We start from the raw sequence: 72,089 nt of genomic DNA on the forward strand, positions 1-72,089 counted from the left end.
ATAAAATCATTGTCAAAGGATTATGACAAACAAAAAAAAGCCACGTTTATTATACATTTAATATCAATACTAAGGTTAATATATATTCACATATATAAATCAACTTGTTAGCCTCAGTTTGTGCTGTGATGAGCGGCTCTGCTCTATTTTCCTTTTGTACGACTGCTCGGGCTGCTCCTCTCCTCTTGTCTCTCTGCTGCAAGCGGAATGCATGATGGTAGATATTGCTCGGTTAGTGACCATCGACTGTACTATACTTTTCCCCATGCATTGTGGGAAACAATGACTCCACCATATAGGGCATGAAAAATGAACTCCAGAATAACTGTAACTAATAACAGAGAGTCCCACCTGGACTTCATCCTCTGCTCAGGACGCCATTACTCCACCACATCTTAACACAGAAAACAACATGTAGCAGCCATTCATGTTTAACATTTAATATACATTCCCTCTGGAGAAAAGACTCTTCTATAACTACTTTGTCATAAAAACTCACATACTTGAACAAATTTCAACCAAAAAAAACACAGTGGTGATTCACACAGGGGAATATGAAACTAAACACAAGCACTTATTCAGTTACCAGAATACATTTACACAATGAGTGTATTATTCTCACACAAGTGGTGGTAGAGAGCCACTCAACCCTTTACAGGGCAAGGTTGTTTTTAGTTTGGATGTGGTGTGTGTGTGTGTGTGTGTGTGTGTGTGTGTGTGTGTGTGTGTGTGTGTGTGTGTGTGTGTGTGTGTGGGATTAGGGGAAGGGGACTGAGGAGACGGGGTGAGAAGGTGGGATAGGTGTGGCAGATTTCCCTCAAATAGCTATAGTAGAGTAGTTGCTACGGCAATCTGGAGGGACCCAAATTCCCCAAGTGGCCCTTCAGCAGCTGGCTCGGCTGCCCTCCCACATACAGGCTCTCTTAGCGTTAATGGCAGGGTTCAGAGCTACATGACTAACCAATGAAATCATGGGATTGTAACAGGGAGCCCGACACACTTTGTGCTTGTTCAAGCTTCACTTGGTTGAGAACAGGCAGAATGTAAGTTCATGTGTTTGTTTGTTTGAATGGAATATTTATTTAACCCTCTCAAGCATTCAGGTGTAAAGGTCGGCCCGGACACTTGAACACACACACACACACACACACACACACACACACACACACCGCAGTAATGCGGCAAACAAATGTTTGCGCTCTCATCACGTGGCCATGACCCACGGTGACATCACCCATTGGTTTGTGAGCTGCCGTTTTGAAGCCTTGAGTTTGAAACTCCAGGACTGTCCTTCAAGCAACTAACGTATTTCCACCAATTCTGTTGTCAAACCAAAAGACATTCAGCTCTTTTTTATAAATATAGATAAAATGACACATCACATGGGAAATAGACTGTATTCATACTAGCTCTTTTCTAGTCTGGATGAACACTCAAAGCTCTTTACAGTACAGTTTTTGACCCATTCGGACCTTCACACACATTCATGCAGTCTAACTATGTGCAGCCCTTCATCACACTCTGCCGTCTCAGCCGTCAGGGGCAATATGGTGTCATTATCTTGCCCCAGGACACTAAGGCACGCTGACTGGCATCGAACTACCATCCCTCTGGTTAGTGGATGACCCGCTCTATCTCCTGAGTCCTAATCATGATCCGACAGCCTTGTTAATCTGTAATGATTTATTAGATCAGAAGTGGCAGCAATGTATCTGTGAAGACTCAGGTTGTGGTATCTTCAGGAGTCGTACAAATGTACATCAACAACTCAAGCAACGTTTCACCTTTCATCCAAAAAGGCTTCTTCCTCTCTAACTGACTAATGGAAGGTTTTAGGTGTTAAACCCTGTGTGGGTCTGTGCAAGTGGTGAGAATGATGCCTTGCCTCAAACTGAACAAAGTCAACATTTACAGAGTCACACACTTAGTCACTCAGCTTTAAAAAGTTAGCATTGGCCTTGCAAAGACAGTACTCCTGTTTGAACCACACGCCTCTATTCAACCTCCCCCTGCGCATTATAATACATTCCTTTGTCTATTCTAATATTACTGCTGTAGCCATTTATGATATATAATGAAGGTTGAAAAATATTGCATTATTCAAAACAGTCACCTTCTGAGCGGCGGCGGACTAGTGGTTAGAGAAAAGGGACATCGGACTGGAGGGTTGCTGGTTCGAGGCCACCGACGGGCAAACATGATACTTGGACTGTAGGATGGACCAGGAAAGGGATCTGTTCAAGTCCAAGAGGAGTGACAAAAGGACACTCCTCTCCCTATCCCATTATCTAAGTACCCCTGAGCAAGGCACCTTACTAATAAGGTTGCTATTTTATATTAAATGGTGTGTTTACAGCTCTTTCCAAAAATCGATCAGATAGCTGCAGCTGATTCGAAATGCGGCTGCTCGGGTCCTCACTAACACTAACAGTGGATGACATCACTCCAGTTCTGAGAACTTTGAACTGTCGGTCAAAGAATTCGACATCCTGCTGTTGGTTTCTAAAGCACTGGATGTTTTAGGGCCAACATATATTTCAGATCTCCTGCTACGTTATGAAGCATCTCGACCCCTCAGGTCGTCTGGAACACGTCTGCTCTCTGTCCTCAGAGTCAAATCTAAACATGGAGGAGCAGCGTTCAGTTTCTATGCTCCACGTTTATTTACAAGCTCCCAGAGACCTGCAGGTCCGCTGCTAATCTTAGTTCTTTTAGATATATGCTGAATGCTGTTTGCCTTTTATTAAATCATATAACTACTAATTACTTACACTGCACTGTTATTTTCGCTCTTTTATTTTATTCATTTATCTTATTTATTCTGTATTTAACTCTTTCAATTTATTTTCAAATGCTTCTTTTTTGTCGTGTCTCATGTTGCTTTTACAATTTGTCATAATGCCTTGCATATTTTACGTAGAGCACTTTGAATTGCCTTGTTGTTGAAATGCGCTACACAAATAAACTTAAAGGATAAAGCTAAACGTTGTCCTCGTGGATGGACGTTCATTTCTTGCTTTTGCCCCAACTTTGCAACAATATGCACGTGGATTCTTTACCCCTCTGTTCATGACAGCATACAACAGGCCTACCTAACGGCCAGGGGTTAAGTTTGTTGTGCAAGCATTCCCCAGGGGAGCTATTTTTCTCTTGCCACCTACATGTATACCTCACTAATTCATGACCTGTCTGCAGATGCTTTGTTAGTAACAATGCCACCCCCAAAGCTACTTGCTGGAAGATCTGAAAAAGAGGCGCTGTCATTCGCAAAATTTCCTCTGACAAACTCACATAATTACAGGAATTAGCCTGCTATTTTGTCATTAGCCTTCACTTTCAATGAGCCAATAATGAAAAGAGAAACGAGTCAGAGACAAAGACAGACGTCTTTAGAGGATTTCAAGACACTTTCTCCCCCCACCTCTTAGCCCACACATTCAATTTCCTGTTTTATTAATATTATTAATGTAGTCAAGCTTGTTTTTTTCCCCCTCTGATTGGTATTGTGTGAGCACTGATGGCTCAGCTCAAGGGAAGAGTGATTTCAAATGCACTTTGTTAGCGCCATGATGAAAATGGCAGCTCGCCTTTTTAAAGCCGTGTATTTACAAGCGTGATTACAGGGTGTGTGTTCAAATAAATGAAGCCAAACAATGACGCACAATCAGGACTTCATAAGCCAACGAAAGGCCACGGACAGATTAATGAGAGCTTTGCAGACACACAGACACACACGGTCACACACACATACGTACACGCAGCAGCCTCTTGGAATTACAGATATATGTGACACGTTAGACAAGATTTTGTCCGGGACCATTCCGTATCCAAATGAGCAGGAGAAAGCAGCGAGCTCACCATGTAATTTACTGTTGATTTGTGTTTGCACAGAGGGAGCCTGATGTCTCTCAACATTAATGTGGGTAACATTTATCCTCTCTCCTGCTCCTGACAGTAAGGAACGGTTGGCTTTGAAGAGACAGACAGGAGCAGTTGTCTTCACAGACGTGTGAAGTATCCCTTGCATTCGTTTAGCCCTTTAAAATGGGGGGTTAATACCTTTGTATATATGTTTTATGTGCATTTATGTGAATTCACAAATGGTGTAAAGACTGATAAATAATGATTAAAGATTGTAAACTTGCAGGTAAAGAGTTTTGCAGTGCTCCCTCTCACACATTGCGAACTTGAGTGAGTATAATTATTATTTTCGGACTTTAAAGCTGCATTATCCACCTTTTTTCAATCATAAAAACTGATAGAGTCACAGATGATATTATACAATGCGTGTTTTTTAGGATACTCCAGCCTCCTGAAGCCACGTTAATAAACGTATGAAACCTTTTTACTTTCACCTAAGAAATATAAAATCAAATTACCTTTCCTGACCTAGACAAGCTTATTTGTGCTTATTCCTTCTTCTTTCATGCCTGCACTACTGCAATGCACTATTCACATGAACCAGTCAATCGTCAGGGTCTCGGCTTCAGCTGATTCACTTGCTGCTTCTTGCCTCCCTCCACTGGCTGCTGTTGGGTTCAGGATCGATTTTAAGTTCTTTAACTTTTAAAGATCAGCACGGTCTGGTCGTCTTGTTTATTACGGAGCTACAAACTCCCCATGCTCCAAGCTGTAAGATCTTCTAACCAACACTTTTTGTACTACTTCCTAAATCAAGGCTGGTAACCAGGGGTGACCGGGCTTTTGCCATCAAGGTCCAGAGGCTGTGGATTTCAGAGGATATTAGACTTTTCAGCACTTTACCTGTTTTTAAATCATTGATTAAAACATATATTTGTAGGAAAGACCTTTAATACCTGATTTTAAACAGTTTTTATATAATATTTTCTTTACTGTTATCCTTCTTGTTTTTTTTCTATGTTGTTTTATTTCTATGTATTTTGTAAAGCTCTTTGTAACCATGTTTTGATAATTAAAATTATTAAATTATAATCTACTGCATTTTTTCAAATATTTCCTGCTTGCCCGAGTCTCCTATGATTCTAAACAGAAGATTTGGGGGATTGGAACTGTTGATTCAACAAAACAAGACAGTTGGAGACACTTTGGAAATTATGATGGACTTTATTTTTCTGAGATTTTACAGAACAAATTCATAATTTATGAAATATTTCCTCCTTAATCTGAGTGTGAAAGGTCATCTTTTTGGATATTTGACCTCTATAGTGTTCCCTACAAAGTTGCTGACAAGGTTTAATAGATGCCCTTTTTATTATATCAATAATTAGAAACAAATGTGTGAGAATGCTGAATCTTTATTGAAAGACTCTGAGAGACATGGTGATTGTGGTTAAAATCGACATGGAAGCACAGACTGGACTGCGTTCTCCACCACGTTGTGTGTTCCACAGAAGACGAATCTGTGAAGGAGGAAGAGGAGATTAAAGACTGAGTGAGACATTACAGAAGATGATCCAGATTAATATATTGGTTTAAGCTGCTCCATGTTAAAAAAACTCCAAAAACAACAATTCATTGTGTATTTGTGTCAGGAGCAGCTAAATCTATTTCTGATCACTAGCTTCTATTTCTGTTGATGGATGTGAAGAAAAAGTTTGACAAAGCATCATATAATAGAGGAATCTTCAGAATGTTCTCTACTTTAGCAGCTCCCGGAACCCCTCACCACTAGATGGCACTAGTCCCATGCTGCCCTCTAGTGGCTAAAGTTAGTCCCTGCACTGTGGTAAAATGCTCTGTTCATCAGTTCTTATGAACGTTGACTTTTTCTTTCAACCCAGATGTTGTGTCTGGGTCCTGGACCTCGTACAGGTCCCATATGAGTCTATTTCAATTTCTAAACAAAATATATTTATATTTGCTGATGCCCATATGACACATAGGACACAGTTATACACAACATGTGGAACAAATATTTCCCTATTTGATGCACCACAAATTCTTTAGTCACCAGTAAATCTGCTCACAAACTATATGAAGGGTTCACACTCAAGTTGTTTCCACATGTTTAGTTTTCAATGTCAGGAGAAAAAAGAGAAATATGTTTAAAGGGCTGATTGTTGATTTTCCAGACCATAGACTGTATGTCCCAGACACAAAGTTGAGACTGTCCGAACTCATGCAATAAAAAGCCCCATTCTGTGATTCTTCTTCTAACCACTAGGAGTTGTATAACAGACAGGAGACAAAGGACATGCAGCACAAATAAAACACAAACTGGGAAGATAGAGGACAGAGACATTTACAGTGGGAAGTTAACATCTGTCACTGGTAATATATAATTAATAATAAATAAATATAAATAATGGTAAAACATTCTACTAATTCTATAATTTGTTTAACTCATTGTTAAATGTCACTCAAAGCTGAACAGTAATAGATGGTATTTTAAGTTGAGCTTTTTTAAATTGTTGCTTGGTTTGTTACATTTTTGATTATCACAAGGTGTTTTTCAACAGATTGAGATTTAAACTGTCCACAGAGGCAGTGCTCTTCAAACAATCTATACACATTTTCCCCATTAAACTGAAAACTATCTTCATGGACAAGATCTGTTTTTAAAGCTTAGTATTTAAAACATAAACATGAAACATTTACAAATTAATAGATTCAAGACAAACTTATGGTAAAGTTAAATTGACAAAAAGTCATATAATAAACAGTGTAATCAAATATGGTGTAGCCTGTGGATTGTTGTGGTTTTGTTTTTCTATTGTTAGATTAAAGAGCCTGAAGTTCCATTGCTCTCAGTGACCAGAGTGTGTTGTTCTTTGTGAACTCATAATCAGTTTGAATCAGTTAGAATCATCCTGGATGTAACTAATAATCCTCCATAGTCAATATGAGAGACCCACACATCGTGATAACAGTTCATAATTAAGTTTTGGTTCAAATACTAATCATGGGGAAGCAGCTGCAGTGATATTACTCAGACTGAATGTCTTTGTCTTCTCTGTTGGAGCTGGCTGATGATTAAAACGATAGCTGTAGGTTTGCCACCTGGCCGTCACCTTAAGAGAGAAAAAACGAACTTACATCTTCATGTCCTTTCCTCTCTCCAGCTCCACTTTAGATGCTCCGTACTTGGGGTTCATGGGGTTGAAGATGTGGTTGTTCCATCTAAACTTCACCTCTGTCACGTCTCCCAGAACCACGTCAGCGTCCAGCAGCACCTCGTAGGTCCGCCCAGACACCATTGACCCCCTGGACAAACATCACAACAGATCCCACTGAAATGAAATGCTCAACCACACACATTATAAAACGATCGTTCAGCTTCACTTTGACATTGCAATCTGAGCTCCATTACTTTTACAGACTCAGGTGGTGAGGTGTGATTTGAATATATTTCAAACAATCGTACATACACTTTGCACTTTAATTGCAGTTACCATACACACATACCGACCAGGCCTGAGTGACCCCTCCTCCTCTCGTCTGCTCAGCTAACTCACTGGTGTCTAAATCACAGACTTGGCCAGTTGTGGATATTGACTGATCTCTGTCAATTCTGTCAGCTCAGCCACTGGTCTATTTCTCATCTCCTCAGCATCTCCACTTGCTATGACGGGTACTTGAGTAAGAGCCACTAGATAGGCCGTCCAGAACACCTCAGACTGTGTAAGAGGGTTTAAACAGAAGTACAGTATCCGCACATTTGCTCGATCTCTCCCGTGCTTCCCTCCTATGAATCAGATATGTGTTTTGGGGGTGAGCCAGGGCAGTGGGGAGTGGAGATTCACTCGGCTTCAAAATATTCTTGTTTTGCTGCAGTTCTTCTCATTGGAGTTTAACCTAGTTTTACTTTAAGGCCTGAGGGTTGGCAACCTCAAGATGGCACCAGACGTGACAGGAGTGGGAAAGAGCAGCTGATGGACAAAGGGCTCTGATGTGACCAGATATGGAAAAATTAATATCCAATCCCACAACTTGTATTGCCGCCTTTCTAACCCTGATTACATTTGGAAGCAAGAAGCACAGCATCCTAAACGACGGACTGTGTTCCACAGACCGATACATAATGTCCTTACACATGGAGCTGGTGCTCCTCGGTGCTGTCGCTGTTTCCGGTGAGTGCCACATACATGAAGCCTGGGTTGGGCCAGCTGGGACCATCAAGGGTTAATGTCACTCTGTAGCTGTAACCTAGAAGTGGAAAGAAATAGTAAAAAATCATTTTATTTCACCAAGCCTCTGGCAAAGTGTCATCACACCTTGATACGTGAGTCAATTTCCATGGGTGGGGATGATTCAAAAACACAGGGAGAAAATCTGACTGTTACCTACATGCTGTTGTTTCAGATTATGCAACCTATGTGCACTGTATTTTCTGATCTGATCTGTTGGGTGTCTCTATAATTTTGTCAGGGGTCGCCCTTACTATGTAAACTGCCTTGAGATGATGTATATTGTGATTTGGCACGATACAAATAAAATTGAAATGAATATCAAAATAAGTTTCAATGTGTAAGTGAGTCTGTTGTGAGGGCAGGATACTTACGACCAAAGGGCTCTGAACCGCCAGTGCTGAGGAAGTAGCCTGTCTTTGAAACACCATCAGTCACAGTGAACCTGTCAGCGTCGTGGCCCATCAGAGGACATTTACCATCTCCACATGGGAAACACTTTCCCTGTGGAGACATGGTGAGGTGTGAACACTGAGCTCATCGTGTGATGGAGTGCGAGAGTCCTCTCCTGTCAATAAAGAGTCAGGGGAAAGTAACAACCCTAGAGGACTTCTCCCCGTAGACCTTGTTGCAGATTGCCACTTCAAAAATATGAAGGTGGAGAGTGATATTGGTTGTGCAGTAAGTTACAGTGTGGGAGCATGGCGACTTTGTGGCTGTCAGCTATGGCCGCAGGAATAACACCAGAGAGCGTTTACGAGGTGAGCGGCAAGGAGGTGCTGTCATCCCTCAACAAGAACATAGTCGCATGAGGTCATGCCTGGCGCTCCCCGGGCCTCCTTTGATCGGGACATGTGTCCAAAGCAGGGATAAACTGTCATTAACACCAACAGCTGCAGATACAAGCCCTCCCCACGGAGCACATGAGGGAAGCCCATTCACGTCCGCCTCAACTCAAATGCAGTGTTGCCGAACTGACTTCTAAAACCAAAGAAATGGTTCACAGCCATATCAGTGTCATGCAGCAGCAACAGGTGGCATCCTCGTACTCATGCTGGGACGTTGGAGATATTCTCCAGCACTTCTCTTGTCTGAGTCAATCTGATAGCTCCGTGTCACTTTTTACAATGAATTAGAGAGGATGCCCCCCAGACCCCACGTCAGTGGACCCCACCACCCAATGGGACCAAGAGCATTCAACATTTTTTGTGCAGCTGACTTTTGTTACCAGAGTCCAAAAGGGAAATTCACATTTTAGCTGTGCCGCAATTCTAATTCTATGTAACCTGTTCTGTTGAGCTGATGGAGTCATCTCTCATCGACCGATCCAGTTTGCAAGCTGGCACATTACCATAGACTGCTCTCCAAGAGTGAGGCCGAAGCATCTCAATCGCCGTCTAGTGGCTGGCTGAAGTATAGGTCATAAATCCTGCCTCCTCCATGTTAATAAAGAGGACATGGAATAAACTAAAAAAACTAAGTCGGCTTCATGTTAAATACATTTTTCTCAAAGATGCTTTCTCTCATTTTAGGTAATTCTTATTACACTCAATTGCAAATTTTTCCAGAAGGTTTGGTTTTATTTACTTATTTGATGCTATAAACATCATGATTGACAACTGAGGGCTGACTCGCCATTGGTCGAGTGTGTGTATTGTATTGTATCTTTATATACAGTCTCTCTATGTTATCTGTTAGCTTGCCAGCCAGAGTAACTCTTCAGTGCGCCCTGCATATAGTCACAATAATTCCAGCGCGACCTATTCACAATGATATGCAAATATATCATTTAGCATTTAGAAATGTCTAAATTCCCTGAAAAAAGACTGAACATAACCTAAACATTTCTTTTTGTATTTCAATCAGCACCACTCATCACGTAGTGCTGTAGAAACTTGAAGACTTACTTCTGCAAAACTGTCCTTATTGGGGCAGGGGTATCCCACAAAGCCCTGGGGTTTAACCATGCTCTCACTGTAGTACTGGTAGGCCCGGGCGTGGTTACAGCCGTCAAACTTCTTCGTACCTGGCAAAGGTTGGATCAGGTGATGACAGGGGGGAGGACAAGAAGTGAGAGGGACGTGGTGTTAAAAGAGGTAAGGAGGAATAAGAGAAGACGTGAATGCTTATTATAGTCCTGATTCTCAGATGGCTAAATACAAACTTATGACCTTCTGAGTAAAGCCAGTGAGAAGCTGTCAACCGAAGGGGAGGATTACGCTGATCAGCCGCAACATTATAAACAGTTCCTAGTTATAATGTTTTCTCACGTATAATATAATGTGATGTTTGAATGTTGTTTATGCACCGACATTACAAAATCAACATTAGAAGTAGTGACTGGTTCTAATAATGCGGCTGATCAGTGCATATTTAAAGTGATCAGAGAATCCCTTTGCTGTGATTTAGATGAGAATCCCAGAAAACAGGATTACATTCCAGTGTTCATGAGTCAGACTCAGCACCAGTGAAACAATAAGGAGAATGTTCAGAGTAAGAATGTGAGACGGAGAGACAGAGGAGCGCTGCTGGTTGGAGACAGACATAGAGAGAGGTCATGGCTTCTGTTGTTTTCTCTTCCAGTGCAGGGCAAACACCAGGCGCTCCGAGAACTCCAGCTATGCAGCCCTGGCTCCCACTCTCCCTCTCTTATCTGTAGGATCAAAAGTGGCATATTCAGCTGTGCCAACACCCCCCACCCCCCACCCCTGACCCAGGCATGGCACCAATGCTGCCACTTGAGCCTCGCTACTCAGCAGCACATTTCAAAAGAAAGCCGTCGTCATTCATTTTAGAAAATATTTGCTCAGATGGGACCAGCAGGAATAACCCTGCCTGTGGTTTCTTTACGATTTTTCCGTTGGGACAGCTCCAATATTCCACAGGGGGCTCCGCATTGTAAGTTGCGTGGTTGAGAAAATAGGATGCATGACTCATTGTGTTATGTATAGGAGGAGCGGTTGTGATGGAGCCTGTTGTCTTGAGTGTGCAGAGCACATGCAAGCGGTGTCACATGAGATCACAGCATTATGAGCCCTGTTTCTACTCTCGAAAGAAAAACTGTGAGTTAACAACCGTAGCCGATGGAGACCAATCAGAACACATACTGAAACATTCTATTGCGATTTACTGCTTCATTATAAAAAATGTTATGCACGGTCTTGCTGCCCAATGAGGCTGGCTAATCAATTTGCTGACACTCACAGTCTGAGGAGGTATACCAGATGGGCAAAATAACGCAGTTCTAATTACCACCATGAGAGGACACCATTGCCTTTGGGTACCCCTGTGAGACAAGGGACACGAGGAGAACAGCAAAGAGAGAGACTCATGGACGTACCTTCATCCTACAGGATCAAAACATTCCACCTTCTTCACTTGCAAAAGCAATGCCACTGAATATCCTCAAGGCATCTACTTCTAGTTACTACTGTTCTGTATAAATAAGAGACAGACTGTGTGATGTGGTAAAAAAGGAAAAGGATGCTCTCACCTGCAGTTTTCAGTTTAGATTCTTTTCAACATGATCGTAAATGGTCATAAATGTAATACTTGTCAGAGTTGACAGAGAGGGAAGTTGTAGAAAAAGTAGTAACAAAATCATCAGCATAATTGTTGGATTTTCACTTATTCAAGTAAAATTAGTTTATGTGTCTTAAATCCTCTCACCTTCCCAGAAAGCATCCAGATCAGTGGGTTTGCCTCTGTTGGCGGAGCAGCCGGGCATCAGTTCTCCTCCATTGGGATAAAAGTCAATGTGGCCCACAGCCTGTGACATCCCCAGGCCTGAGAGGAGGGCAACACTAATCACTTTTTCTCCAGACACAGTATTTATTTTTTCATATTTGACAGAAGAAGATGATCCCACTTTATTTCCCTTATTTTTGTGCTTATTAGTGGGCTTACCATACATGTTAAGAGCGCAGAATAAATATATTTGACACTTTTCACATTAACTACAGTCACATTCTGTACCTACTGCTCCTTCCAGGCTCAGTAAACTACTAATCTGTACTGAAGTGTTTCAAAGTACAGTGAGGACACTGAGCCAGTAAATACTTCCCATCTTACTCTTACTCATCATGATCAGTGGTGATATGTACCAAGTTTGGATTTGAAAGGAAGTCCATCGGTGTGAATGACATCCACAAAGGCAGCGTCACTGGTGTCCAGACGCACAGACACATCAGTGTCCTGGAAGTAAGGTTCAGTTGGGTCCAGTCCTACGCAGACAAAGAGTGGTATTGAATTACAGAAAGATCAGACGAAGGCTCTGTGGCTAAAGTTATACCAGCTCAGCTGTCTCAGCAACCAAATTCACAAGATGGACTGCAACAAAGACCAGCATTGTTTCCCCAAGTTAAGATTCACCTGTTTGCAAAAAACCAAAACCAAAACCCTGGTGTCGGACAAGGATAATTCTTTGCTCTATAAAAAGTGAGAATTTAAAATGAGAAGAAATCCAAGCTGTCCTCTAACCAGTAAAATAACATGAAAAGCTGCATTGCTAAAATTGAGATTGGATTTGCACTATTAACACACTGTTATCATACTGTAGTGTTTCATATACCGTATAATTACTTCTTTAATAAGAAATAAAAAGCCAATGCTGTTGATAAGTGGTTCCTCCTGTCTCTTTAAGCCCATTCAATGTATGGCCCTGGGGGTAATGGTGATGCAATATCAAATTATAAGCATGTCATTCATAGACATTTGATCCTATGAATACAGATTATACCCTTTTAATTTTTATTACATTTAGTTTCACCAATATGCTGGGCCAGTGTCAGTCAGTACCACAGTGTAAACCTCCCCAAGGCCCAACAGTCCCCTACATTCAATTTATCTGCACAAAATTGCACAAACTCATAAATATCTGTCCTCTAATTATGGCAGATTTTTTTTCATCATTATCCATGAATGATTCCCTGGGAAATCTGTGAAAATGAGAAACAAGGCCGTATCTCGCAATGTTACAGAAAAGTGTTTCAGATTGCATCTACTTTAATCTTGGCCCCGAATATTAAACATTAGTTAAAACACAGCTTCACAAAATGTAATAATAATAATTACACCTAACACAAAACTTACTATAATAAAGGATTTTTCTCACATGTCTGAAAGTTGTCCCAAAAATGTACAACAGCAATCTTGTTCACAACAGCTGCACTGCTCACACTACATCTAATGTACACATTATATTTTCCCACATCTTATATATAGAATAGAACTCGCTCCTCCTATGGATATGTAGAGCTCATTCCAAGGTAATGCAAACACAGCAGTCCTTAGTTTCACCTGATTATACACTGATAAAAACATAGCACTGAACATCATATTCCATTTCTGCTGATAGCTCCCCCTCGAACCAGCTAACAGACCATTTTCAAGTGTGGCTGCTGCAGCACATGTACCTGTGATGCGTGCGAGGCCAGTGATCCGGCTCCCAACGTCCCCTGCAGCGTGAGCCCCGAGGCTGTGTCCGATGATGTGGAATTTATCAGCCTTCTGCTTGTAGTTGACCTGTGTGATGCAACATGAATATTAAATACCATACATTCAGCATACATTATGCACTACTGTGTGCATGAGAATATCCCCTCTGCTCCCAGTTTTATTTGTCTGTGCCCTTTCCAGCCCGTCTGTTGTGTAATTTTCACTTAATTTTTCGCTTTAAGTTTGTTGTCAGATACTTGATAACATGAACTAAGGCCTAAAGCATGAAACGCCTGTAGCTGAGGCCAGAGAGGATCTGTTGTGTGTTCCTCCTGCAGCGTTGGATGCAGACTGGCTGTCAGCTCAGTCCTGTAGGTGTGTCACGAGTTTTACGGTCGAGAGAGGAGCAGTTGCTGGACCAGGCCGTGATGCTGAGAGTCAGGATGCTCTACACCTGTGAAAGAGCTGCTCTCTCGCCGCTTTCATGACCACACCTGCGCAGATTGACCAGGTCGTATGTTGATCTCCAGGAATCGGAATCATCTGACCCTCTCCACAGCCTCAGAGACCTGCAGCCTCCTGCAGCCCACACTCAGCTAACCCTAACCCTAACCCTAAGAGGCCAGGGAGCGTGGTCAGGGTAATGGATCTCTTCGTGGCCATGCAGTTGTGGGTGAACAGGGAGAACAACATGGGGCTGATCACTTATTCCTTGGAGACACAGGTGCAGAGTGTCAGGAGAAGGAGGGAGGAGGAGGAGGAGAGAGGAGGAGGAGGAGGAGGAGGAGGAGGAGGAAGAGGAGGAGGAGAACCCTAAGCTATTTGGAACTGGTGATCTGACCCAGTTTCACACACAATGAAACAAACATCTACATCTAATGATCCTTCAATTTTGACTATCCTCTGTTTCCTGCACGTATTGTACTATGGGTTACATTACCATGAGGAACTTGATCATGGAGGCCACCTGGGCACCCACCACCCTGGCGTTATTGGCAGCCTGGGCGTATTTAGTCTTCACACCTGTCGTCCACTCCATAGCAACACAGTTGATACTCTCCCACTTCACCATATCCTGCACAGAGCAAAAGTTAGTTGACAAAGATAAGATGAATGCAAGGTTTAAAAGTTTCACAAAAAACTCCTTTGTATTTATAATCCCTATTAGTAAGGATTTATACATAGAGCACATTTGAAAAACAAAACTAACAAGAAATAACATCAACCAAAGAGAAAAAACAACACTTGATAGAAGTGTTCAGAATTATAACATGTTCACAGTAATTCAGAAATGAATTCAGTGGCTTCATCATGTGCCCTTTTATCTCAGGTCATTGATGCACACATTTCCTAAAATCATGGAAAAGTTTAAAGAAGTGAAAATGGGACAAACTCAGAAATTCCAAACTCTTGAAATACAGGTTGATGTAAGAGGATGATGAGCACCTTCTGGGGTGGAGGCAGCAAACTCAGCGACACATACCTAAAAACTAAAGAACACCCCTAGAAGGGGTCTTCAATTTGTATTGACTGTTATGATAAATTGTCCCTTTGAAGATTTAAGGAAGTAAAGGTTCAGTGTGTAGCACTTAATGACATCTAGTGCAGATTGCAACACTCTACTGTAACAAGGTAAAAATGAGGTAAGCCCTTCCCTATAGCCAGTGTTTGGTTTGTCCACCCTGGGCTACCGTAGAAACAGCTCAGTGGATCCTGGCTGACCTGCAGGACCTGCTCTCTAGTTATAAAGGGCTCACTCTAAGGTAACAAAACAACACAATGATTCTTCTATCGATTATAAGAAAATAAAACATAATTCAAAATATTACATTCCATTTCTAACACTACATTCGTGTGTTCATCTACTGAAGCCAACATCAATGTTGAGGTTTAATGATGCTCTGACACAAATTATAGATTAGTATTTCTTCAAAGAACATCCCATAATGAATGTTTCCTTCCTACCTTACACATTTCCTGTGGCCAGGTCTCATCTCCTGCTTTCAAATAGCCAGGAATGATGAATCGAGTCTTTCTCACTCCGTTGTAGTTGGAGGCATGGATGGACTTGTCCGGCCGGATCTCCTGATGATTGCAATAAGAAAGCAGTGATGAACACACAGAAAAAGATTCATATTCATCACATCACAGGTCCACCTCAAAACATTGCTCACATGTACATTGATACATTATAAGTAAGTAATGAGGGGCAAGATAAAAGTTGCCCCTCATTACTAAAAAAATGTTTTGAGCAAAAAAGAATGTAGCTGAAGGTGACATGAGGCTTCAGCCTTCAGGGTTGGAAAAATAAACCAGATATTCAAAGTTGGGCTCTTTTTTTTAACAAAGGAGGAGTTTCATTAAAAGTCAAATTAGCAAAGTGAAAATCTGAATTAATAAATGAGTTCATAAATAATCATCCTTCTTACCTGGAAGTAACGGTTCTTCTGGGTGAAGAGCAGGAAGCGGGTGCCGATCTGTTCAGGGTTCCAGGGCAGGATGGAGGCTGGTCTCTCGGGAGTGCCCCCCCAGGGAGGCAGGTCATCAAAGCAGCCCAGCTCATCCAAACATATCTCTGCTGCTGTGAACACATCACCAAGAGCACATCATGTACAGCTCGGATGTATACATATGAACATATACATACAGGACAATGAGATACCTGACAGAAAGAAATGACAGCTGAACCTTAAATAAACGTTGCAGTCAGTGTATCTTGGCGATTGGAGACCAAACAGGTCACAAGGTTGAAGCGTAAATCCAAAGAAACCTGTTCTCTACTTAATTTGTCCAAATCGGAAGATTTATTGAATTATTGATTTAGGGACACAGTGAGACAAAAGCTTTGGTAAAGACAAGAAACTCATATGTCATTATACTTTCATTTCATAATTTATATATTTTTTACCTTTCTTGGGTAGAAATGTTCATGCAAAAGCGTTTTGGAAAAGACTCAAAATGATTTGTCATGCCAAGAAAAAAATGATCTCCATTTTATTTGTTTCAGGTTTTCTGGAAAAGCAAGTTTTATCTCCAAATTAATTAAAAAAATCAGATCATGAAATAAAATTAAATTTAGATTTATTCCATATTAATATTAGATAGAGATTCCTGTATTGGTTAGCTATAATTTACATGCACACTCTATTTTTATATTTAGGCTTTGACTTTTACATGAAACATGAGAAAGGTCAAATCACAAATATGACATTTACATGGAGCATGTTAGACCATGTCATTCATATCCCTGTTTACACAATTCTATCATCCACATCTTTATTTTTTTGGTGGACTGGCTAAGTAATGATTAATTAATGTTACTATCAGAGGACTCCAGCAAGTTGTGATAATAACTGTGCTAGTCAAACTAGTAATCAAATGATTAGGTCATCGAAAAGCCGCCCCACCTCCTGCTTAAAGGGTTGATTATTGTCCAGAAACATTATCTGACTCAAGAAGCAGCCTGATTAGCAGCCAGTTATTGCAAACTCCTGTGAATAATAGCAGATGTCTCACTTTTTTTCAAAATGTTGGGCTGATAAATAAAGCCCTAACAATTAGAATATTTATGATTGAGTTGTGCTGCAGCCATAACAAAAGTAGAGTCTTCTCAACATTCCACTTTGTATATTTAATGAAAAGCTAGAGCAGGCTGTTATAATTAGGGTGGAATAAACTGCTTAAAGGGAAAACAAAAGCAGAAATCTTCATGTTTAGAGCTTTCAAATGCAGAAAATCCCTATAGGAGCCTGAAGTCCACAATGACACTTTAAACATATTGCTCAATTAGTTTGTTACTTGAAAAAAAAATGACTGGAAGATTTAAACTTACCATATGATGCTCCAATGAGGAAGCAGAACAGACCCAAACCCCACATCTGTAACATCTGTTGAACAAGTTCCACAAAAATTCTTTGTTGAAGAGAAATGAAACAAATATATTAATGGCAACATGGCGTGTACTTACCTTCAGGCAGGACAAGAAGGTACTGATCGTTCACTGCTTGAAATACCAGATGCCTTTATAGCCACGTAGGTGTGGGAAAGCCACAGCTGACTGACAACTGGCAGATCAGAACAAGGTAACTTATCTAAAAAGTGTGCTTCGTCCTATAAGCGCCTATCAGGGACATTATTCAGAATTACCACGTATACACACGTGAAACCACGCTCACTTACACTATACACTGAAAACCCTACACACAGTAAAGAGAAAGACTCACACATATCAAACAACCATATGCTTACATACACAGCTGATGAGCTCTCATCGTGAGAACAACTGAAAAGCTACACACACTGGTAGAATATCCTATATATAATAATAATCATATACATTATTTAAATGCTGCCTTAAAATATTGTGAGGGGGAGGAGGATTTCATTTAAAACCATATCACTCAATCTCATAGGGCTGAACAAGGTGTGATCCTCTGCCCTTAACCCTCAGCAGGAGTAAGGAAAAAAATAAATAATCGAGCAATAGATGCTCCGAGTAGCAGAGCAGGTCAACAAAATAACAATATTTACAGCATTCATGAGAAAAGAGGAGTATCAATGTTTATGTATTCATACATAAGAAAATGTCTGACAGAGATGAAGGGAGCAGTGATGACAAGTGTAATAATAGAGGTATTGCTAATAATAGTAGAATATATGAGTATAGGCATATTGTATATCTAATCATCTAGTGAAATCATAATCCACGATCGGCTGCCGCCTTAACTTCCCACATTGCTTATGTAGTAAATGTTTAACTCTGTTACACTTACACCGTGTGTGAGCGAGCACATGGTCAATTCTGCTTCAATAACGTCACAAGGTTGCTCCTCATACATGTATGCAATTAGCCACGGAGATTATTCAAACACTTTATAATCCACCCCTTGTTCCTTTTCAGCTCCACCTTCTCGTACAAATATGGTCTCTTCCGTCTCCAAAAAAACAATAAAAGTGAAATCCTCATACGGATTCATATGTTTATTATAACAGATTTCCAGTTGTATTCTTCAATGCTTTGTACCTTTACATGTTTGAGGTTCTAAGTAGGCTATAGTATATCATTGAATATGTGTGCAAGCTTTTCACTTTATGAGGTATTTTAGTACAATATGTGGACGACTTTAGTTTCATTCAATTCAATCTTATTTGTTTAGCGCCAAATCATAACACGCATTATCGGAAAGGCACTTAAAAATCATAGAGAAACCAAACTGTTCCCACAATGAGCAAACACTTTAGCGACTGTGGAGGGAAAAGAACCCCCTCATAAAGAAGAAGAAACCTCCAGCAGAACAAGACTCAATGTGGGCGTCCGTCTGCCTCGACTGGTTGGGGTGAGTGGAGAAGAATGGGCGAGAGAGGAGAGGTAGGTGGAAAAGAGAGGAGAGAAGAGAGAGAGAAGTCAGTAACAGTTGTATGACTGTCATATTTAAAATTCTGTCATATTGGTTGAAAATAATAAGAGCGATATTTGTAGATAAAATTATGTTATTGATGATGGCAAAACCAGTTCATAATCATAATAGTAATAATAATAATAATAATTGTGTTTTCCTATGTAGATGTCTTGAGTCAGCAGGATTTCATAATAACAGGTCTTTTCTGTACCAGCAGCCTCAGAGTTGCTGATATTCAGTAAATTATCAGAACAGCGTGAATATAAACACCACACAGAAAACAATACTCGCTGTCAAACTGATGCTGTATGACGACAGTGTAGCAGAAGTAACAAAGATTCCCCATCTATTCATTTAGAGAACGGAGTTAAATAAACTCTTAATCTTAATCTGAAAATCTTAACTGGAGGCCCTGTTGGAATACACATCATATGGTGAGGACATCTGCATTTGGAAAATAAATGTTGAGTACTGACTCAATAGTGTTCTCCCCCAGAGCAGTCCACTTTTAGACGTCAACGCAAATACAGTAATGTCTCAGTTTGTCTTATATTGTATGTGTGTATGTGTCCAATAGGTGGCAGTAGAGAGCAAGTAAATTGAGGCATGTGTGAGCTCATTTTATTTTCGAGCCTTCCTCTGTACAGACCTCATGTGAAGTGTATTAGTACCAATGTGCAGAGGTAATTTGTGTTGATTCATGCAGACCATGTCATATCATATCGTGCTTGTTACAGCCTAACTACTTAAGAGGCTAATACTATTAAAATCCAGTGTCACACTAATTATACTAAATGAGCAAAGCATAACATCAAAGACATCAAAACAAGTTCACAATGATCTGTGTAAACAAGCAATGATCAGTGTGTGTGTGTGTTGTTCTTGTGATGTTGTTTTTTTATTTATTGTATTTTGAGTTAGACGTGACTTTAACACACAACTAATTTGCAACAGGTTTTGCGTTTAGAAGGAAATGTGAATAAGACCACATTGTTTTCTATTAACATGAAAAGGATGTCAGAGTTTAGGGAACATTTGCAGGTCAGAATCTTCCTACATGGGAACAGTTTAGGCTTCAGTATAAGGAGGTCATTTCTACGAGACAGGGTTGCACCATATTGACGAACTGACTCCAGTTATGAGTGTGGCATTGATGGACACCACTACACATAAGCATGTCTTTACTTCCAACTGTCCAGCTTTACCCATGTTCAGAAGGTCTCTGTCTAGATTTTGGATTTATCATAGTTAGCACTGTGCAGTGTTAGAGCAGCAGATTCTGTAAATGGAATGTCCAAATTAGCCTGAGTTTTCTGTTCTTCTGATAATAAGTTGATTTTCATATGCATGTATGTCCTACCCACAGGGATGTGGTGTAAAATGTAATTTCTACAGGCTGCCCAAGGTCTTTTTGTGTATAAAATAATGTATGTAGCAACTTTAAACCCATCGCTTGCCAGCAGACCAGCAGCTGAGAAACGCTGGGCCAAATCAGACCGGTTAGATTGGGTAAACAGGACGATGGGGGCCAATCTTTGCCAGAGGATGCAGTGCGAGTGTTGGGGTTTTCTCTGTGAAGTGTGTTAGGATTTGGACCTGGGTTAATCCCATGTGAAAACAGCCCTGCGTGCACTTTGCTCTCCTGGGCTCCTGGATAAATACCAGCCAATTAGAGGTGTCTGGAATAGGTTTTAGACAAAAGCTGCTGCTGCTGCTGCAGCCGGTGTGAGTCTGTATGCGTGTGTGTGTGTGTGTGTGTGTGTGTGTGTGTGTGTGTGTGTGTGTGTGTGTGTGTGTGTGTGTGTGTGTGTGTGTGTGTGTGTGTGTGTGTGTGTGTGTGTGTGTCCAAAACCTGGAACTGTATATCTTTCTCTTGTTCAAAAGCAAATCAAAATAAATTGATGAGCCACACTATTCCACTGCTCGACATGTTCCGTCATTACTGTGAAAGCACACCATTATATGCTTTCACTTAAACTCTCTCTCTCACACACACACACACACGGAGTCCCCCAAACATCTCTGTCAAACTGAAATGGTACATCCAGGTATGAGGTTATAACGAAACCTTTTTTACCTGACGGCGTGCACTTCAGCTGGGAAGGAAACAACATCTTTCTTTCAGCCGTCCATGTTGTCCTGAAGAAGATCCTCCTCCAAAGAGACACACTTGACTTCGTCCCTGTGAGAAGATTTTCAATGTTAATACGTGAAACCTCCTGATCAGTCAGGAAGCAGTGGAATGCAGGACAGTATATGTATATGACTTGCAGCCTGGAGGATAGTGATGGAGGAAAATGGCCGCCATGTGACTATGGTGAATTGTATTTACTGTACATATCCTATCTTCTTTTATGGTAAATGGACTGTATTCATATTGCGCTTTTCCAGTCTTATCGACCACTCAATGAGCTTTGCTATGCAAATCGCTTTCACCCATTCACCCAAACATTCATACAGTGCATCTACTTCTATCAAACACCATTCATACACTGTCGAATGTACATGTAGGTTCCATCAGGGACTGGGGATCGGTTTCTTGCCCAAGGACACTTCGGAAGTGAAATGGGGGAGACCGGGTTTGAAACGCCAACTAACCTCTGGTTAACTAAATACACGCGCTACCTCCTGAGCTAAAGCAACTCACTCTAATGAGTATCTTGCTCATTGAGAAAAAGAAAGTACATTTAAAGAAATACACACACACACAGACACACACACTATCAAATATATAAGGGTAATCGTTGTTCCAAATTCTCAACACAAGATAATGATCCTGAAATGGTCACAGTTAAAGATTGTCACTTATTTTAGTAGGATTTGTCAAATTTGTATTTGTACTTTAGCACTTACAGTCAACTAATGATTTAACTTTGTGTTTGACCGTCCTTTCCTCTGGAGTTAATGTTGTGAAAGTGACTCAGATTAGTGGGAGATTCTTGGTTTGTATATTTTAATTTTTTTTCAACTTTTAAGCAGACAAATTAAAAAACATAATTGAAATGCAAAAACAAACATCATATTTCAAAACACTGTATTTTGTGTGACAAGCAAATATATTTATGAAATCCTGTATGTAATGGATAAAAGACATAGTAGAGAAAACACACAAATAAATCTGCATCAACTTAGAATCCTTCACGTAAGAAATAGCCTCCCAACCACAAATGAGTAGAAATCTATATGATATTTCCCCCACCACATTTTTAACCAAATTATAATTTACACTTGATCATATCAGCTGAGCTATTCCATGGTAAATGCTCTGTATTCATATAGCTTTACAGTACAGTTCGCCATTCACCCATTCTTAACCTCATGGAGCTGCTTAAATGAACAGGACACAATATGAACTTCTGTAACAGTGTTGGAACCAACTCTCTGTTTCACTTCCTTTATAAAGAGAACAAGAGTGAGTGCTTTCAGCTGATGGATGAGTCAAACATTTAGATTACATTTAGGATTTCAGATTAAATGAAAAATCGTTATTGTTTATTTGTCTTGTGCTTTAACTTCAGAAACACTGAGACATTGCACTGAGTGAAACTTTTGACCAGCAGGTTGTTTGTGAGACGTTTTTAAAGATTTACTTCAGTAGGAACCAGTGGACTAAGACCTCAGAGCTGCAGACAGGGATTTTCTTTGGATTTATTAATAATAAATAATATGGAGTAACAGTAGTCTTATCCTGGATTTTTATGGCTTTTATGACCTAGAAGAACATTAGGACATGAGGATGAAGAAGATTAAATCGTTTACATTTTTGTTCTGTACATTGGAACATGAAATAATAATAATATAATAATGATAAAATTGAAAAAACTTCCCCTGCTAATTGTAGGAGGTTTCCCACATGTGAAATAAATCAGGTGGGATCCAGGCTGTCACCACAGTGCCTGTGTGTATACCTGTGCTACACACTCACAAATAGAACTGCAATCTGTGTGAGTGGCATGCATGTCGGAGTCCATTATTAGGATGGTGGGGGAGTCCTAAGGCAAACGGGAAATTACATGCAAGACAGTGCAAGCTGGAAGGGCTGGGGAGTGGGACAGAAAAGCTCAGTAGGTTGGGTCGGCACTGCAGTGGCTTACTGTAGGAATGTTAAGCCTCCTAATATATTACAGTTGGAGGAAGAGCAGGACCACAGGCTGAACCAGGCTTTCAGACCCCGAGGAGGAGGAGGGAGAAAAGTGGAAGAGGAGAAAGAAGAGAGGGTGAGAGTGGAGAAGACAAAAACATAGAAAGGGGCCGAAGTGAAGAGGAGAAAAATGAAGAAAAGGTGTAGAGGTACAGAGCAGAGCACAATCGTTACTGATGTGTTTGATGTGTCAGTGCATGTATGTGTTCTGCCACCTGGTTTATGGACAATACATTTCCCCAAATCCCTGAAAACAACACTGAGCTAAAGAACCTTTTTCAGTTTTTAGATCAGTCTAAATTGGAGGTTTACTCTTCCCCAAGTTCACCACTGTGTGTGTGTGTGTGTGTGTGTGTGTGTGTGTGTGTGTGTGTGTGTGTGTGTGTGTGTGTGTGTGTGTGTGTGTGTGTGTGGTCCAGACACCTCAGGAAAAAACAAATCACACTATACACACCCATCACTGTCTCTATTATGACTCTGCATTAGCTTCAAACACACATGCTTTGTTAGTATGAACAGTGTGTTCAAAGAGTCGGATCTCACAAATTACAAAAAGATATTCTCTTGCTCACCTCCACGACCTATTCATCCTTCCACCCTACTACAGCTGAATGCAATTACTGTAAGCCTGTGCTGAAAAGCAACATTACAGGAATGGTCAAAAATTGTATTTAAGCATATTATTATTATTATTATTATAAATATAAATATATATATTTACATCTATTCTTATATATCATAATATGCTTGTTAGCTTTTTTTTTGCAGAGAGATTTCAGTAGGGTAAAGAGCAGACAATCTGCTTCCTGTTTGTCCTGGCACACACATGACGAGGCTTTGTTAGCGATTTCTAAAATGTTAGAAATCGCATTTGTTTAATGAAAACGTAGTGTGGATCTAATATACTGTTATGGAACTGGTATAGATCTTCACTTTTGGAAAAAAGAAAACTAGCATTCTATATTTTCCTGAATGACGAAGCCTTGCTTTTAAAAAACGTAATGTCTCCCCAAACAGTAGCTTACATTATGTTAGTCCTAATAACTCTGTTCATAATTTAACTGGGACCATTTCTTTGGTAGAATGTAATTTCTTTGAAAACTGTCAAACACACAATGATCAACTTAACAGAGACACTGTTTTGTGCAACATCCCTGTTGAATTCTTATTTATCCAAAAATGTACTCTTAAAGTTTTTGGAGTTATTATTTCTGTTGCTCCCAGTCGTCTTGGACAAATATTGTTGTTTATATCAGTCTTCATATTGCTGCACACCGTCTGTCCTGTTACTGATTAAAGGACATGTCACTTTGTTCTGGGTTAAACCCCAAACAAGGTGTGTGCTTCTTACGTCCCGACAGGTGTTGCTGCACCACCGGCTGTCAGCTGCAGGGAACACTATTGTGTAGCTGCTCACACCTGCTGGGAGGTGAAGGGCATTGTCTAAATTACAGTGAGGCTGATATAGGCTGTAAAACCAGGCCGATTCAGAAACAAGCTCCTCTCATTGAAGATGTTCCACTGGTCTTCCTGAAATTGTGTTTCTCATTTCTTCAAACACTCCACATTGATTTGTTTTGTCAACAAGCACAGTGCCTGATTCCATGATCCTCGTCAGCAGTTTTTCTTACGACAGTTATTTGTTACTTTGAGAAGGTAAAATAAAGACAAACTAGGCTTTCCTCCTGATTTGTGTGTCCAATTAGAGAGAGTATACATGTATGATTTCCCTCTATGCTTGGGTCTCATGTCATATGCTAATGTCCCTTTCCAGCTGCATTCTATGCTATCTAAACATGTCAATGCTATTGTTACATCTGCAAACAAGCTGATGAGGTTCTTCTTCCTCTTTGGCTTGTCAGAAAATACAACAAGATAATGACAGACAAAGGAAAACACATTTGTTCTGAGGAAAGTTTGGCCCATTGCTATTTACATTGCTATTGCTTTGTCTTTTTTACATTTGACCTGGATAGTATTGATTTCGATTGCAATGTATGGAGTGGAATAAAGACATGTGACACATTTATGTCCTGTCAACATCATCTACACGTGCTGCGTCTACCTATACTTGAATGAACAGATGAGATGAGCAAAGTGAACCTGTTCACTTTGCTCATCTCAATGCCACTGAAATATCATTATGATATAAATACGAGCAAAAGGAAAGACCTCATCATTCAAACCTGATATTGACAACCAATCCTGTGATCCACCTCCTTTTCTTCTTCTATTGTTTAATGCTGTCTCCACTTCCTTGCAATTGGTCCAAACGTCCGATCTATCCATAAAAAGGTTTTCACACACCAGACAAATAGAACCATGGTACAGTTTGATCCGGAAAGGGACCACCTCCTTAGGTCGGACTAAACTTTGGTCCGATGCCCAGGAACCTTTAAACCTGTTATATTGGCTCAGATTAAACTGAAAAGCCTGTTTACCAGAAACGTGTTGGTCCAATATTTACACTCAACAATATGTATTAAAATCCAGTCATTTGTGGTTTAATTCTAAAGAAATGTATGAAATAGCACAGCAGCATTTTTTCTCCTTTGAATATCTCAGATCACAAGTAAAACCCTTGTGTGTTGTGTTGCTTTTATATTAAAGTTATTGTACCAGTGTTGTTTTATTCTTTCTCCATTTTTCAGTTTTTCCATTACAACAGTTTTTTATGCTGTTTTATTGATTATGATCCTGCGGTTCAGAAGTGCCAACAAGATGAATTTGTTTATCTTCTCTTCACATCATAAAACTTTTTCCTGAATCATTGTTCTTAATTAACTCCTGAGATTTATCCCCCTTTAAATAGGCTGTGCAAACAGCTCATGAAAAGTATCATCAGAAGTCATTTTGTTTAGTTAATAACTTTCAAAAGGTTGTACCAGCCGGTTCTAATTTGTCTAATCTCCTACCAGGAACAAAGGAAGAGTCTGCTGAATTACACTCTGTATTTTCAACAGTAATTACCATGAATGTGTTTTCTGCTTGAGTCTTAATTATATTTATCACAATCCTCCCGTTCATGTAGTCCACCTCCTCCGAGACAATGATCTGCATCACATCAAAGAGGAATAATGAAATGCAAATAGATTGTATATCCTCGAATTATAACCAGACACTTTATGCAACAAGCATATTTATGGGCACAGATAAGCACAGATGAGCCAGTAAACTGACCCTTATGGGTATGACACCCAGACGTTTTTAATAATACACATATCCTCAGTGTTAGATCTACCAAGAATAATCCAATATAATCAGTTTTTGAGCTAAATCACTTCAACAGCCATGTGATTATTGTAACTGCAGGGATTGAAAGGGTCTGTTTACAAATGGCAGGTCAAAACTGCTTTGTCAAGGCAATGCTAATTTAATGTCTCGGGGGTGAGACATGTTGGTGCATTAAAATATCTGTGAAACACTGTTTCAAATATCGACTTGAATCTCTCTCCATGTCAGTGGAGGTGTATATCAGAGGCTGGAAACAAATGTAAATGTGAACTGCCTTAACACCAATCCACTGTTTACTGTAAAAGTGATATTGGTCCCCAGGAAGCTGCAGTGACAGGTTACAGACAGATCCAGTTGCACAGAAGCATGTCAGTTATGAGTTTTGGCTTGGTGCTGATGTGACGACGTCTGTATCAAGTTCTAAGCAAGTAATAAAAGTTTTATTTCATTTTATCCTTGTGCACGGACTCTGGAAGTGTCTGGTACAAAATGATTTACAAGGGAAATGTCCAGACGGTTGTGATGGCTTAGTTGAGCTGATATACACTGATCAGCCTCAAAGTTAAAACCACTGAGAGGTGAAGTGGATAACATTGATCATCTGGTTACACTGGCACCTGTCACAGGGTGCGATATATGAGGCAGCAAGTGAACAGTGATCTTGAAGTTGATGAGTTAGAAGCAGGAAAAAGGGCAAGCACAGGGATCTGAGTGGTTTTGATAAGCGTCAAATTGTGATGGCTCAACAACAGGGTAATAGCATCTCCAAAACAACAGATCTTGTGGAGTGTTCCCAGAAAGCACGGTCAGTACTTACCAAACTTGTCCAGGGAAGGACAACCAGTTCACCCGAGACTCATTGATGTGCATGGGCAGTGAAGGTTGACCCATGTGGTCTAATCCCACAGATGAGCTACTGTAGCACAAATAGCTGAAGGCCTTAATGGTGGCTGTGATAGAAGGTGCAGCTTGCTGTTTATGGGGCTGCATCCCATATCAGTGTCCGTGTTGACCCCTGTCCACCACCGAAAGTGCTTCAATGGCCATGTGAGTGTCAGTGAACTGTTTTTCTTTTACATTACATCTGGGTGAATGTGCATCATTTGCCATGGGAAGTGATGACAACACGATGCACTATGGGAGGAAGTCAGGCCAGTGGGCAATGTTCTGACCGAAAACCTTCAATCAGCCTAAAAGGGCCCTTGTCACGCTGCTGCTCATCAACCTCCACTGGCAACCTCCTGGCTGCCAGAATGAAATTAAAGTCGCTAACACTTACAGCAAAGCTTCCGGGTCTACATCCATCAATATGAACTCAGTAATATGGGTTTACTCCTTCCTGACAGTGCGATCCCTGCATGAGCTGCCAAATGCTGTCAGAGCCTGGGCGTCACTCTCTATCCTGAAGAACCATTTGAAGACTCATCTCCTCTAAGAATACCTCCTCTCCCAACAACTCTAACAGCCTAACATCCCTAACTAGGACTTATTTGCTGCACTCTCCTGCACTTTGTCTTATTGGATAGATTTAGCCTGTAGAACTCACTTGTTCTCCCACTGCCCAGTTGTAAGTCACTTTGGGAGAACGCATCTGCCAAATGGGTAAATGTAAATCTAAACGAACCTTTGGCTCCTGGCATTCATGTGGAAGTTAACAGGTAACACTTACCTAAACATCGCTGCAGAGCACCCCTTGGTTGAAGTTCGCTGATGGCAGTGGCCTCTTTCAGCAGAATAATTAGCCCTGTCACACTGCAAACCTTGTTCAGGTATGTATAGAGGAACATGACAGAGTTCAAGGTGCTGCCTTGGACTCCAAAATGATCAAGCATCTGTGGGATGTGCTGGACAAACAAGTCCTAATCATGGAGGCCCCAGATCCAGCTTACAAGACTTGAAGGATCTGATGCTAATGCCATGGGACACGTTCTGAGGTCTTGGGGAGTCCATGCCTGGACAGGTTAGAAGTGTTTTGGTATTATGAGGTAGACCTATATTAGGCAGGTGGTGGTTGGGCAAATGTCCTCTTGTCACTTTTTGCAGTGAACAGTCAGTCAAAGTGAACTTATCAGAGAATTCAAGAGACATTTACCTGGGAACAGGCAGGTTCAGGACTGTTGCCTCCATCTTGACTAGATGGTTTTGTAATTGTCCTGCGACAAGAAATATTGATTCACACACTTATTACCTCCATCATGGAGTTTATGCTTTTGTCTGTCTGTCCATTAGTGAGCAGGATTTCACAAAAACTACTTGACAGATTACCACTACAATTGGTGGAAGAATGTGGTATGGGTCAGGAGAGAGCCCATTAAGTGTTGGTGCAGATTTGGATCTAGGGGTGGATCCAGGACTTTGTTCTCTTTCTTTAACACTGTGAGATAAAACATTATTCAACATTTTGATTGATTTATCAGAGCATAATTCATGAATCTTGATTAAAAAAAAAAATCAGGTGACTGATATTTGAGTGTGAGCAATTTGGTGCAGATCTGAATAAATATCTGATAGTGAATTTAAATGTGGTTTCATAAGGGGGCTGTTGGGCCCTGGTGGAGGAATGAGCTCTCAAGTGCCATTTGAGTTCTCTTTGTTTTGCAAGATTGAAACTTTCAGACAGGGCCGGCCCTGGCAATGTTGGCGCCCTAGGCGAAATTTCAGATTGGCGCCCCATCAACAATATCTAATTTTAGGGGGAGCATCGTGGTCCTGCTGCCAGAAGTGCACACATTATACCAAGAGGAAGAGTCTAGAGTCAGCCATCTTGTGTACTTACACATTTACCATGGAAGATGGACGACTTCCTTTGAGGCTCGATGTCCTGAAAGCATTCAGTGCTGATTCGCTGTTTTTTGTGAACATGCTTATAATAGCAACCTAGTTCAGCATTTACGTTTGTACGCTCTGCAGCGATGTGGAAGAACTAAAAGTTAACCTGATAAAAATGACAACCGCCACGGGAAGCCATTTTGTGTAGTTACAAAAATTGCCATGAAAGATGGTCTATTTCCTCTATAAAAAAAAAACAGACAACCTGCAATTGTTCACTGGCCATAAATCAATCTCCCACAGCTAATTGTGAAACATATTAATGCAAAGCTGGAAGGCTATGACTGCTTTGAGAATGCCTTAGGCAGGCATCGTAGGCTATTTTTACAGGAATGGTAAGAGGTTATTCTTTTGATATACGTGGTATTCAACTTCCTGAATTCATAAACCCGATATGTGTAGTAATAATATAATGTTGTATTATTGGTTTTAGATCTGATTACAACACAGGACACTACATTTCAGGTGCCCAGCCGTGTACTGATCCACCGTCATCCACTTCACCATGAGTGAGTTCTGGCTCCGAAGCAAACACTTCAGTTCTGAGCAGACAAATGGTCATGGATGTGGACGCAGCTGATGACATGGTCGTAGTTGTGGAGACATCATCGGACGTGGAACAGTGACCACAGTGTCACCTGGAGCACCTGCCACTGTTTCTGCAGACTCCCATGACTCTTGTGCATGTTGACATGGCTGTGTTTTACCAGAAGTAGCTCTAATCTTTCTGACTTAGAAACAAGACATACGCCGTGGGGCTGCAGTTTCTCCATTGGATCTCTGTTGGACCTTGTACAGATTAATGCCTCACTTAATCTTATATCTTATGTATATCTGTTTATTGTTGTGACCCAGAGTATTTCATAATAATATTGTTTCTGTATTTTTGTTTGGGGCACAAAGATAAAATTATGAAGAAAATACACACATGCACATGTTATCAATTAATTGTCGAATTAAATGTTTTATACCAATTTTATTATAATTTTTTACTTCATTTTTATTGTTTGCAGTGTGGAATGGTAATTATTCTTTAGGTGTCCTACAGAACAATGGACATTGCTTCAAATCTTGCCACCTCTAATTCCTCCATCCGTTCTCTTGTCTGTCTCTTCTCTGTCTCTCTCTACTCTCTGAGGTAATCGTTAGAACATCCACGGGTTTTGTATTTTTTTCCAGACCACGGTCTGTGCTCCCTCCTCACTCGCTGTAGTTTTATAGTGTGAGTAAACAAAAGGGACCGGCACACGTCTCCCCTCCAGTGGAATATTGATTCTTTGGTGTGGCGTGGTGGTGAAGAGCACAGACTGTGACCGCTTCACTCACCTCACTCCACAAAGTAGGTTTGTGTCAGGGCCACTGGGAGAGGAGCTGCTGTCAGATCAGGAAGTCGAATTGGAAAGCTCTTAGCTGTCTGTAGTGAGACGGTTCCTCTCTTGATGAGGGAGATGTGAGATTATAAAAAACTGTTGCTCTATGTCTGATGAATTCATAACACATTTAATCTCAATCCTGAAAACATTTGAACTACTAATAAATAGGGTAGACTCGGCCTCTCTGGATGGTGCATGTTTCTGATGAATAACATATTACATGGATCAGTATCACGCACACTGTACTTTGATCACACTCCAGCCTGCACTGATGTTATTTTAAAATAAAAACCTTGGATCCTCAAGCTGTGAACTTGGCCTGGTGTTTTATAATTCTGAAGAGAAATCTTCACTATGTCAGTTTCAACTACAGAGAATAGAGATCTGTTCTGCTTCATGACATTAATAAAACTGTGTTTTCAGCAGAGATAACATTCCGAGCAAAAATACTTTTGGAAAATGAAAAAAAAACAAACGTAAAAGACTTTGTACATTATAATTAGGAACTACATATCCCATAAACCAACAGGTCAGGTCATGGAGAGTGGTGTCAGCTAGCCCTCACTAACACTTTTTTGCTCATCTCTAAAAAATTGCAGCATGTTAGAAAGGGAAATCATGGTTGCTCTGTTGTAAACATAACGTAACGCTGAATGATCTTATCAGAGCTGACATGCTTTTCACAACTGGGGTAAACATTGCCATGGTAACAGCGAGCTCCACCAATCACAGATGTTGCTACTATACCTCAGGATTGTGTGTAGTGTAGGTTACATCGCAGATAAAACGTGTTTTTCTTAAAACACAGTTGATATCATATGGACTTCTTTAGATCACCGTAGCTTGTGGTAAATCTACCTTGGATGTTTAAAATATTATGCTACAATAAAAACCTCTATTCAGAAAATGACTGTGATTTTGACGCTGTTGATCTCTGAGATGTTTAGCTGAGGTTCAGCTGTTGTCGCCTTTACCTCCAGGTAAAATGTACACATTAATTAACAAGGCTGGCTAAACCATTCAATTTCTAAAAGTTAATCTGCACCTTCCAACCAATCAGAATCCATATTTTCAGTGGCCATAGTATAAACTGTATTTGTAGCAGCAGATGTCTTTGTCACTTAGATCAATTGCCTGTTCAGTGCTGCCATACTGAATCAATGTCTTCTGTATCCTACTTGGTAAATGCGCAGGTTTTGTTACCTTTGAAGAAACCTACAATAAAAAGGTTTAAAAAAAAATATTAGGCTGGTTTAAGTATTTTTAGACCAATTATTCTTCCAATAGGATTTGTATTCCCAAACCACTGCAGTGTGGGGAGGACTTCCATGTTGCGAAATAAAACAGTAACTCTCTAGTTTATGAGTCTGTAATTTAATAAGCATAAATCCTCAAAAGGTCTCCATGAAGAGAATTTTGCAATTATGCACTAATTTGAAAAAAAAATAGAGACAATGTTATTAGATTGTGATTTTCTTGGTTTTAAGGCAGAATGTTTTGTCTTTTTAATCTGTTTGATTTCCACATTTGTTACTGAAAACAAATCAGTTTTTTATTCTACTGTGCCCTTTTCACTATGACACCTGACAGAATAAACTGAAGTTCCTCTTACTTTCCACAAACTAACTCTATTCACGGAGAGACTGTGAAATGTGAAATGTGAACTCTACCTGAAAGCTCTTGGGCAAAAACTGTCAAGTAGACCCTGAGTTTAGAATATTATGCTTAAGTATTCAATTTGTATAGTTCATCAGTCAGATTGTGTAGGTGGAAGCACCAAATTACTTTTTAATGTGTTATTTTAGAAATGTTTATATGACCCTGCAGTTTAATTTGAAGATTGTTAGTTTATGTTGATTTCCAGTTAAAAAATGAATAGTCAAATTCCATTTTTGGTTCATTTAGTTTTCGTATCACAATATGAATATTCCTTTTTATATACATTTTGGAAATACTTGTTCAATTGTTTAGTTTTCTGTGTGTTGTCATTTATTTACTGTGACAGCAGTTTAATATCAAAGGTTAAAACAAATTTCATGAGCAGGAGCTATACTTGTATAAGCAATAGCTTCTGTAATAGAGCTTGGGTGGTAGAATTTGCAGCAGAATCTCAGTGATGAGTGGTCTAAATGTGGAGACCTTTAGTTTCCACCATCATGAAAGGATTTTTAGGGGGAAACTTTGTGATTAAAAATGTAAAATTTACCAGGAAACCAGTTTAACACACACACACACACACACACACACACACACACACACACACACACACACACACACACACACACACACACACACACACACACTTACACACACCAACACACAGTGGAAATGTCAGAGCAATAAACAGTTGCAGGGGCTGATGGGGATTGATGGGCTGCTAACCCCTCATTTGTGGCTCCGATGGGACACCTCACTCCTTGAGGCCCTTATGTAATCCTGGTGCTGCTTCAGCCTCGGCCTCTGTGAATTCCTGCTGCGTTACTGGATACCCTGCAGTTACCACTCGGAGTGTAGGTCAAACATATCAGTGAGCGGCTAATTGGGAACATCTATATCTCCTCCCATCGCTCTCCCGCCAACCTACTACTCTTGTTCACCGTTGCGTAAGAGTTGCCATGGAAGTGAGACGGGGTTTCCATGGCGCTGCACTCGTTGTTGTGAGAACATCATGTTTTAGCCCGCCTCACATGGATGGGCTATAGATCAGAGATATGGAAGGACATGAAGTGTTTGGTTCAATGTAAAAGTCCATTTGTAGTTCATAAAAACGGATCTTTTAATTGGTTCTTTAATGAGACAAAGCAGGCTACACCAGGAAAAAAAGCTTGATTTTTTTTCTTATAACAACTGCACTCTTACATACATTTTTTACAGTCATGGACTCCCTTTGTACAGTATAACACCACACAAATCTATATACTCAATGGCTTTTTAGAGTTTTACTTGAAAAATCTTGCTGATATTCTGGTGTGTGAGTGTAAATTGGGGGGTTTTGTGTTAAACCGCTTGAGGGTGTGTTCACTTTCCAGTAATGCCCTCCTCTCACCCACTCAAGCTGACCTTTGACCTACGACCTTCCAAGGGGTGAGGAATTCACAACAAAGTTTTTAGCTCCTGACGGATGTACTCATAGTACATCGACTTAGGGCCCTTGCTTTTGAAGAACATGCTTTTTCTCATCTTTAAAGTACTACATTTTTCATATATTTTTTTTTGTCACATACAAAACAGAAAAAGTCCAATATATACATCCTCCAAGTCTCCTGCATTGGAACCACAGGTCCCTTTTCCTGCGACAGTAGCAAAAATCACATTTGATGTTCTTGGGCCAAGATGTTGACCACCAGTCCAGGTGAAGCATCCATGTTTTATTTACCCTTGGTTTCTACGTTTACTCTAATCATGCAGTTCAAAAGAAGGAAAAAAATGATAATGGATAATAATCTTTAGAAATCCTTTGAAGCAGTTGGTCAGTTCAGTGTCAGTCTCACACATGGGATATAATTCCTGTGAGGAGTGGTGGTCCATCTGAGTAAGTCCATTTGACGATTGTCCTCACCACCAAAATCTGATCTGCCAGTCTGCAGCACATCTTGTAGCTTAGAGATGGAGTTGAAGAGTTGTGAAGTTGGGTAACAGTGGTCTTACAGCTGTTCGGCTGGGTCAGGGGTCATGTCGGAGCTACTTCTTCATACCGGCCGGTCCACTGCGTATTGGCAGGGGCTCAGGTTGGACACAGGGTTCTGCACTGCCGGATACGCAAAGTTGGTGTGCTGTTTGGCCTTGAGTCGCAGGCTGGCCAGGCTGGAGTTGCAGGTGTCTCTGTACATGTAGGGACTGGCTGTGGTGGCGTAGGGGCAAGTGGCTGCCGTCACTGCTACTGAGTTGAGCGCTGCAGGGCTGTTGAGGTTGTTGAGGTTGCCCAGGTTGTTGAGCCCGGTGGTGGGAACTCCTGAGACCGCTGAGGGCACCATGCTAGAGGCCATGTTCATGGAGGGGATGGAGCTGGGAGAGGAGAACATGGGCTGGGATGACAGGGGGCTTACATTCATTGAGTTGAAGAAGGGAAAGCTCTTGGCAGAGAGCGGGCTGTTTGCGAGGCTCTTTGTGGCCCAGTTATTATAGGAGTAGCCTGTGTACATGTCATCGTATGGCTGCATGAGTCCATTGAACTGGGCACCAAAGCCATTTTTGCATAATTCTGCCTGCTGGTTCCTCTCCCGCTTTCTCCACTTGGCACGTCGGTTCTTGAACCAGACCTGTGGAAGACAAAAGAAGACAAATACTTTGAGTGGAAAGTGTAACTCCTCTTATAGCCGGAAAAAACTGTTTTTCTCCATAACGTGAAATATGCATGACTACATAAGCAACAGTCAGGTAAATTATTCTGAAAAAAAAAAAAGAGCAAAAAAAATGGAAATATAGATATTGCTGATTTGGAACAACATCTGTAGCTGATTATTTTGTGTTCATGCAGGATCCCATCGCTAATAAGTAGGACGATTTAGTTGTTTTTTATGACAACTGAAGGCTACCACAGGTTCTCTTTCATGTTTGGAAGGAGAGGGTGAGGTGAGGGGTATTCAGCTGCAACATGCACCTTCACCACTAGATGTCACTAAATTCTACACACTGAACCTTCAAGTCTCTTTTAACTTTAAAAATACTTAAATAAAGCTAATATCTGTGTTGTGTGTAATATGTATTTGCAATAATGAAAGCAGCAGTGTATATATCAGGTGTTAGACTGCTGTTGTGGAGACAGACTTAGTGTACACACATCATCCCAAACTGCTGGAAACTCATAGATGAAGAAGTTAAATTGGTTTGAAAATGGCAGTGTGAAATGATGTCTGTTTGCACACAGCCAATCAGTAAAGCACAAATGTGGGTGGGGTGAATAATTCTGCCCACTTTCAAAGCTTCACTTATACTTTGGATTAATAATATTATCGCACACAAAGCAAAAAAATAGAGACTAAAAAGTTATTTTCAAATGACTTTTTCTTTAAGAAACCAGGAAGATTCAGGAGTCGATAAAGTTTAATTCTAAAACCCATCCAGTCAGAGTATCCTGACTCCTCTCAGTAATATTTGTGTGAGTTTTTGACATAATGATCCCATGAAAGTCAATTGCAGTGTATCATCAAACAGTCATATTAAGCAAGGCTTATTAAAACTAATCATTGACTTATTTGAATAGTGAGATCCCAATGAAAGAAATGTCAGGGGAGGGCAATCTTCACATTTGTCTTTTTATGGTCCTATATTTGGAGGATATGAAACGGATTAAAGCTTTAGTGGAAAATCTAAATTGAGGGTTTTTAGAAATGAAAACTGCCTCTGTGGGTAAAACTCTGGACAAACTTTTGCTCTAAATCAGACAGAAATCTTTCATTTGTGGAAACAAATCCAGAAGCCTCCTGGTCATTTGTTCACACTTGTGTGTTAGTTTTTATATTAAAATAATTTGGTGTCAAATGTCATTAATCCTCATTAAACTTTTACAGGCATTTCAGCCGTCTCTCCACCCCCTTGGCACACATGCTGTGTATCATCTAATCCTCTGTTATTATAGCAACAGAATACTGTTGATCATTAATATGACTGTAAAGTGCATGACTCTGACTTTTCCATCCAACTCGGTGACGGCAGGGGAAGCCCCACGCTGACCGACAGCAGCGAACCAATTGTTTCAGCGTGAGTCAGAGTCAATGCTGTCTGAAGGTTTGTGGAAAAGGCCGAAGCTCAAGGTCATACAGTGGCTCATCTGCAGCCACATTTACATGACCTCTGTGGTTGCAAGAGGGGGAGAAAGTTAGGCCTACAATTATGATTTTAGAAAAAAAGATATCTTCATTAATTATGCATAAGAAAATACAATATGGAAAGTTTAAAAGGAAGATTGGTTTTTAATTATGGATACATTTTTGTTGGAGGTGCATTGATAAATAGTTTCTGGAATGAGGGGAACATTCAGCTGACTGAGGCTGCTGCTTTATAAGAGCTCTGAGCTGTCGCATACTGAAGACCTATATGGTTTGCAGCCACAGTCCTTACCACTGATTGGTTTTTTACGTCTTTTGATTTTCAACTTTAATATTGACTGTTCAGGTTCACATCATCTACTTTGTTAATTTACTAAATATTAAATAAATAAATAAAGACTAAATAAATAACATAATCATTAAATACTGAATAAATACAATAAAAAATAAGGTGTCTGAGTTACCCGAAGGAAGACGTGGGAGAAAACAGGTTGATAGAGAAGGGCTCTTTTTTAAGATTACATTTTTTTCTCTTTACCATTAATAAATCTAAATCAAGCAATTAAAGGTCAATCAATGACTTATGATTGGGAGAATGTTACATGCATACATACATATAACAGTGTGGCCAGTAGGGATATATCGTATGCTACACAACATCAACTTGAACATGTGCAAAAATACATTTACTTGGCCCTTGATATCAATCCAGTCCCCCAACAGTTTAAATGCAGTATGTGAACAGTTAGCTTTCAGGCCGAAGAGCCAGGCGATCGTTTCTTCATAAGATACCTGGTTAGGAAAATGCTGAACTCATGACACATATGGTGTGCAAGGTGCTCAAATAACAGTCGCCTGTCCTGCAGCAAAGTAGATATGAGTTTGCATGAATGTGAAGCTAATTTTTCAAGAGAATCAGTCACATACAAAGTCAAAAATGCAAGTAGCTGCAAATTTGCAGTGCACATTTACCCTAAATACAGACAATATACTGTATATTCGCTGAAATCACACAAATTTAAAGAAAATGACACCCCCCTATCCCGAGACCCTCGTCAGAGTCAGGCTGCAGCTGTGATGATTAACAACAGCTCTGTGACAAATCACATGAATCAGGTCGACAGGTGAAGTATTTTGGGCATGTAAGAATTTGCCTACATGCAGGGGTTACACCGGCCACTGATGGACATTAGGAACGAGACAATGCATAGTCTGTTGTCCTTTCAAAATAACAACCAGGAGTGTGCGCTATGTGACCTTTCATCCAGCCAACATTAATTTGATCCATTACTTGTCAGGCAGGCCAGCAACTGTATTGTCATCCATCAGAATGTGTGTCCTCCTGCTCCATATAGCTACACTGACCAAACCACTGGGCGTGGGCACATTGTCCTGCACTTCTGACATTTAGCTTTAGTGTGTGATAGAAGGTTATAAAACATCTTACTGAGCACATTAAAAGATATTTTCATCCGTGTATTGTTTTTAACCATGTACGAATTATATTGACATAACTATGGGACAACAGAATGTTTTGGAAATGATCATAGCATATTTCAGTGCCGACTTGCTACCCTTGGTAAGATCACTGCTCCCAACATACAGCAATAACGCTGCTTTCAATTCTTAACTCTGAAGCTTTTATCTTTGTCTTTTTATTGTTTTTCTTTTGTCTGTTTGTTTAGATGGTTTTCCTGTTTTAACATATTTGTAATTTTTATCGTTTATCCCTTTCATACTCGCCTTGCTCAATAACACTTTGTCTGTGTCTTTTACTATTATAAAATTTACAACTAAATAAAGTTTTGTAATTATTTCAAAACGTTTATAGAACTAATGACCGCTGGAAAGGTATAGTGACAATAATATTACAATGGTTTCTATTTGGTGTGGCTATAGCATTACATTTTCTTTATATTGTATTTTCTTCAAATTTTACATATTCTATAAGGTAATTCACAGATTAGGAGATTTTTTGAGATTCCGATTTGTGGTCGTCATCATCTTTAATCCAACATAATGAAAAAATCCCCAGATATAGATAGAGATATAAGAGATTTTTTTCTTGCCACATGGATATGCTGCCAATTTGTGAGCAAATTGTTGCTTATTTACACGTCCAACAGATAGTGTATAAACAAACAAAATATGGTCTTACTATAATGAGTGACATTATAGCTCACGACATATGAAACACTTTGACATGCTTTGAGAGAGAGAACAGTTTGTGTTAGATCAGTGCACGGGGCTGCGCTGCTGTGGGCGGGTGGGGGTGTTGTGTGCCACTGAGACAATGAAACTTGATTCTGGAAGTCCAGTTGGAGTGACAGATTAATGCGATTAAAGGCTTATCAGAGCCAGAACACTGGTTTGTAATAATCCCAGATAGGATTTTACAGCTCTGGAAAGTTATGACAGTGACAACTATTTTATCTTCCATCACAACGATCGTCAGGTAAACAGCAGAGGAGCAGCTTTTCTGTGACAGCGTTTGCTTTGGCACCCTGCTGCACACATGGGGCCGACTCCATTTAAATGAATGACAGTGCTGCATTTCAAAAAATCCAGGTTTATAATCAGAGTGAGCACTGCTTTACCAGTAGTAGGCCTCAAAAGTTTGAGGGTAAACTCTTTTGGGAACTTGAATGTGCTTTGTCCTATGAAAATGTGTCACCTTTGCACTGGAGAAAAGCTCAATGCGTCTTAAATGGGAAGATTTCATCCATGTGCACCTCTCAATATCTTGTCAATTTCTGCACTGCATTTTTGATATGCTCTGGATGAAGTGGAAGATTTGGCCGAACTAAAATGCTCACCTGGAGGGCACCACAAATATCTGTTCTGAACATCATCGAAGTCTGGCCAACATTAAGTGTTAGGCTGACAAAATGTACACCTTTATTATTCATATTTTATTAATATTAAATCATTATTATTCTGCGAGCTTTCATTCTAACCAAATATTACATCTCCCTGATTAGCACACCTCCAGAGAGGAGAACCTCATTACTGACATCAGCCGCTGTACAAAAACATGATCAGGGTCGTATGCTCCCGAGGGAGGGACCATGGGAGAGTGCATGTACCCACCCTGACCCGTGCCTCGGTGAGGTTGGTCCACACTGCGATCTCCTCCCTGGTGCTCATGTCGGGGTAGCGGTTCCTCTGGAAGGTGGCCTCCAGCTCCTGGAGCTGCTGGCTGGTGAAATGAGTCCGCTGCCGCCGCTGCTTCTTCTTCAGAGAACTGTCCTCGGCGCTGGACTCATCCAGCTGGTTGTGGTTAGACTTCTCTGTGTCTGCAGACACACAGAGAGGACAATTATTTCATGAGGACATCAGGAGGGGCTACTTAGGTAGAAACATGCTGTATATAAGAGTAGACAGTATAACAATATATATCCATGAGAACATAAGAAAATTGTGATTTGTGAATATGAGCAAAACAAATCAAATTTGATTGATGATTGAAAAGAGCTGAGCATGAAAGTTCCTTTTTGACTTTAAACAAAATAAACAAAAAATAAATGCTATGACCACAGTTTCCATGCTTAGGTGACAAGTGATCTACCAGTAGGAGAAAAGTTATAGTTAGATTTATTAATCCTAGCACAGTTGTGATTTAAAATATTTGACAGTAGTAAAGTGTGCTAGGTTATATTAAAATAATGAATTATTTATCAAGTTCTATTAACATTTTTAAACGTAATACACAAAGGGGGAAGTAATCTTGTGTATTTTTACCACACATGTATTTTAGTAACAACACAGGTTGTGCTAAACAAACTGCTCTAAGACAGAAAATGTGGCATTTGCACAATAATATAATCGATCTTATTTGAAAACAACATGGTCATTAGATATAGATAGATAGGTTAAAATAAACAAAATGCTTTATTTGAGTAAAATTACCACAATATAAAAAGGTTTAAGTTCTGCATTCTCATTCTAGCAAAGCAGTATTAAATGTAACTACAAGTAAAAGTACTCACTTTCACATTGTCATATTATTTTATATATTAAACCGAATATTTTGAAGCAACTTTCATTGTTGAGGTGAAGCCAGTTTGGTTTAATCGATGAGACAATAATCATATCTTTGAGTTAATCATAAACAACAGTGTGTTTAGTATGTAAACTCTTAATCGGCCTAACTATTGTTGACAATGTTTCACTCTGAAAAGTGCTGGAGTAGGAATATGAATTAACATCATAGGAAACTATAAAGTTCACTTAACTATGGTTTATATGGTAAATGGTCTGTGATAATATAACTATGGTGAATATATGTTTAAATATCCTAGTTGCTTCTATCCAGTGGATATTGCTGAACTGCTGAGTGAGTGTTGATTTCCAATTGTCCTGTTGAGTTGTTTTCCTTTCATGTTACTTTATTTCTAATATTGAACTAAAAATGATTTTGCACAACCATTTGGAACTTGTAGCTTTGCATGTAAATTTACATTTAAATATGACTTGTTTTGGAGTAAAATAAATATTGACTATTTTACCCATAGTAAATACCAGCAGAAACATATCACAGAGCCCTTTGTGTCAATTGTCAGTGTAGATTGGACATTTATGTATTCATGTCTGGATCTGTCCACAACAGGTTCATCTCAACCTCCTCCCGCTCTTAGAACACAGTCTCTCCTCCAAGTTTGGATGGAAGTCCAGCTTGACGTCATCAGTCTGGTATAGCAGACTGGATTCACACCTGGGGACTGTGGAGGTCACTGATGTTCACTGTTGTGTTCATGTTTGAGACTTTTACTTTGTGACATGGAGCATTATCCTGCTGTTAGACATTAGAGGACGTAAAGTGTGACTATAAAGACGTGAACATGATCAGAAACAATACTCAGATCTGTATCAGTATCTGTTTAACAGCACATCACTCTGACACCTTTCACCCTGGACCAACACTGTCCAATCCCTGCTGAGAGTGACTAGATCAAACATCATCTGAAATCCCTCTATACCATAGACTGGAAAACGACAAGCAGGGTGTTGCCAGGAGAGTATGAATCCAAACACTGCGTTCCGTTCAGAGATGTGCAGGAGCAGCAGGTGATTGCATTTGGCCCCCAGCGCAGTGCTTTTTAAAGGACTATGTTATGTCTGCCAGGGCTCTTCGCTGCCACATCTGACTCCCACAGTTTGAGGACCTCACAGAGAGAAGTGAAATTAGTTTGCCAGCTAATCCTTTGGATCAAGCTTTTGTGACTGGGGCAGGTTGGGCTCTGTTTGGCGAGGGCTTAGCTCTCTGGGAGCAGTTCAAAATGATCAGCGGGATTTAAAAAGAGGCTCCGCAGGGCCACCAGTAAAACCAATAAGGGCCAGGCCGAGGCTGTTATATGGCAGTAAACTGACACTGGGTAAGCTGTCACTTAAGGCCAAAGTCTATAACACAATACAGAGGAAAGGGCAGCCCTTTTTAAAGCCACGCACTGACCAACAATAGGAGCAATCTGACTGATAATGCGTCGACATGACAGAGTTGTTCCAGGTCAGCTTCTCAGAGGGTTTTAATCTGGAAGACGACAACAAGAGGCAAAGTCCAGATCAAAGTGCACTGATGAAAATAATGACTGCGGGAGCATCAAATACACATTATGTTGTGTTCAGGTCAGAGCTTTCATGAGTAAATAACTCAAGTTTTCATAGGAGCTGCACTTTTTTTCCCAGAGAGAGAACACAAACTCAGGTCATTCAGTCATGGGTGTGAGATAGCTCACTTGTCCGTGCCTGTGGCAGGGGCGGCGACCTGGTGTGGTTAGGTGCGGCATCCATATTACAGCTACGGCAGTATAACTGAATCCAGATTTAAGCTTTGTGCTCATTCTTAAGGAGAACAAAAGCCAACAATAAATGAAAACACTATCTATTTATGTTTATTTAAAAAGTCTCATCTTTCAGGACTAGTTTTCACTCAGCATGTTTTAGAAACATTTAGTGGAGAAGACATTTTCATATTGTCCTTCATCAATAAAAGTCCTTCTGCAACATTTTCTTAAGGGGATGGGACTATTTGCTGCTTTTTTTCAGGACTGAAATTAGTCAAATTAAAACTAATAAAAATAAGAATTAAATGAGATTAGAAAAAAAACACAATGTGTTTTTAATTTTAAAGTATTTAATCATATTATTAACACTTTAATACAGCTTTATTGAATGGTACACAAATAAGTATTTGGGGCTTTTCTTAGATTTAATTTATCTCCAAATTAATTGGCTTTAGATTTACTGTAAATCTAATTTCCCAATTTAAAATAATTATACATATTCACTTAATTTTCCTTACAGGGTAACATATCCCTCCCACCCCCTTATGGTTATTACCTTCAAAAAATAAGATTTATATAATGCAAAAGCTAATGCAACATGGATGTGCCAGTATTTACATTATAACTATATGTGTTTCATTTTCTCTCTCTGCTAACCGACACCACCTTGATGTGCTTTAATAAAATCAATTTGACAGTTAGGCCCATTAGAGGAACAGTTTACAGGCAGTAAATAAATCTCTCATTAGAATCAAACCCTTCAAGACGAAATGAAGTCCTCCTTAATGAAGAATGGTGCAGCTGAAGACGTGTGAAAACATTTTCACACCACATTTCTTTCTAGAATAGTTTGCGTTCGTCAGTTTGTTAGGACTGGATTTCTATCCACATCAATTAGACTGGGTTACACACACACACACACACATACACACACACACCACTTCAGAGATATGAATAGACAGATAGACGAGGGTTCAGATGTTGCATGAAGAAGTTGTTAGAGAGTGAGAGATGAGAAAATCCACCCAGCTGAATATGTGTCATATACAGTGACACGGGGTCACATTACATATGTGTAAGTAAGCTCAGATGGTCACTTTAGGAAAGAGTTACCAGAAGCAGAGGGGCAGAGTGAATCTCACCCCTCCGTCTGATTCTCCTCTGGAGTTATCACTGACAATCCACCAATCAGCATTTACTGAACGTGATTCAAATGTTGGTGTCAACTTGCACTACATGAGCCAACTTTGTGACAGATCAGCACAATCCACTCGGCCCTGATGTGAATGAATGTCCCTGAAGAAACTCATTTTATACAGTAAAGTCCAGTTGGATAATGTCAAAGCACTTTGCATTACATTGACTTTTTGTCATTATGAAACACAAATAATGTTATTATTCGTATATACAGAGCAACCCGGGAGCCTATAAACTATAGAATAAGATTAAGTCTGATTAAGCCTTTTTCTTGATTCTCTGTGGGCTTGATTTTCTCCAGAGAGCGTCACACCCCCCCTTCTGCTCTTTTGCAGTAGATTTTCATTTGGAGTCAAGTGAGTGGTGTGTGATCAGAGGCCGGGGGAGAGGCTGGCACACAGCAGCCAGTGAATTAAACAGGCTTTGGTGTCTGGATCAGTGTCTCTGTGTGTGCATTTAATTCCTCTTCAAGTCGTTTACAAGCAGAGACAGTGAGGCTCGTTAATAGACTGCTGTCTTTGATTAGAGGAGCTCCTGCTCGGCCACCTGATGTTAAAGCGGGAGATAATGACAATGTGTTTGCGCTGCGTCCATCATTTATTACAGTTACTCGATGGAGCTGTTTTCATTATTGTAGTGGAGGCCTCGGTGCTTTAGTATTTCGTTTCCTCCGCCTGCTCCTTTTCTCTCGTTCTCTACATCAGTTGTGTTGATCCAGTGGTGCGCAACACACGCAACTATCACCGCGCATCGGCCGGACCACGGTACCCTCCCTGAGACAGACACACACACACACACACACACACACACACACACACACACACACACACACACGCACACACACACACACACACACTGACAGAGTGTGGACTCACCGCTGTTGTCCTGTCCCTTACATCCCTGGTCGTGCTGCGGGGTCCCGGAGTCGGAGAGCGACAGCGCCGGGCTGCGGGCTTCACTGTCCGTCAGCAGGTTAAAATCCATAACCAGGCTCTGCACAAACAAACAAACACACACACACACACACACACACGCACACAAACACACGGGTCAGGCTTCATCATCACAATGACATAGTGAAGAGCAGGCCTCTTATAACATAGACATCATCGTTTAATACTCATGCATGCTGCCGATGTCGTCAATTGAATGCATTTAATTACACCCACAACATTAAAATAATAATACTATTGCAATACAAATTTATATATTTTGTGTTTTGTATTATTTTATTTTATTCAATTTCAATAATGATGTTTTTTATCATATATATATATATATATATATATATAACATTTATGAAATGTCATATACCAAGTGCTTATTTTTTATATTTTTTATTTCCTATACCCTAGGACAATACTCAGGTCTAAAAACATTTTTTTTGTTTTTCCACTATGTACATGTTATGTTACAAAAAAGATTTTATATCCTCCCGACTTGAAAAAGATAAGGCATAAAAGGAAATTACTCCTAAATATGCAATTACAACAGGATCGATCATAAAGTCTGAATCAATAACACACATTAAGTGTGACTTAAAGTTCAGGTACAGTGCATGAATAACACATAGTCTTCACAGTATTTTACCAATTAAATTAGTATCGCATGATTGTTGTAATATATTTGTGTCTTTCTGAAGAACACCAGACCTCACTGACTCCCTCTCAAATATACATCTTGTTCTTTCCTCTATGTTTGGTTTGCTATTGTGAGGATTTTTTAAAAATCATTTTCATTTCAAAAACTGTACAGACTCCATGCAATACGGGTTTGTGTGCATTCATCCAATCTGTTGGTGTACTCTGTTGCTATTTTCTCCTCGATCTTTCCATTCACCCCTGGATGTGGTCGTAATCCTGATCCCTTTATAGGAGCCTGACATAAGCAGCTATAACTAGACCTGTGCCTGAACAGACTATTTTGGGCTACAAGGAGAGACCAACGGAGTTATGGCTGTAAAAAAAATATTTCCAGGCCAAATTCTAGCTGGTATGTTGAGTACTAGAGTGGAGACCTATGTGTATTTATCTGAGAGCAGTTAACATCATTAGAACTTTGGTGGACAAATATATTCTGTCCGAGCTGGGAGAGAGAGAGATCTTATTGGATGATTTTTACAAAACGCTGTTCTTTTTTTTTTTTTTTACAAAGTATGTAAAAAGTAGCATAATATTCAATTAATAATACATATTGTTATTGTTTTCAATTGATGGCACCAGCAGGGAATGAACAAAGATTAAAGGTCAGAGGTTTTGCTCCAAAGAGCAACCACAGCCTTGAGATGCACTCATGTGCCTCAACTGTGATGATATCAAATCCCATGAACACATTCTTTTTATTACATTTTTAGACATAAGAGTTAATAAAAGCGAAAACACACACATTTAAAAAAAAAAAAAACATAATGTCAAAGGTATTTACAAAGAGGAATAAAAAGGATAAAGCAGGTATAAAGTGAAGGCTCGGCCGACCTACACTCAGCGTGGTGTCACTGTTTACCCTGGTCCTCTGTTTACTTTACATTTCCCACAACAGCACTGAGTAAGTTTACAGCTTCAGTGGAAAGTCTTAAGGCTGCAGCCGACGGCGATGGATCCGATCCATGTCATCAAAGATTTAAAAAGGCTTGATAATACCTCAACCTTGAAAATCAAACGCTGAGTTTGAGCAGGAGGGGGTTTAGTGTGTGTGTGTGTGTGTGTGTGTGTGCGTGTGTGTGTGTGTGTGTGTGTGTGTGTATAGTCAGCACTGTGGTTTGAGCTTTATACTTAGAGGCTGCGTGTTTGTCGCCCCCCCCTCCCTCCCATCCCTCCCTCTCTCCCACCCCCCTGGAGAATGAGCTCCCTTGTTGTGTTTCCCTGTGGTCTTTTGGCCGTCATGCCAGTGCTTTGTGTGCCAGTCACATGTGACTTTCTGCATGGGGTTAGGTCTGAAGCCTCGGTGGTGGAGAGAGTGGCTGTGGGTGGAGTGGGTGCAGTTCAGGGTATGGCATGGCGTCAGACAAATCCCGGAGCAGCACCAGCACCACACCATCAACAACAACAACAACAAAACATTGTACAACTTTGTTGAACTCTTGAACCGGAGTCACTGTGACCATATGAGTTATTTACACTCTGAGGGTCAGTAAACGCTTCCCTGTCAGCCACTCAACCTCTAAAAGTCTTTCCAATACAGCAACAATAGGACGCTCCGTTGTTATCATGGAAAAAAATGTTTTTATCCCCTGATATAGAATTATTATATTTATATACAATCCAGGATGGATACATACCTTCTTTATTCATTCTTATTAGTTTCTAATTTAATTTACTTTAGATAATCAGAAACACCCTTCAAAATCCACCACGTGTGTTGATTTGTTTACAGCTGTAGAATATGAACTCTGCTCTGTTCAAGGCCTGACACGATACACATGGTAGAAAAAAAGACTGTATGTTTATTTTTTAGATATTGTTACATCAGAGGTGTGTCGTGTTTCCATCTACATTTGAGGGAATCAGTGAAAAAGTGCACTGACCAAACAGATTCAAAACCTGGTGGAGGTTGAGTGGATGGATGAATGTGAGCAGGTCCAGTTTTAGAGGGTTAGAAAAGCCGAAACCAACTTAAACACTTACAGTGATTGCCTAGAATAGTATTATCCACTCAAAATGGGTTTTAAAATTCATAAAGGAGACTATAAACTTAACCAGTTCCCACATAGATTAATCTCTCGGGGGTTCATTGACAGTGATTACAATTTGGCCTCAGCAGCACACAAAAATGGATAGTGTCATCACTGTAAGTCATCAGCATCCTCCGAACCTCACTTAACATTGTGTCAGTCACTCTGACAAAGCAACATAATGCTGCACCGAAGCCGACCTGCATATTCTGATTAAAGGTTTAGCACCTTATTAGCACAGAATATCTGTGACATCTGAGAGGCGAATCAACACTTTTCTCCCATCGAACACATCTGCCGTCTTATTTTTGGCCGTGACACACAACGCCTCAGCTCTCAGAAGTGAAAGCACATTTAATCATTTCACTGCCACAAGGGGACATTTGCTGGAGACTCTAAAGAACCACTTGCATCTGCTCCTTGTTTAGCATCCGTGAGAATGATGGGAGCATTTCACCAAAGATTAGAAGACATGAAATCGCCAGACTGCAGAACATCCCTTGGAAAAAAGGATGAGGTCAAGTCTCCCAGCAGAGAGATTACCTTGGTAAGCACACTGCCTCTGTGTTGTTTGGATTAATAAACCTCTGATATGGATTTTTGGGTTAAAGTTGACTCATGGGTCAGAAATGTTCTCTTTGTTCATAACCACACAAATATTGTCCTAGGTTTTTTTTCCTTTTTTTTTTAGCAGAATGACTCAGTAACAAACGATGAATGTCTGTGTTTGGATTTCAAAAGTGGTGCCAACAGAATTTGACCTATACCATTTCGATTACAGCTGATTTGTTGGCTTTCCTGCGAGCTCTGAGTTTTGCATGTTTGAACGGCAACACTTGGCGTCACATTTGTCTCATTGTGTGTTTGAGTCTTTCTGATCTGACATTTCAGCGAGCCTCGTCTGATAGAGCTGAAGCACCATGTTCATATCCTGCCACGATGAAATGTTACGGGCAAATGATTATACAGGCAAACACGAGCAACCATCATGCCATCACCTTTGCTGCAGGATTTCCCTTTTAAATAAAGGTTAGACTGTCATGTTCTTTTGAGCGACGATTCCCACTGAGGGACAAATGTAGAGCAAAAAGAGGAGACGAGTTCAACACACAAGCAACTTACATGTTACGTTTAGCTCTATAAAATGAAAAGTCCATTTTTTACATTTCTTTTTAAACAGCGTTACCTTTGATGTAGATGACTGCCGAGCCGTGTCAAAATCAAAGACACTCCACAAATGGTTCGCAGTGGCTGCTCAGGGTGGCTGCTCGACAGAGCAACAGCTGTCCCTTTTGTGAGAGCAGAGCCCTGGTATAGTATCTGCAAGGTCCAGTATTTTGGTCAGAAATATGAATGTGAGCCAGGACCTGGGCAGCTATATTCGCCAGTGGCAGTGATGGATGGACAGACGGCGGCGGTGTCAATGTGGTGCTGAGAGGTTGGCTGGCCTGACAGCGAGGGGAGTGCGGGCGATGCAAGCCAGTCATTTTTTGCCCAGAACAAGGTGTCAGTGCCCCCCCTCACCCCCACCCCAAGCCCCCGCCCCTGCCTTCCAGCTCCAGCACACCAGCATGATTATATTTCATTAAAAAATATATATCAAGGAACAGTCCCCCTTCTCCCCTCCTGAGCTCAATATGGTCAGCAGGCGATCACTGAGATAACAAGTGGCTGACAGACTGATCCCTGAGCCCCTCCGCTGCGCACACGCTGCATGTGTTGATGCTGATTTCCCTCCGCGCTCACGCGTCCCAGTGCGAGGTAACCCCTGGAAATCAAAGATTAACCTGAGCCATCTTAGCGCAGTGGATACCAGAGGGCCGTGGTTATTTCGTGGAGCCCCAAAGCCCAGAACGCATTGCCGGGATGGGGGACTCCCGTGTTTACGCCTCCTGTTCATAAATGGACGCAAATGAAGAGTCTCCGGTTTGCATAAACCAGCCCGCTTTGCATAGGCAGCCGCCCGGTGGCAGCGATCTCATTAAAATATATATTTGGTAATAATGATAGACAATAATAATAATGGCTGCAAAGATCCTCTTATTTTTCGGGAATTGGTGGGTCCATCTGGCGGAGGCTCGCCACAGACTGCTTGCATTTCCACGGGCCGCAGCCATTATCCCGGGAATTATTCATAAACGCTTGGAGAATTAATTCCCGGGATTAAGAGTTGATTAAGATGTGTGTCACTTTGCTGTCTGAGAACTTATTAAGGACCTCCTCGAGCAGGCGGCAGATGGAATTTCAGTCCAATGTTTGTACATGTTAATTTCTGTCCTGCTATAACACACATTTGCATATGATTGAGGGCGCGCGGCTGAGGCCGGCGCGGGGCGCTGCCGCCGCACGGCCGCCGCACAGATGATGATTGGCTTCGGCGCTGATGAACACGCACGATGTGCACATCAACAATTTATTACACTTCATCAAAAATATATTTCACTCATCTCTTACTCCATTTCATGCGTGCGAAAAACACGGGTCGGATTCACGGCAAATGGTTTCAGCAGGAGAAATGAATCCAGGGAAATCCGACAGAGGCTGATAAAAAAAAAAAATACAATGAAGTAGATGATATGGTGAATATGGATCTTATTTTAACTGATACATCGTCGATATATTATGGAACGTGGATTCAAGTTCGTTTGGAGTCGTTTTCTCTTGTGTGGTTATTTATTTTAAATGAAATTAAATCCGTGTGAATTGAATTTGAACGCATATTTAAGTCTGCACATCCCGGAACGATGTTTTCCTTTTTAATCATCTTATAGGGTGTACTATAATATATTGTATGTAAATGTTCAATCCTACTTTTGTCAGTTAAAAGTAAATAGATGAAATCAATGTATATTTGAAAGACAGAATCAGTATTTCAGCATGTTTTTGTGTTTGAACGCTGCTGTGACAGGGGCTGCAGGCCGGGGCCTCTATTACCTCTGTGAAAAACGTGAAAAAAAAGAGTTTATATTTCACCGTGCGTCAACTTCGATTAAACACATATCATTTTCATATGTTCCGACCTGGGAACCCATGCAAAAGAGCAAGTGAAAGCCTGCTGCAGGAAACCTCCAAGGTGAATCTCCAGTGATTCATTTGTATTTATTTATCATTTATTTTATTAAATAAAATTAAGGAAAATAAATAAAAGGAACAATATAAAGCCTTACATTAAAATATAAAATTAGATCCGTATATGTGTCAACAAATAGAGGCTATATATACAATTATGTAAACCAAACACAGCCCATCTGGGTTACAGCTCGTGCATCGTAGCGCTTCTGTTAAATCCTTTTTAAATTCCAAACTTACAACATTTTTTATTTGTGTATTTATTTTTAATTCAATAAAACAGAAAAAGATGCAGGTTTACAACGGGCCTTGAGCCATACCTTTTTTGTTTGATAGTTAGATCAAATATTTAGGCAATAAAAATAGCTACACAGTGAGATGCGCATTAATATAATAATAATAATGATAATTATTATTGTTGTTGTTGATGTTGTTTTTGATAGTTTTATTATTATTGACACTAGTAGTATTGCTGTTTTGTTATCGATATTATTGTTGTTATCAAACTATTAATTGAGATAAAGTCAAACAATAAAACGTATAGAAGTCATAACATATATATTATACACAAAAACGATTATTGTGTGTGTGTGTGTGTGTGTGTGTGTGTGTGTGTGTGTGTGTGTGTGTGTGTGTGTGTGTGTGTGTGTGTGTGTGTGTGTGTGTGTGTGTGTAGAGGTCGCACAGTTTTGTTTTTTCCCCGTGGTCTCCTGTGGCCGCAGAACAACCACCTGCCACCTATCAATTTTCTCAACATCCCCAAATATTTCTCACAACGTCCGTTTCTGCCAAGTTTTTTTTGGGGGGGGGAGGCGGCAAGCCAAACCGTAAACATCATAATTCACTGTAATGCTACAGAATATTTTTTGGTATTATGGGCGTGGAAGGTCCACGCAGTTCGTAAAAGGTCTCTACTGTTTTCTACCAACAGGCCTCACACGCGGATAAATGCGTAAAATCTGGAGCAAACTTGAGCCTTTACGCAGCCTTTCCTCTCCGAGTGGAAAGTGTTTCACAGCAGCACGGTGATTTTTGTGTGTGAATGTAAGATTAAATATTCTTTTAAAAATATGGCCACTTATTTAGTGTGATGTGTCGCCTCTCATCAGCATCATTATCTGCTCATTGAGAGACGCTCTCCCTAAAGTAAACTCCTGCTGTTCGCTTTGGCTTTTCCTCTTTCTTTCTTTTTCCAGACCATAAACTCCACAGTCTCCGTGCCTTCACTTGGACAGAACGAGTCGAGCTCTGCTGCTGTTGTGAATAGCTGCACATTTTACCTCAAAGGAACCAGGAGCCTTATTTACATCGCGGCGGGGTTTTATCAACTTTTACGCACAAATAAAGAAGAACGAAAGAAAACTTGCTGGATTGATTCCAGATGCGCAAACACAAACTGAGAGATAGGACAGAGGGAAGCGGGCGGAGGAGGAACGAGTGGGGTTATTTGCACTTACGTCGTGTCCCGCTCTGGTTAAATTAATCCGTGGAAAACGCAGAGAGCGCTGCTGCAGTCTGATGGCTGTCCTGGCCTCAGGTTTGCTAGTGACATGGACAAAAAGTTCCACGGTGCGTCAGAGAGTCAGAAAAAAAGGCGTCAGTCAGTCAGATCCCCTCTTCTTCCTTTTCTTCTTCCCTCTGTGTTGTCAGACATGAAGGCTGTGGAAGAGTGAGGCTTGATCCCCACGCAGGGTATAGCGAGGGAGGGAGGGAGAGAGGGAGAGAGGGAGAGAGGGAGGAGGAGAGGGTTGACTTCATGCTAAATATTGTGCGTGCAGGTCCACTGTTGAAAGGACGGCCCCCTACTCACTCTCTGTCTCTCTTTCTGTGTGTCTCTCTTTCTTTCTGTGTGTTTGCACAGCGGTCGACCTCCACCCAGAAAGTCGGCGTTGCGATCCCAGTCCGCGCCATCTGCACGCCGAAGTGTCTTTGAGCAAGATACTGAACCCCAAACTGCTGCCCATAGATGTACTGTATAATTGGCAATAACCTGTACTGTGAAGCGCTATAAAGACAGACCATTTACGCACACACACACACACACACACACACACACACACACACACACACACACACACACACACACACACACACACACACACACACACACACACACACACACACACACATCTTTCCCTCTGCAGCCTCCACAGTGAAGCTCTTTATTATGTTACCTGCGCTGCTGTCACTTAGGGTTGCACAGATGTTTGATATATTGCAGCTTGCATGTAAACATTGTATAAGTCTGCTAAATTCTTTTTACTCTTATGATTCATTTTAAACAAATTTATAAAACACTAATGACCATTGCTCTGACCCTTTATGTCATATGTTAACAGTGAATTAGAAAAGTCTGAATCTTTAGAACAAACAGTACAAATTGTACCTGCTGCTGCAGTTCCTTTAAATTGCTAGTAGAGGTTGGCTACATCACATAGGCACTTTGCTAATTTATGAATATTAATGGGGTTGGAAATAATAGCACAAACAAAGGGGTAGGGTGTATGTTATTGATCGTTTGTTGTGTTTCTATTAATTCAGGCTTTGCTGATAGCTCCCTCTCAGCTGCCACGGATGCAGGCCTGTCCCCTGACTGAAACACACCTTCATTCGGCAGCTTTGGTTGTTTTATCGTGTGATCGCTCATAAAGTGATTAACTGAGGGATGGATGACACAGGTTTGTGCAATATTGACCTTGGAAAGTCACTTGCATGAGCTGCAGTGGGGTTTCCTCTCCAGCATGTCCGGGCCAAAAGGATCCTCATGGCCTGAACACCACTGGAAGGTTTCAGGAGGCGTTAAGCACTAGATTAGGAAGGGGAGGGTGTATTCAAAGTCAAAAAGTCAAGATGACAGACTTCAGTAGTTATAAATAATGTGAGGCTGTCAGCCTATGTTGAACTGTGTTAATGGGGCGCTGTATATTTAATCTGTTTGTAGCCTATACGTGTGATGGTGAGATGACGATTAGGAGGGAAGGAGTTAATGGGACATCAAAATGCAGCCCAAGATTTAAGAGTGTCTGGAGCGCTTTAGCTGAGCAGGATCTTGCAAGCAAACTGGACACCATAGTTTTGTGCATCATGTGTATGTCCTGGATCCCACATCCTTGATATACACTGCTTTATTTTGTTTATTCATTTTATTTTTCTTCTTCCTGCTGCCAGGTCACCATCATGTTTTCTAGTGCACATGTGTGGAGAGAGATACCCATCTGATTGTATGCACAGAAGCATGTGCACATCTGTGTCTGTCCTGGAGTAGGGCTTGATGGTGAGTCCACACAGAGGGCTTTTCAGTTGTCACATCTCACCTCTGATAACTTTAACCAGTCCAGCTGTTTACACACATTTGTGCTGTACACCTGTAACTGTACCACCAAAGAGTAGTTTTACAATCCAAGTCTATTTTTCTGCCTTTTACATGTGTAATTGTATACATTTTGTATTGGGAATTGATGGTTTTACTATGTTGATTTTGTCTTTTGGCTACCAGGTAGTATTTGTGAGACTATATCATATTTATTCTTTTGTCTGAAAACAAAGTCAGAGAAATATGCTCAGATGGGAACAGCTGCTCTTGGAATTTGGCTTTTTTGAAGCACAGTATAGGTGTCCACAGACAGCGCTCCACTGAACTGTGATCAAATGGACTGATGTCAATGGCTGTCGAGTCACAACCTACGTTCGTACTAAAACATTTTAGTTTTTAATGTATAATCTCTGCTATGTTTATTCTTCATGTCCAATCTACTCCAGGGATTTCAGGAACCTAAACACAGGCTTTTTTATAAACACTGCTGGTCCCGTTTAAGTTTGAAAACTGTGTTTTAGTTTAGACGAGCAGAAATGAAAATGACAATGAGGACGACCACTCATTTCCTGTCCGGGTCTTATCAGTCACAGTGTATCGTACCATTTGAAGGATTTACTTAGCTGTTTTTGTATTTTTGTATTTGCCAAATTGGAAGGGATTCTGTGAATGTGGTTGCCATGCTAGAGATCTGCAAGCAAGCGAGGAAAGCAACTGAGGAACAAGGTGCTTTCAGACGGCGAGTCACCAGACATCGCCAGACCAACTGTGTGGTGTGCGAATGGCTGTGGAGCTTTCCATTTTCCAAGGGGTCGAAGATAAGACCTACAACCAATCAGAGTGAGACAGAAACGTAAACAGTGTGAAGCAGTTGTTTTTTCTTATTTTTGAGAAAATAAACCAGTTTGTTGATATCCATAATGGATTCGCAGGACTCTCCACATCATTGGCAGCCATCTTGGTTCTCCTTCATTTTTTTGGTCACTTATACTTTTAGAATAAATTCTTTATTGTTTTAATCACTATATTTTATTATTTTTTATGTTGTGCAGTTACTGTAATGTTAGAGCAAGCTGGCACATACACTTCCTTCAGGATTAATTAAGTCTTATCTTATCTTATCTTATCTTATCTTATCTTATCTTAACTAAATACCACAGCCACAATCCAGTCAGTAATCACTTTAAACCTGCCCCTGTGTAAATAAATGGTTGTGATTGGCCAAGCCAGGTTCAGGATTGAGAGAGTGAATGAGCTCGCTGATCGGTCTGGTTTCCTGGCTAGCGGCTTGTGAATGCTCCTCAGAGTTCAGGATGGTTCTGCTTTTTCAACAGGGCTAGGTGTGGGACCATGGTAACCATGACTACCACGCCAAAGGAAACAACACAGGAGTTATTTTACAGGTATTTTATAGGTATCTGACACATTGTCAACATGGTGAAAAGGTGTCGCACTAGTGATTTTAAAGTAGAAGAGTGGAATCTCACTAATGAAGAGTGTAGAGACTTTTGTTGGAGTTGGTTCTTTGTTATAGATCATTATAGTTTAATCAGTCAAACATCTCTGTTCCTTAAATGAATTTAATTAATAGAACTTCTTTGCCTTTGGCTAAAAACAAACAGAACTCTATTCAATGAACAGGATTTCCATGTCACTGCCTGAGGGAGAAGTCAGTTTGAGAGATAATACTGGAATTATCTGGTCTGAGATAAAAAATTATAATTTAATGATTTGCTGCTGGGGCATCCAGTGGCCAAAAGGTCAAAGCCACATAGCACATAACCACAATGTTATGTCTCATGAGCCGCACAAAAATCTAATCTTTGTGGTTGCTCTAACTGCACATGGCTGCTGTGTGTGGAGAACAGTGCATTAGAACAAACTGTCCGGACATCCTTGTGATGTCACAACAAAACAGTCATCGGCCTCAGCCACACCTCTAGCACTGCGAACCTGGACCCCCACGCAACCTTGCAGGATTTGGTGTGCGGTGTGGTGTGGAGTGTTTACCCGAAACCTGCTGTATTTTTATTCAAACTCTATACAGGACTCTCGATGTTTTGTTTGGCCTCTCATCAAAAACATCAACATGTATTTTTTAGTTGCACATGGATGGAAATAAAACAAACAGCTATTGTTATGCCTGTGTGTGTGGACCACAAACTCGCATTCTCACAGTTATGGGAGTGATTAATGATATTAACAATTTTCTTATTTATTGCGTTTTAAACTCAGGTGCATAGAAAACTTGCATCATGCATTGTTTTCCAAAATATTTCTTGCTTAAAATACTGAGTGCGGCAGGTTGTTAGGTTTACTCATCTGTAAGGAGTGATTGCTTGTATCAGCAGGACCTCGTTCTTGCGGATCCGTCCCTGATTGCTACCACACAGGCTCTGGCTCTGAATGATGTCAAAAAGAGGGCAGCATCTGTATCCAGGATATTCTAGCTTTTGGTCTAATGGGACTAATTGGAGACGCAATGTCCTTCAGTATCTACAGTCTGTGGAGGGGAAGTCGAAATGTATTTTGACTAATTAAGATGAAGTTTCACAGGATATGGTGTTGAACATCTTTCATGCCACAGGAGTGCAGGACACACTCACATAGGCTTATATGCCAGTATCAAGTGAAAATCAAATGATACGATAACTCATGGCACATATTAAGGGTTAGCATCGTCTGTGTTGACATGCTGACGTAAAGGTCACAGCCCCAATGTGTACAGCCTCAATGAGGTATTAGCACTGGCTGTAGACTTTTCAGTGAAGTAAAGATATTGTTGTAAGACTGCCATTAATCGGTAAAGTACTTATTGAAATGCTAAACATAAAAAAATCATTATTTATTATTATACCAAAAGGAAACTCTGGAATTTTATTGTAAAGGGCTTTGATTCAAATGTAGGTAGAGAGTAATTGTCTTACTGTTACACTGATTCAAAGAACACGTTCTTAACACAGCTGTGGGCTGTGAGATATGATGTTGGTGTACATAACGCCCACATTCGTCATCTTTCAGTGACCTTTGCTGGTGATGCTGGAACTCAGAAGGTTGCGTAATCAACCACCAGAGCACACTATGTATGAAAATGAGGTAAAAACTCAAATGCAGGTGTATTAGTTTTCCTACAACACCTGGTGTGTGAACTGTAGCTCTCCAGCATTGATAAACTTATCCTCAGCCATCGCAGATCAGATGATATAGATCGATACAGATGAGGGCAGAGACGGTGTGTACATGTTGGTCAGTCCAACCACCACCATCTGCCACCATTTAAAAACTGTATGCTGCATGTCTTAGATAAAATTTACTTAGACAAGTGCTATACAAATAAAGTTATTATTATAAAGTTATTATTAAACCTCTGTCAAAAACACTGTTTGTTTCACAGTATATTGATCTTATTGCTATTATTATTATATGAATATATTTAATCCAAGTTGAAGTTTTTGTTGAGAACCATTCAGGGATGTTACTACCCTTTATTTTTTAATTTGACAATAATAATAATAGTCATTATTATTATTAATCGTCCAAAATGAAAAGTATGCCTTATCTTTCAAGCGTTTTTTCTGTTGAGAGGAATTAAATACTGGAACTATATCCTGTTGAACAACAGTCAGGGGCTTTTACTCGGAGATCCAGTCATTAGCCATTAAAGCAAGAGAGACAATGAAAACAAATAGAATGGGCAAAGTTGTCAAATTGATATTCAAGGTGAACTGATTGAGTCACAATATCACATCAACTCATGCATTGAGTAACATGCAAGAAATCATTCCACCTTAAAAGTTCCTCATAGCTGTTGGGAGAATTTTAGCTGCACGGTGAATTAAATTATTTTATAATTTATTATCTCACGTTAATAGTAAGGATGAAATGCCACGGAAAGATCCTTTCATTCATCATTCACTCTGCAGATGTTTTCATTTGCAAAGAAACATGTTAAACTTGTTAAGCTAACAAAGTGCTACTTTCACAATGGTAAATGTCATTATGTCGAGGTTTTCCAGTCTTGATGACCACACAAAGTGCTTTACAGTACAGTTTTGCCATCTACCCATTCACACACACATTCATACAGTGAATCTCTGTGCAGCGCTTTCTCTGTAACACATCAGTCACACACTGGCACAGCTGTCAGGGCCAATTTGGGGTTTAGTATCCTGCTCGGCACGCAGAATGGGGAAGACCGCCGACCTCCTGGTTAGTGGACGACCCGTTCTATCTCCCGAGCCACAGCTGCCCCACAAATGGCTGCATTTTCATATTCTAGCCTTTTACATGAGCTTGACCTCTGCCTGCACTGCTACCTCTCCTCAGAATGGATGTTTCCAATGCGTTTCCATTAAATCAAAACGCAAATCACGTGTGCTTATTCACCTATGTTGCTTATGTCACACAACTAACAACCGACAATATCCATGCTCTCAGATGATTGAAAGTTGTAGTTGGCCCATGTATGTGGTTACGTAACCTTCAAAACGAACCACAATTTAGTTGTGTGTGTCCATGTTAATAACCTGTCTCCCCTTACAGCTTATAAATGTTGAATTTGATCAAGAAGTATATGGTGTGTGGGACTAACTAGGCTACATCTGTGTTATTTCAATGTGTCAAACACACAGGTTAAATAGTCTTCTTTAAAATGACATAAATATCGGGATATCCTGTCCCTAGTTAAGTAGCTAACTTCTAATATAAAAATGTAGCTATTGATCGTATCTGGCAACCTCAGCTGCAGCCCGAGATGATACATCTTAACATTGCTATTTATTTACAGATTAAATAAGCATTTTGTACAAGTTAAGGTGGATTTATTTTTTAAACTGGACAGAGCAAAACTGTTTCCCCAACTTTCAATTCTGTGTGGTAAGCTAGGCTAATTGGCTGCAGGTAAGTGAATAAATCGATGATATAAGATAAATAAATAAATAAAAGTGACTGTAATAATACATATTAGAAGAGGCTGAATTAGGGGACTTGTAGACTCGACCTTGTAAAACTCTTTCACTTGAATGATCACTACAAAAGAACAACTGTGTTAGAAAGTATCTGTTTTCTTTTATAAGGATGCTACTTGAACTAGTGGAGAAAAGTTAATATGTTTTAAAGGCTGCATTTTGCCAAGAAACATCCAATCACAGAGACTACAATTTCTTTCAATGACCTGCTACAAGTGCATGGTAGCGATTTCACAGATACAAAGTTAAATAATTATAAATGAGGACCACAACATAACCCTGCAGAAAGATCACATCATACAATGGATTCCTGTGTTTTAATGTTCAGTAATGTACAGGATTAAAAAACATAGATGCTAATGCTAAATGGGAAAAAAGACAATAAACAGGACTGATGGCCCCTCCCACTTTGAAACTGCACAGGGAAATGATTGTTATTATTATCTCATGTCCTGCACACATTTACATGGCCATGACTTTGCATTAAGCACTGCTTAAAATTATCTCTGGAATGTTAGAGCAACTTGTTATAAACAAGAATCAATTTATCACCTCTGCATCTTTCAAACAAGAGCATACTCACAAATATGACGTAAGTATTCCACAACACAAAGTAGGCTCTACATTGCATTGTCTGGGTTTTGTTTGCATGTTCTTTCAAAGCCAAAATGCTGAAATCTTTGCACCGGACATCGACACCACAAGGCAAAGCAGTAACACAATATGACAGAGGCATCACTCACCGAAGCCTGACACAGCAGTATGTAACTCTACTGTTTTGATCTAAACATTTTGGATACATGAGATGGCAAAAATTAAAGTAATCGCACTGGTCTTATTATCATGTCTGTAATTAATGATGAACAAACTCTTGTCCAAGACACTAGCTTACATAAATATTTTCATTTTGGATGAAGGAAATGTAATCAACAAGAATCCAGCTATTTTGTATGTAGCCAGATGGGGACAGGACAGGGATGCAGTGGATGTGTAACACAAAGTCATGGTTATTAGCAATGGTTTCTTAGACAGTTGCTGTTAAGACTATGAGTAAAGCCCATGGGATCCCATATTCGTTTCCCACATGACAGTATTCATATCATTGCATTGCAAATGTATATGCAAGATCATGACAAATGTATAAGAAAAGTGTTGTTGTGGCCTCATAGCGCAGAAAACGGTGGTGCCGTGGAAAATGTTGTGCATGCATTTGCAGCTGAAACGTTGCAATTGCAAATCCCACAGGTGATCAAACACTTTGCACAGAGCAAACACAGGCCTGACAAAAGTAGATTCAACATGCTTTAAACACAGAGCACTACAATGAGCGTAGGTGTTGAACATATGGCCGCTTCTGATTGCACACAGAGATTAGAGCCTGTAGGATTGTAGCTGTGCAATCTCTGCACTGACACCTCCACCCAATATAAAGCAAACAGGTGTACATGCATTGTTTTGTGACTGATTGTTGGGTCAGTGGAGTCAATCGGTACATGCAATTAAATCCTTTGACACACGGTGAACATGAAACGTTTTCACCCACTTGAGTTTTTAAAAACATAGATGGATGGATGCAAATCCAAAATCTCACTTCATGTACCATGAAGTGAGATTTTAGTTGACTTTGGGCTGAAACTTTGTGTTTTCTGGTGTCATGACGTTTGCTCATTTTAATAAAGGTAGATCACTATGTTTAATGATGCACAGCGAACCTGCACCAGACCAGATAAACATGAGATGATCAGATCAAAACCTATCAACAGGCCAACTGCCCAATCAGATGACTGCAAAGACATTTCCACATGACTGAAATCTAAGTAGTAGTCAAAAGAAATGTAGAGTTGTAGATATATTTATAGATCACTACATCATTTTGCTGTTCCAGGTTTTTCGTTTGTCCACTGTGGCTTGAAAACAGGGCTTCTAACAAATATAGTGGCATTTTAACTGGGTTAGGATCCTTAAAGGGATAGTTCACCCAAAACACTTTTAGAGTTTCAGGGGTGAACTTGGATGACACCACAGGAGCAGTATGGAGGCATTTTCGTTTCTTTTCTGTTGTTTTTTTTAACGTTTGAAGAATCGGTCCCCATTTACTTCAAATGTATGGGATTTAGCTGCAACACTGTTTACCCCTGAAACGCTAAAAGCGTTTTGTCGACTCAAACACTTCACCCACCCCTCCATCGGCATAGGGATGAGTAGATAATGAGGGAATTTTCATTTTTTGGTGAACTATCCCATAAACAGTTTAAAACTTCTTTTACACTCTTATTTCATCACTGCAGCTCAGAATAAGAGGAGGCAACTTTGTAAACACAACTGCAAATAAAAGCATACCCTTTGCTCATTTATAAGGACAAAATAACCCACATACTGTTGATTACTACCCTTGATTATAAATACAACACTTTGTTCATTAATGTGGCAGACATTACTATTAACTTTATAATGTGCATCACATAAGACTTCATAATACAGTCTACAATGCAGTACAATGGAGCAACAACTGGACATTTTAGGAAAGGATCAATAAATAAGTGTTTGTAAATACAAATACTTACAGGAAACATTTTTAACAATCTTGTTTATGTTGTGTAACTAAAGAGTAGAAAGGGGAGAACACATTACACCCATCATTTCTTACTCTGTAATGTAAAATAGTTGTCGAGGTTTCACTTATTAACCAACATTACTGCAGTGTGTGGGATACACACAACACAATATAAAAGAGGGGTGCTCAGATTTTAAAGATGTGCCATCTGCAGACAAGTTACACCCCCAATCAAGATTTATTAATATATCTTGTCCACTTCAGTGACTTTTCATTCTATTTTTCTCTAACATCATTCCAAACTTTGGTTTTGTTTGTTTCTTAATCCAGTCCTAATCCAAAACCCCACCTTTGTCACATTAACATACTTGTAGCTGGATTGAAAAACTCAGCCATTTAACATAACCAGCTTCATAATAGCAGTTATCCAGGATCAGGCTCAGTGAAGACAGCTAAGAGCCAGATGAAGCAGGACACACTTTACAAGTCCCAGATGAACACCAACGTACAGTATATGTTTCAAATTCATTCACTCCTTTCATTCATTCATGCTGATGGTTGAAAGTTCATTCTTGACCTTGGAAATAGCAGTTTGGTGAAATAATCTGAATTTATGGTCCATTTAGTAGTTTTGTCCAGAGCTTTCAACCACAGCTGAGTATGTAACAGCTGTGGTGAACACTACATCAGTGAGGCAGAAAGAACCCTGTTAACAAGAGACTGCACGAACATGACAACATCAGCTGTCTGTGAACACCAGGCCAGAACCTCTCACAGTGTACACTGAGGAGAGGTCAAAGGTCATTAACCAGGAGTCAGCGGGTGGCAGGAAAAGAATCAGGGAGGATGTTCACACAACATGATGAGCATGAGATATGTTTGACAGCTATAAAAGAAGTTACAACTTGCAATATTTTTGTATCTCTTACACATGCTTGAGATGAGTGGCAATACAATTGAATCAGGCACTCAGACAATATTGAAGTCTTCATATATCTACTTGTATAAACTGGATACATTTTGTGAAATACTAGAATGTTTTTTTGGTCATTTACTGTCCAGAAGCCAGATTACACTCATCAAGCACTTTATTAGGAACACCTCATCATCTGCTTATTCATGCATTTACGAATCAGCCTATCATGTGGCAGCATAACTATTGGTTTCAGACTGGCTGGTTTGAGTATATCTGACAGTTTATCTCCTGAGATTTTCACACACAACAGTCTGTGGCGTTTTTATCTAAGTCTTACATTTTAAATTGCTAGTTTTATTTGACCGACAGTTCAGAACCCAAGTATGTTCATCTTACTTGAGTATGTGTATGAGACAAAGAGAGGCAGCAATAAAAACCAAAACATGTTTAAGCGACAAATTCTCCATCCCCTTGCTGCACTTGTTGGCCTAATCCCTGTGTGTCAAGAATAAACATTCATGCTCAAAAATCAAACTTGGTACATTCGTGTAACCAAATCGTCAAATCCTGATTTTCAAGAGTAGCCTGTAGACACAATATATACTGACAATATGACTCGATTCATAGCATACATATCATTAACAATATGCCCCAAACGTAGATACAGTTTTTTATGAGCTTTCAAGCTGTCACCATCTTTCACTTTACTGCAGCCCACATCGATCAATAACTTTGCTTTGTATATATATATGTATATAGAGAACATGGGGAGGCAAAACACAGCAGGATATTTGGGATTAACATCGGAAATAACTCTGCTTCCAGCATGTGTATCTAGTTGTTTTTGTTGTCCGGTTCTTTTTGGCAAATTTGGCTATTTTTTTCAAATTGCAGCATTTTCCCAAAATGTTGTGAACATGTTGCCTTACTGGCTCCTTATTAGATGTGTTTTCTTACATGACAGCATGTTGTGCTCTCAGGGCCACTGGATCTAAACCAACTGAACCCTTTGGTAACAGCATTTGACCAAATGAAGACAGTCAGTCTCATCCATAAAGAAGTCTCTCACAGAGATCCAGAGCCTGGCAGGTGAAAGTATGTAGTCCATTACACTGTCATGTTGTCAGTGTGGGACTGTTCCCTCCAATGGAGACGCAAACTGTGCTTTCGTCATCAACCCTGTCGCAACCAACCGGTACTCCACTATCCTACCTTTGTCCCGCCTCCTTTTTCAAACTTATATTGTTATCTAATAATTCAAGTAATTTAATATGATTTAAACGATACTGTCAATATGAATGGAGCTTTAACTATAATTCTTTGGTATCTACGTTCATTGTCGAGCTGCGCATGACGCTTAAAGGCATCACTTTGTGGCCTGTCAATCAAACCCATGTCATCACGCTAGGTTGAGAGCGCAGAGTTTTTCCACGTCAGTGTGTTTACCAGACTGACAGCCGCAGGAAGCCGCTGCATTTATTCACCTATGGGCCTTTTTCTCTGAAGAGTGAGCAAAGAAGCGGTGTTTGGAAGTATTGTGTTGTCAAGCAGTGGAATGACGGAAGTTTCCATTCTGTCTGTTTGTCGTAGTGAACTGAACTTTGCTCATCTTCATTCACTGTTGGCCGACTAGCCTGCGAGCTGGCCGAGCTAGGCTAGCATTAGCCACAGCAGGACTCCGTCTTTGAAATAGCAGCCACACACAGGTAATATACTTGTTTTTTGTAAATCGTGATAAGCTTGTTGGTGCGTGTGTTAGTAGGCGTGTTGCTTATGAAATGAAACAAATACATCACTGCTGTCACGAAGAGCAAACGCTGGAGACACATCTTGTTACCCGTAGCAAGTGGACATGCTAGCTAGTTGAGCTAAGCTAAGTGGTTGACTGTCAGGTCTCTGTGGAGGTAAGTGGTCTTGTTAATGCAACAGCTTTGTAAACACTGTGACACAGTACGTTGATAGATGAATCAAATAGTATTGACGTGTCCTCATCTCGTGTTTGTTGTTTGTCTGTCATCATTCTCTAGACATCTCACTGTGCCGGGGAGTTAGCTTCTTAGCTTTATCTTAGAGTGGACGCTCCTGGCTCCAACTCAGCAGCTAGCTAGCACCTCCGTAGCTCAACTGACAGCCAGGTAGCTTGCTCGTCTCCCTGGTGGGTGTATGGCTGTATGAATTAGGTTGCAGTTTCATAACACGTATTAGGGATGCCATTATGGCGGTGGAGGAGCTATGTTTGAAACTGAAAGCTGGAGCTGTGGTGTAAGCTGTATTTCTGTGAGAAGTAGCTGTGGTATAGTGACATTCAGCTGTTTGTTATCTTGAACCAACATGAAGGGCTAGCTGTCACTGATATCCAAGTATGAGGGGGGGAAAGTGTGGAATGCACACAACATGCAGTGATTCATTGGGAAGCTTCGACCAGGGCAGGTGTAAAAGAAAACATCAGTATTTAAAGTAAACTAATGAACGCTGATGAATCCTCTAAATAGTGATGAACCATTTTTGCCCCTGAGCTTTAAGGTAAATGTAGTTTTAGATAGTGACCTGGTGGGGAGACGTAACATGCAGTATTCTTAATTACTTTGCCTACTGTTTGAGCGGACAGAGAGTGTTAATAGAATTACTTCAGAAGTCAGAATGAGAACGTCTGAATAGTTAATTAGGCATTAATTGTAAAATCCCTCTGAGACCCTATGAGATAAGATTTTGAGGCTAAATGATTAAATTGGACATGACTAGTTTAGGTGGCATTACTAGTTTTAATGCTGCTGGACAAACCTTATGGTAAATTGAAATGATTTGCTTCTTACCACAGTTATGAGAACTAGAGGTCGATGGTTTTCTGAATTTGTGTTGGAACAAATAATTGCACACCATGCCAAAAGAGCTGTTGAAAATCAGATGAATCCTCCTGACTACTGTCTGCTTCAGAGCTGTTGACTTGGCCTTTTTTTATGGCCCTTTAACACTTCTCCTCCGAGTGTGTTAAGGTGGAATCGTCTGTGTGCACTGTAAATTGTGTTGTAGAATATAATATCAGATCAGGGCTCAACATCGATTCAGATTGGAATTGGTGGTTTAAAAAATGTAATCTGTACATCCCTAGTGAAGTCTCATTTATCTGACCATCTTAACAGCTATAAGCCTGTCACTCTGTCCTTACTTCGAGCCTTCTACCTATCACACTTTCATCCTCTTGTTAATCTGGACAGGCTGCTTGCCAAGAATTGGAAAGAATGTGGCCTCACTCACCTAGTCGCTATGCTCACAAGTCTTCTTGTATAATGAGTGTTATTTGGTATGCCATTCATGACACAAGGAAAAGGTTAATCCAACCATTTTGAAGAATACTGCTTGTCAAATATGAACAGCATGTCATTTTGATTCTGTTTGGTTATCTGTATTGGTTTAAAGCATTGTAGAAATGGAAATTAGCCTTTTTGCTCTTTCTATATTCATTTGAAGGTAGTTGTTTTTAGTTTGACTTTAAGCTTAACCACTTGATTTTCATATACTTTTTGCAGTGTTTTTATATTTGATCTATTATATCTAAAATATTTTGTATCCATCACTTATAATGAATTCCAGTGTGCACACATCAATTGTTGAAGGTGATTAATGTTTACCATGTTCTAATACCCCTTATGTTATTATCATATCGTCACCCTCTTAAACTAATGGCCCGAGTAATCTTACCAAATACCAAATATTGAATTTATGATATTTATTAATAATTTCACTCAAAAATGTTATGACAATAGATGACTATTGACATACTAATAACAATGTCTGTCAATTATGTAACATAAGAGGAATAAATGACTTAGGCACATTTTTGAACATACCTTTGTGACTTAAGCAATTTTAAACCTTCAACTCTGTCAACAATAAAGCATAACTAACAAACTAACTAAACATAATTCTGAGGAGGCATGTGCATCTCCTCAGTTCTCCCTCCAGCTCTTCTTTACTGGGTTCTTGACTGATGCCTATTAATGTGGCAAATTGTCAAAGAAGTGATGACACTCAACGGGCATGATGTGTTTCATTGACTGGAGGTCCTGGAACTTTCTCTCCTTGATTGGCAGAGCACATGGAAACATTCTTATCCATGCTATCGTCTCATTTGGCACCTGTACCCTCTGTGGCAGTGCTTCCCACGCAGAGTCCTCCGAGAAGGACAGCTTGAAATGGACCTTGCATTCACTGCTAAACTGAAGAGCCCGCAAGTGATGCACAGTCGGATCTCCAGCTTTTTTGCTGATGCTAATGAAGTAAGATCCATTCACAGGGTTCCTGCGGGGTCTTAAAAAGTCTAACATTTTCTAATCATAATTTTAGGCCTTAAAAAGTCTTAAATTTGATTTTGCTAGGTCTTAAAAATGTATTGGATTAGGAAGTTACTTCGCGATAACTTGTGTTGCAGGCATGGCCTGCCCCTTTTTAAGGAAAGTGGCCAGTGTGTGACGTAGTGCACCTGGGTGTTGTGGGAAAAGGTGCTAAAATGTGTGGATAACGTAAAGTGAATGACCACCGAGAGCGTGATGGGAGTGTTGCTCCTGCAGTACAGCGAGAAAATAAAGTGGCCGCGTTAAGATTCCCAAAGTGGAGTGCATGCACCCCTAGGGGTGCACAAGCTGTTGTAAAGAGGATCCTTTGTAATTTTTTAGTTATACACATAATTTCTAGCTGTTAGATTACAATACGGTATTCAAATCTTTCTTAATTAGATCATGTAATGTGGAAAAAATTAGACAAACTGTAGATGAAATATTGTTTGAAAAGACAGAAAAGAGTTAACAGAAAGCCTATCACTTGTAACAGCCACAGATTCTGGAGCCTTTCCACTCTTTGCTAAATGCTAGCTTCATGGACCTAGCTATTTTGCTGACTAAAATGCTGACTAAAAAGACTGAATAAAAAGACTAAATAACTATGCAATATTTATAGCCTAGCCTATATTATAGTAAACCTCATCACTTACCAATAGCGGACGAGCCCTGAATCATGGAAATAACTTCAGCGGCTAGGTAGATTTCCGTTCTTCTTGATGCAGCCGCCATCTTGAAAAGCTTGTAAAATTGCCTAAGTCACATTGTCTTTTGACTTCGGCAAAATAAAACGGCCTAATTCACACTCTTGACATAGGCCATTATTCTACAGGGGTAGAATCGCATGATCTGTTCAACTGAGGATGTAGGCGATTTTACCAGAGGCGGCCAGCATCATGAGGAGAGGATTTTTGTCAAAAAATGACTTAGGCCATTATTTTAGGAAGGTGATGATATGCAACTTCAATGTAGTCTTTAATACTGGTAAAGTCAAGTGAAAATTTTACTTATTTCAAAATACAAGTTATTTTGTTGTAACTGTTGTCATCACTCTTAATGCTGTTATTTTTACATGGAAGATACTGTTAAAGTACATATGGAGGTGTAAAGGAGCTTTAAAATGATATTGAGAACCATTTCCCTGTGACACACACAGTAGGTTTTGGTTTCATGGGTTTCTCATATGACCAAATCAACATGCCAAACTTCATGAAGATCTGTGATGGTGTGGACCAATAGTGTGATGATTTGAACTTGGAATGACCCGAAGAGACATTGTGTCTACAAGAGGGTTTTAGTGATACATATTTTGCACACTAACCTGAGCCCAAGCATGTATTATATTATATAAGCTGAGGGTTGCATCTATGTTTTAGAATACAGGGTTTTCTCAACCTTTATAAGACAGCACTTAAACTGAACAGAGTTCTCTGCTGCTCTGGAGAGAAAGGAAACTTCGGAGACAATAGTTAGTCAAACTTATCCGAACTAAACAACATGCTCATTCATTACGACATATTTTCTTTTTGAATGGAGCGAGCACCAGTGTAACTATGGCCTTTAACAGAGTGTTGCATTATTGGTTGTGTATAGCCTTTATGTTTCTAGGCTAGCAAATGTTTTCACACCCATCTATAGTGAGTCCTCCAGAGCTGATCAGCCTAAACAATGATAGTAAAGTTTAACAAGCTGTAGTTTCTGAAGGCTGCTGCAACATGTTCAAAATAATTTCATTATGAGTAGAAATTAGTTCTTGGCATCTCCGGAAGTCTTTATTGTAGAAATGAACCAGGGAGAAATCTGTCACACAGCCATAAATTATTGATCATTAGTAAGTATAATAATTGTTTCACTTGTTTTATTGCAAGTTTCCAGTTCTGCTAGAGTTATCCTCTGCTCTACACACATATACCTAAAATAAGAAATTGCTGAAGAAAAAATATATTTTTGGTTTACAATTTTATAAGCAGGAAATAATTACGCCAATAATGTGCGCTCAACGTACTATAGTCAAGGAAATAAGAATGTGGGCATTTCTGGTTTCAAGAGATGGGAGAGTGACAGACATAAGCTATTTGGTGTGAACTGCCCTAAAGAACAAATTCATGAATTTTTAAATATGTATCTTAGGTGTATCTTGAGCTCTGAACCATTTGGGAAATATAACAAATAGTTATATAAATGGACTATAAGTTATAATATTGAATTACTGCACAGCCCTGGCTTGAATTTCTGCCAAAACTGACCATATCCACTTCTCTTTTTCTCTCAGAAAAGCAGCATGGTGGACAAGAATATCTACATCGTCCAGGGAGAAATTGGCACTGTTGTTGGAGCTATCAAGAGGAACTCCAGATGGAATACTCATACTCCCCTGGTAAGTTAAATCAAGCAATTCATGTTTAGGGGGCAGTATTGCTGATGAAAGTTATGTTTTTCCTTTTTTTCATGTTTGCAGACAACAATATTTTAATAAATGCCCAACGTTACAGAACAGCAATATACCAAAACAGTTATTGGCACCCTTCGTTAGTATTTGGTTGTAGAAACTTTGGTATCAGTGACTGCCTCTAAATGTTTCTTGCAGCCATATAGAAGCTTGTTTGCTTGTATCTTCGCTATTCTTCCATTGCCTGCTTTTTAGTGGCAGTTTTCAGCTCTGGAAAGGTTTTTACTGGAATTTAGGTCAGGACTCATTTGGGTCAGGACTCACTGGCCAGGTGAAAACAGTCCATCCTTTCTTTTTCAACCATTCTTTTTAGCTGCAGAAAGTGTGATTTTGGGGTTTGCCACATACCTAGTTTTCCGACACATGTTACACATGTTACTCTACAATTATTCCTTTGACACATTCAATGCCCCCAACAGAGACAGCAAAGCAGCCCTGCAGCATGACAGAACCTCCACCATGTTTCACTGTAGGCAGTGATTTTTTTTCTTATGGGCTTAATTTTGTTGCCCATAAACAAACTGATATTTTATATTCCAAAAGAGCTCTACTTTGGTTTCATCTATCCACAGAACATTTTCCCAGTAAGACTGTGGCGTATTTAGAGATTTTTTGCAAGCATTAGTCTTGCCTTTTTGTGCCTTTCTTTCAATAGTGGTGTCCTACTTGGCCTTCGCCCATGGAGCCCTTCGTTTAGTGTGTGGTGTATGGTGCTGACTGAAACCACCTCTCCAGATGGCTCCAGGTCAACCTGAAGCTCTTTAGATCTCTTGTGAGGTGTTTTTTCCACAAGATGCACCAAGCTTTACAGACTTCTGAGTTTCCTCTCAGCACAACATCTTTGAAGCGTTAAACAGTTTTATGACTAACAAATTCTTACATTACAAAGTGTTGAAATAGATTTTATTGGTTAATACAAGTTGTGTGAAAACTGAAAATTTAGCACAGGTGAGCCTAATATGTCTTCAATTTCAACTCAAATTCATCAAAAGGGTGCCAATGATAATGTCAAAGGTATAAAAAGTTTTTTTCTTTTTTATATTATTTCCCTATGTCACCTTGGACATTGATTGGATATTCTGGTTGGATAAATTGGTTAATTTGCATTTATTTCTCAACATCTTGAAAATCATGGGTGCCAATGCCTTTGACCAGGACGGTATTAAGTCTAATGACTTAATAAACTATCTTCTTAGATATTGTTGTTGGGTTACACTTTTGCAGCTGTCTACGCAAACTTTTTGAATATAAGAACGGCAACCCATTCTCACATAGTTCTTCTCCCAATCACTGAGAGTGAACTTGACAGGCAATTTACCAAAATAAAATAATTTTCAATCGCAGGGTGACTCTCCAGGCAACAAAGAGAGTGAGGGAACAGCAAACGCAGCTTTAGAAAGATTTACAAAAGACGTGTCTGTCAGAGACTGGGCAGCAGGGCAGCAGAGTCTGTGGCTGAGAAAACAAGACAAAACACACATACGCTCATAGGTTGAGCAGAGTAAAGAGGCCAGAGTGGAACAGGTATAGTGAAAATAACTCACGTAGACGACAACTGATCTTTACTCTTTAAGTGCAATAGATATAAAAGGCCAATAAATACAAGCCAAGAAGCTGCAGGGAAAAAGACAAACAACACAAATTGACAACCACAGGAGTGCATACAATAGTAGCACCTCTTTCTCCTATTACTATTTTTACATTCAACTTAAAATCTTGATCCTAAATTCTGCCTTATTAAATTAGAGAATAGAATTGTAATTGGGAGCTTAACGTTTTGAAGATTTACTCTTGTATCCTCCCAGTACTAATCAGTTTCTAAAGGAGCTGTAGGGTCTGTCATCTATGGCCAAAGGTAACTCAATGGAACTGAACCCAAAAGATCCCTGTGCAGCTTCATGGACAGTAAACAAGACAAAAGGATCACGGACTCAAGACAGTGTTTGCAAAGGATGGCCTTGAGGGTTTGGTGAAACCTCAAGTGCTCCCTTTGACTAAGGATGATGAGTACTAGACATCTTGTGGTCAAATACTGTGGCCTTAAACTCTTGAGATTTGAAATGTCTCTGGTGAGTTTGCACAGTTCTGGGCAGACTTAAAGTAGAAAGAACTTTGTTATGGCTTTAACAATTAGCCTAGCAATGATTGTGAGAATGCGAATATCGTCAGGAAACCTTTTGGAGGCACAAGTCATAGTTTATAGAACTGGTGCTCTAATTTTCTCAACTGCCCATCACAGTCGAAAACCATGGGTTTAAATGGTTCAGCTTTAGCGGGGACACAATGGAGAGGAACACAGGAAATGACCTGAATTGACAAATGTGTCAGGTACATCAGTAAAAAGCAACATCAGATTTCAGTCCATACCAGAAATAACATGTTTAAATGCTGTTAATGTTTTAATGACACTAAATATGATTGATTTAGATGGGTAGATGGATAGATAGATCGATTTTAAATTCAAATATCATAATTAAAAGGGAAAAACACGTCACTTTTTCAGTGAGAAATTTGGACCTGTTTCAGTAAGAGTCAAATTAAATATAGGTTTGCGAAAGCAGCCGTGTGATATATCATATTTAAAATGATGTTTCACACATCCTTTGTCTTCTTTACTGCAACCTACATCTCCATGACTTATGATTATTTGATAACCATGTTTAATAGATCTTTGACTACATGTTTGAAACCCTGATTATTTATTCATGCATATACTGTCCCTGTATAATATGAAATACAATGGGACAATTCACAAGCTAATTTGGTTTTCCACTTTGCATCAACATGGTCTACTGACGAGGGAGCTACTTGGCAATAACTGATGGCAGAAAAGAGAAAACATGTTGGATATTGTATAGGTTGATGCATGTTTACCCCAACAACCCTGTCAGGTCGATGCAAAGATTCTTTTAAGCACTGCCATTGTAGTTCTTGGTTACATCCTCAGACTTTGGGTTCAAATCAGTTTTTTCTGACACCTCAGACACAGGGACCACTTCATCCATTGCACATGATGAAATCTACTTTCATCAAACCTACTTATGAGTTTGTAGCCCACATGGACCCTCTACTAGGCTTTTAGCTCTTTATCAAGTCTGAAACTAAAAATGCTGCTTCCCATTTAAAGTTACAGGCTCAGAATGTAGGATTTAGTAGCATTTAGAAATAAAGTTGCGTATTGCAACCAACTGAATATCCTTCCCCTCACACTGTCCAAAGCAATAGGAGTATGAGGAGCTACAAAAAGGCCCTCTCTACAACCAGTGTTTAGTTGATCCATTTTGGGCCACTGTAGAATCATGGTGGACTCTTTGGAGAAGGACCTGCTCTTGATGTAGATGTATCAGGCTCATACTAAGATAGCAAATTCATTTGTTTCTGGCAAGGTAAAGGATAAGCTCACCAAGAGTTTTCTTTGCCATAAATATTTCACTTTTACCCCTTGCAATCTTTGATGTTATTTTGATTTCCAAACTTCCCTGAAGTGACCCGCAGAATTGTTTCCTTCATTTTTTATAGCAAAGAGAGTGAGATCTTCTTTCTTTTCCA

The 72,089-nt window shown here is 40.0% G+C and overlaps 3 protein-coding genes across 10 annotated transcripts in view; 1 reads left to right on the forward strand and 2 right to left on the reverse strand.

The window, feature by feature from the left end:
• Positions 1-5,089: 5,089 nt before the first annotated feature.
• Positions 5,090-17,431, reverse strand: LOC118119128 (inactive pancreatic lipase-related protein 1). The gene is made up of 12 exons (XM_035172840.2): positions 17,377-17,431; positions 15,974-16,125; positions 15,510-15,629; positions 14,485-14,619; positions 13,523-13,631; positions 12,212-12,331; positions 11,778-11,894; positions 10,016-10,134; positions 8,483-8,612; positions 8,013-8,127; positions 7,018-7,185; positions 5,090-5,381 (listed from the first exon to the last, which is right to left on the reverse strand). The coding sequence occupies exons 1-12, from the start codon at positions 17,429-17,431 to the stop codon at positions 5,312-5,314; spliced, it is 1,410 nt and encodes a 469-aa protein (XP_035028731.2). The 3' UTR covers positions 5,090-5,311.
• Positions 17,432-33,271: 15,840 nt separating this feature from the next.
• pitx3 (paired-like homeodomain 3) lies at positions 33,272-51,731 on the reverse strand. 3 transcript variants are annotated; one of them, XM_035172743.2, is made up of 5 exons: positions 48,125-48,429; positions 47,937-48,003; positions 44,144-44,261; positions 39,379-39,584; positions 33,272-34,779 (listed from the first exon to the last, which is right to left on the reverse strand). In XM_035172743.2, the coding sequence occupies exons 3-5, from the start codon at positions 44,250-44,252 to the stop codon at positions 34,210-34,212; spliced, it is 885 nt and encodes a 294-aa protein (XP_035028634.1). In that variant the 5' UTR covers positions 44,253-44,261; positions 47,937-48,003; positions 48,125-48,429; the 3' UTR covers positions 33,272-34,209. The 3 variants fall into 3 exon arrangements, with proteins under 3 accessions (XP_035028634.1, XP_035028632.1, XP_035028633.1); XM_035172741.2 differs by lacking the exons at positions 47,937-48,003; positions 48,125-48,429 and adding an exon at positions 51,465-51,731; XM_035172742.2 differs by lacking the exon at positions 47,937-48,003.
• An 11,441-nt stretch (positions 51,732-63,172) lies between these two features.
• Positions 63,173-72,089, forward strand: part of gbf1 (golgi brefeldin A resistant guanine nucleotide exchange factor 1) — an 86,698-nt gene continuing 77,781 nt past the window's right edge. For all 6 annotated transcript variants that reach the window (XM_035172657.2, XM_047342440.1, XM_047342439.1 and 3 more), the window contains exons 1-2: positions 63,173-63,463; positions 68,364-68,468. In XM_035172657.2, coding sequence (XP_035028548.1) covers positions 68,373-68,468 — 96 coding nt within the window. In that variant the 5' untranslated portion in view covers positions 63,173-63,463; positions 68,364-68,372. The remainder of the gene's footprint in view (positions 63,464-68,363; positions 68,469-72,089) is intronic.

The sequence above is a fragment of the Hippoglossus stenolepis genome, chromosome 12 (assembly GCF_022539355.2).
Source record: "Hippoglossus stenolepis isolate QCI-W04-F060 chromosome 12, HSTE1.2, whole genome shotgun sequence".
NCBI classification, from domain to species: Eukaryota; Metazoa; Chordata; class Actinopteri; order Pleuronectiformes; family Pleuronectidae; genus Hippoglossus; species Hippoglossus stenolepis.

Bases quoted from the DNA above. Each gene is read 5' to 3' on its own strand.
- LOC118119128 (XM_035172840.2), bottom strand. From the start codon at position 17,431: ATGTTACAGATGTGGGGTTTGGGTCTGTTCTGCTTCCTCATTGGAGCA. The intron at 11,895-12,211 runs GTACATATCACC...CCCTCCTCTCAG, and splicing joins TCCTTTCAAATCCAAACTTG to GCCTGGGGATGTCACAGGCT. The intron at 8,128-8,482 runs GTAAGTATCCTG...TTCCACTTCTAG, and splicing joins CGGTTCAGAGCCCTTTGGTC to GTTACAGCTACAGAGTGACA.
- pitx3 (XM_035172741.2), bottom strand. From the start codon at position 44,252: ATGGATTTTAACCTGCTGACGGACAGTGAAGCCCGCAGCCCGGCGCTG. The intron at 39,585-44,143 runs GTGAGTCCACAC...GTGTGTCTGCAG, and splicing joins TAAGGGACAGGACAACAGCG to ACACAGAGAAGTCTAACCAC. The intron at 34,780-39,378 runs GTGGGTACATGC...TGTCTTCCACAG, and splicing joins TCACCGAGGCACGGGTCAGG to GTCTGGTTCAAGAACCGACG.